The sequence below is a fragment of the Labeo rohita genome, chromosome 1 (assembly GCF_022985175.1).
Source record: "Labeo rohita strain BAU-BD-2019 chromosome 1, IGBB_LRoh.1.0, whole genome shotgun sequence".
Classification (NCBI taxonomy): Eukaryota; Metazoa; Chordata; class Actinopteri; order Cypriniformes; family Cyprinidae; genus Labeo; species Labeo rohita.
The window spans coordinates 36,442,658-36,503,605 of record NC_066869.1 but is presented as its reverse complement, the minus strand read 5'-3'; the positions used below and the strand labels follow the sequence as shown (position 1 = coordinate 36,503,605).

The 60,948-nt window shown below is 36.0% G+C and overlaps 4 protein-coding genes across 5 annotated transcripts in view; 2 read left to right on the top strand and 2 right to left on the bottom strand.

Moving 5' to 3' along the window:
- Positions 1–1,155: 1,155 nt before the first annotated feature.
- On the bottom strand, positions 1,156–28,830 carry ecpas (Ecm29 proteasome adaptor and scaffold). The gene is made up of 49 exons (XM_051111862.1): positions 28,764–28,830; positions 27,875–28,005; positions 26,948–27,064; positions 26,687–26,805; positions 25,741–25,887; positions 25,476–25,647; positions 25,237–25,376; positions 25,072–25,150; positions 24,838–24,957; positions 24,613–24,698; positions 24,392–24,467; positions 24,248–24,297; positions 24,077–24,143; positions 23,861–23,983; positions 23,096–23,199; positions 22,883–23,006; positions 22,299–22,379; positions 21,987–22,200; positions 21,280–21,371; positions 20,680–20,814; positions 20,446–20,587; positions 20,112–20,284; positions 19,861–19,962; positions 19,622–19,745; positions 16,684–16,829; positions 16,536–16,590; positions 16,302–16,416; positions 15,970–16,038; positions 14,869–14,986; positions 14,617–14,784; positions 14,439–14,518; positions 14,253–14,358; positions 14,121–14,168; positions 13,910–14,028; positions 13,668–13,818; positions 12,450–12,515; positions 12,208–12,297; positions 12,061–12,127; positions 11,882–11,973; positions 11,729–11,795; positions 11,261–11,452; positions 7,500–7,711; positions 7,273–7,316; positions 6,267–6,459; positions 5,979–6,123; positions 5,800–5,905; positions 5,226–5,314; positions 3,341–3,412; positions 1,156–2,068 (listed from the first exon to the last, which is right to left on the bottom strand). Exons 1-49 carry the CDS (start codon positions 28,783–28,785, stop codon positions 1,929–1,931), a joined length of 5,490 nt encoding a protein of 1,829 aa, XP_050967819.1. The 5' UTR covers positions 28,786–28,830; the 3' UTR covers positions 1,156–1,928.
- A 3,126-nt stretch (positions 28,831–31,956) lies between these two features.
- fbxo10 (F-box protein 10) lies at positions 31,957–46,209 on the top strand. Its single transcript, XM_051114761.1, is given in 12 exon segments — positions 31,957–32,295; positions 33,796–34,424; positions 36,403–37,218; positions 39,633–39,782; positions 40,073–40,186; positions 40,188–40,210; positions 40,347–40,417; positions 40,586–40,738; positions 42,646–42,975; positions 43,216–43,526; positions 43,912–44,093; positions 45,153–46,209. Coding segments are annotated over 11 exon segments (2,919 nt in total). The 5' UTR covers positions 31,957–32,295; positions 33,796–33,833; the 3' UTR covers positions 45,331–46,209.
- A 977-nt stretch (positions 46,210–47,186) lies between these two features.
- polr1e (RNA polymerase I subunit E) lies at positions 47,187–52,488 on the bottom strand. The gene is made up of 12 exons (XM_051114773.1): positions 52,356–52,488; positions 52,014–52,117; positions 51,831–51,907; positions 51,652–51,737; positions 51,317–51,369; positions 50,919–51,063; positions 50,717–50,827; positions 50,528–50,624; positions 49,079–49,209; positions 48,878–48,959; positions 48,620–48,751; positions 47,187–48,499 (listed from the first exon to the last, which is right to left on the bottom strand). The coding sequence occupies exons 1-12, from the start codon at positions 52,435–52,437 to the stop codon at positions 48,334–48,336; spliced, it is 1,266 nt and encodes a 421-aa protein (XP_050970730.1). The 5' UTR covers positions 52,438–52,488; the 3' UTR covers positions 47,187–48,333.
- Positions 52,489–59,360: 6,872 nt separating this feature from the next.
- The window catches only part of tmem192 (transmembrane protein 192), an 11,589-nt gene continuing 10,001 nt past the window's right edge, over positions 59,361–60,948 (top strand). The window contains exons 1-3 of one of the 2 annotated variants that reach the window (XM_051121083.1): positions 59,361–59,509; positions 60,063–60,215; positions 60,427–60,688. In XM_051121083.1, the coding sequence (XP_050977040.1) occupies positions 59,480–59,509; positions 60,063–60,215; positions 60,427–60,688 (445 nt within the window). In that variant the 5' untranslated portion in view covers positions 59,361–59,479. Of the gene's footprint in view, positions 59,510–59,555; positions 59,637–60,062; positions 60,216–60,426; positions 60,689–60,948 lie in introns of those variants that run through there. The other variant, XM_051121092.1, reaches the window with a different exon arrangement.

The following is a 60,948-nucleotide window of genomic DNA, read 5'->3' as shown; positions in this document are numbered from 1 at the left end:
AGTGGTCCACTTCCAGAACAAAAAATTACAGATAATTTACTCACCCCCTTGTCATCCAAGATGTTCATGTGTTTTTTTTTCTTCAGTCGTAATGGAATTTTCTTCATATAGTGGACTTCTATGGTGCCCTTGAGTTTGAACTTCCAAAATGCAGTTTAAATGCAGCTTCAAAGGGCTCTAAATGATCCCAGCCTAGGAAGAAGGGTCTTATCTAGCGAAACAATCGGTAATTTTCTAAAAGAAATTACAATTTATATACGTTTTAACCTCAAGTTCTCGTCTTGTCTAGCTCTGTGAACTCTTGTGTTACGGTTCAATACAGTTAGGGTATGTCGAAAAACTCCAATCTCATTTTCTTCTCCAACTTCAAAATCATCCTACATCGCTGTTTTACCTTTTTTGTAAAGGGCTTTTGATCTTCTTTGTATGTTAACTTTGTAAACACTGGATCGGTACTTCTGCAGCGACGTAGGACGATTTTAAAGTTGGAGGAGAAAATGAGATGGGAGTTTTTCGACATACCCTAACTGTCTTGAACCGGAATAGTTCAACACAGCCTACAGTTTGCTAACTCGCTATGCCTTCGTCACGTAAATGCACATTACCTGTTTGTGATAATTTACAAAACAGCTCGGTCTTCTTATTTAACTTTATGTGTACCTGACAGTTGACAGAGGTGCAAGGGGGCGTGGTTTGGACTGACAGCGGACACGCCCCCAGCGTTTGAGAGCAGTGAATGCTGCTTATTTTTTTTTCCAAGATTTTGATCTGAGAACTTAAAAAAATATTTATGCTCAATGCTAAAATACTTTATTAGGCAGAAAATACCTATAACGCTTTATAGTTTTATCCAGTAGTCACAAATCATGGAAATAAATTTGTCACTATGTATGAGACCTTAATGTCATTTTAAAGTCGTGAGGGTCGTGAGTAGTGACAGTTTTTTTTTTTTTTTTTTAAGAAAATAGATTAATTTTCATTTCATTTTCACTAACACAGACACCCCCCGAAAATTGCACAACTTTATTTTTAGTTTAATGGGCACAAACCACAAAGGGTGAGATGAGGCCCAGTGTAACATGCCTCTTTACAAAGATTTAATTTATCCATTATGGAAAATATATATTCACACATGCAAACATGGACAAAGGCTGGTTTGAGGTTTCAGTTTCATTTATGTTACAAACTTCCCTTTAATACACACGTAATACCTTTACATCAACCCTCATTTAAAAAACGTTCCATTTTTTAATCAAAAGTTCCCTCCTATCCAGTATGGATAGATCCTGGTCTCTTCTGCTTGACTCTGTGATACCTCCTTTTATAACAGCACTGAATGAATGAAAGCGAAAGGTTGACTCTATATGTGAACAGTTCTCAATCAGTATCTTGACTCATGAAGGACAAGGAATTTTTTAAAACAAACTGGAGAGGTGTTTAAATAGAAACCTGCAGTAATCACTCAAACTCCTTGAATATAACTCAGTGTATATGGTTCACAAGGGCCGTTCTGGCCCTTGCCAAACAAGTAGAACTGCAGAAAGCCTTCTGCTTCACAAACTTTGTGATTTTCGGTATCCTGAGCCAAAAAAAAAACCCCACAACGTAAGATGGAAGTAGTCGTATGTATTCTCACACTTTCACATACTGAGACTTTAACAAGGTTAAAATGGTTGGTGAAAATGTTTAAGCAAAACAAGACAAGGCTCATTGTACCCAAAGGTAGTCTTTGCACATTGGTTAAAGCATCAGGTAAAAGAGTTCACACATGGAAAAAAAAAGGTTTATGGCCTACACCGAGCTGTTGGGAGTGTGCAGATTATGGCAAAATGCGTGCGTATGCGACATGGCTGTGAGGATTATTACTGAAAATGTATGGTGGAGATTCTAAATCAACTCTCAGGACAGTGTGTGTTTGGTCAGGTTATTCATGGCAGGGCTTGTATTTTTCTTCTCATTGTCTGGGCTTTGTCCTTCAGGTCTGGACGGCTGTCTGTTTCCATTGTAGCTAAAGAGCGCTGAAGCTGTTGCCGACTCCTCTCAGACAGACACTCCCACTGATCGCTCTCTACAAACACAAAACAGCAGCAATTTTAAAAGTGAGAAGGTTTCTATCAAACTTCCATACCTGGAAACTTGTCATCTTTTGGTTTACCATTTTATAAAACTTCATTTTTTGCCAAAACTTTGAACTGCAAAGCCATGGTTTTATGGCCATTGGAAAGTTTAGGACGATACTATAGACACTGGTGTTGTTCCAAAACATTCAATGGGTTAAAGGTCCAAAATGCAGTTTTAATGCAGCTTCAAAGTGCTCATCTTCAAATGCTCATCTTACACTAGTAGTGCAACCTCACACATTACGTTGGAAAGGTCATGCATGGTTAGTTCTTCATCTGTGTACTCCGGTTCAAAATGGTAGGGTAGAAAACTCCATCTCATTTTTTCCTCCAACTTCCAAATCATCCAACATGGTTATTTTACCTTTTCTTGTAAAGGGCGTTTGACTTTCTTTGCACGTTTCCAATGTGACTACGTGATGCGTGAAATCAAGCTAGTGCAAGACGAGCATTTGGGGTTGTTTGGAGTTGTCCTCAACATCGTATTTTTTACTTTTTAAAAGGAATTAATGCATTTAGCATATTGTCAATCAATAAAGAAAACAGTTTAGTGTTTTACCTGGAACATTTGAAACAACATCATAAAACTGAAATAAGCTGCAGTTCGTTAGAGCGTAAAACATGCCACTTTCTGTTCCCAGCAGGTGGCGCTATGACTATAACTGAATATGGACATGCGCGTGTTCAGTCTTATCAAACGTGTGAATTTTAGTGCAGATCGGATATTGTACACCTGAATTATAACAACTTCCGTTTTCATGGTGAAACATCGAAATTTGTCAGGCTTCGCAATTTAATGTCACAAAGGGCTTTAGATTACACTGACCAAATTTGCTGTAGATCTCATTAGATCTCTAGGAGTTGTTTAAATACCATACAACTTTTTTGTAAGTATTGGTGCATTACATGTGTCTACCGAATTTCGTACATGTATGTGAAACATAGCTTGAGGGGCACTTTGTTAAAATTTTATAGGTGGCGCTATTGAGCCATTTTGCCACACCCACTTCTGAAACCCATATCAGATGTAAATTTTTACCACTTTTGGCACCTGTTTTCATGAGTTTCAAGCATGTTCAGGCCCTTAAAAAAGCCATTCATTTTGGAGAAAAGAAGAAGAATCTGAGCAATTCCAATAGGGTTCTTGCACCACCAGTGCTCAGGCCCTAACTATTTCTGTAATTAGCTGTTTTTCTAAATGTCAAGCAAATCAACACTACCTTCAATCCTTTTCAGAAGAAGTTCAACCACTGCCAAGGCATCTGTTCTTACTGATGAATAGCTTTTGTTTTCTGTAGAAGAAAAAGAATGATTCTCATGAGCCAAGTCTGAATAAAAAGAGATTAAAAAGATCACCACAAAATGAAAACTCTTCTGTTGAGAATAAAACATATTGCCTCATTCATGAAACATGAGCAGGACAAATTTTGGTGTAAATTGTTCATAAAACTGTTCTGACATAAACTTTAGAATTCATGTTAGTTGGTCTCAAAGAAATGTACACCTGTTCCCTACCAGGTGCAAATAGTGCATAAAAAATTCGGTGTTCTTTTTGGCTGATGACACTGAATTTTGATGCACTGCCATGATATTTTACAAGTTTTTTTGCCCTGTCTTTTTTTTTTTTTTTTCAACTTTGGGTGAAACGCAGTCCTTGTCACTGTCACTTTTTACCCAGCCGTCCAATCATAGAAGGAGGGAGGGGACAAATACTACCCTGACCAACTTGTACAATGACTGAACAACAATTGAGAAGTTAATATTACTTGTTACTGCATTTGTATTTTTAGTAATACTGTTTAAAATGAGATACTAATTATATGTGAATGGATATTCCAAATTATAGCAACAAATAATCTAAACTGGAAAAACGCTGTGCCACCAAGGCGTTCTCAAGCACCACCAGCTGGCCGTTTTCAGGAGAGTGCCTGGCATTTTCTCAGCTGGGTGAAAACACTTTTTAATGGACCCACATTAAATGAATTATTTATTGTTCGGCATATGGCCTATTAGTCTCTTTTGCATTTATGAAATATACTGGAGCCAAACTTGAGAAGGGAGTCCAGAAGATTCCATTGCATTCCTGGATGCGTAGCTTCATAGGTGGGGATTATGCTAATTGTGAATGAGTGCACATGCGCCCTATTTATGAATGACTGGAATTCATTAACATACATGTTTAACTATCAAATCTGATGTTTACAATGCACTTGTGAATAGGGAAGGTCTGTTTTGCGTGCAAATTACTCTGAATTTATTTGTATATTTAGTTAACGGTCATCAAAACTGTTTGGTTACCAACACTTTTCAAAATGCCTTTTCTGTTCCACACAAGAAAGTCAGTCATACTGGTTCAGAACTTAATGGAGAGTAAATTTTCATTTTTGGGTAAACTATGCCTTTAAAAGAAAAGTCCATTTCCAGAACAATAATTTACAAATAATTTACTCACCCCCTTGTCATCCAAGATGTTCATGTCTTTCTTTCTTCAGTCATAAAGAAATTGTTTTTTGAGGAAAAACTCCCATCTCATGTTCTCCCTAAACTTCGAAATCGTCCTATATCGCTGTTTTACCTTTTTTGTTAAGGGTGTTTGATCATCTTTGCATGTTCACGTTGCAAAGACTTGGTCGGTACTTCTGCAGCGATGTAGGATGATTTTGAAATGATTTCTGAAGTTGAGGGAGAAAATATGATTGGAGTTTTTCGTCATACTGTCTTAAGTCAGAATACACTGAGTTCATGGAGAGAAATGCGAGCTTTTGAGATTAAAAAGTATTTAAATTGTATTTTTTTTTTAATGAAAATAACCGATTGTTTCACTAGATAAGACCCTTCTTCCCCGGCTGGGATCATTCACAACCGCATTTGGGATCGTTTGAAGCCACATTTAAACTGCATTTTGGAAGTTCAAAATCAGGGCACCATACCAGTCCATTATATGGAGAAAAATGCAGAAATGTTTTCCTCAAAAAACTATTTCTTTATGACTGAAGAAAGATAGACATGAACATCTTGGATGACAAGGGGGTGAGTACATTATATGTGAATCTTTGTTTTGGAAGTGGACTTCTTTTATATTTAGAAGTTCATGAGAAACTCCACCTAGTGGTGTTGCCAGGGCAATGCAGGTTTCAGACAACATCTCAGTCAGAACAGCAGCGTTCTGATGTTCCTTATCCAACAGCAACAACCTAAGAACATACACACACAAAAACACCATACAGTCAATACAGCATTCAAAATCTTTTTATTGCATTCAGCAACAATTTTAGCACTTTTAGCACATTTTCTACTAGCTATTTTAACATAGGAATGCAAAATTAAAGACCACTTAAAGGGACAGGTCACTCATAAATAAAAATTCATTAAAAGTCATTAATTACTCACCATCATGTTGTTCCAAACCCATAAGAACTTAGTTCATCTTTTCATAAACACAAAGAGATTTTTGATGAAATCCGAGAGCTTTCTGCCCCTGCATAGACATTTGTGTTCTGAAGATGAACAAAGGTCTTACAGGTTTGGAATGGCATGACGGCGAGTAATTAATGACAGAATTTTCATTTTAGGGTGAACTATCCATGTAAAGATCCTGTATTTTCATTTCAGAAGTGTATATATTTCCCAAAGACAAGGCATTTGTTACGAAATTGTAAAGATTTTTAGTATACTATACCCCTGATAGAAAGCCTTCAAGGAGCGTAGCACTCCCAATTGGACTCTCCACGTGCTCAACTTCAGTCTATCACACATAATGCTACAAACCTCATTCTGGAATTGATCTACAACACAAAACACACTCATTATACACAACTCTCCCCCTGTGTGTGCCTAAAACTTGCAACTGAGACTTACTCTGTGTTTGAATGGTTTTAGGCCAGGACTTTCCAAGCGTCTCATATGCACAAAGCAGAACTTCTGTTTGTAATTCACGAGCTTTAGCATCATCATCGTCGTCATCATCATCATGTCTCTGGGAGCTGGCACTTGCTGGCTGATTCTAAATAGAAAACATTGTTTTTAAATTAAGTACTGAATGTGGGGCTCCCAAAAATCATTAAAACACTTTCAGGAATATTGTTACACTGTAACTTAATTAGAATGGGGGAAAAAAAAAAAAAGAGCATGCAGGATTTGCTGCACCTTTTTAATAAGAGGAAGCACGATGTCTGTGATTTCCTGAAAACGATCCTCCTTTGTCGACTCCAAGATGTCTGCTGCACTACGTAAGGCTGACATTTTATAAACCAGGCTCTCTTTCTTACATTCCTTCAGCACCAGGTCCAGCACCTCGCTCACTGTCGGCTGACCTGCTGCTGGCTTCTGTAGCTCCGCACTACAGAATCACAAGTATATGAGAATTCACTCATAGGTTTTATTAAACAAGAATCAGCAAGAGGCTTATAAGTTTTCTGTATGCTCTGCACAATTCACTATGAAAGGCTTAACATAATATTAAGAATCAAAGGTAGAATTTCTATAAATTAGGGTAAGAAGTGCTTATAAAAAAGACCATATTTCAACCAAACATGAAAATTGTCTGAAACTTTACTCACCTTCAGGTAATCCAATATGTAGATGTGTTTGTTTCAATATAGGGACAGATTTGGAGAAAATTAGCACTACTTGCTCACCAACTGATACTCTGCAATGCTGCAATGAATGGGTGCCATCAGAATAAGAATCCAAACAGCTGATAAAAACATCACAATAAGTATTCCATACGACTCAAGTACATAAAGTAACGTCGGGCAATACGAAAAGTAACATATATATATTTTTTTATTTTATGTGACGCTTTAAAACACCTAATGATGGATTTGTTTCTAAGAAACACACAGGTTTTCACTTCACAAGACAATAAGCAATGGACTGGAGTCATATGGATTATTGTGATGTTTTTAATCAGCTGTCTGAACTCTCATTCCGACGGCACCCATTCATTACAGAGAATGTGTTGGTGAGCACGGGATTTAATGCTAAATTTCTCTGTTCTGATGAAGAAACAAACATCTACATCTTGGATGGCCTGATGGTGAGAAAAAATATTCTGCATTTTTTTCTTTTGTTTTTGCTAAACATCTTACAGATCCTGTAAAGTTATAAGCACACTTATAAGTGTGTGAAGAAATAGATAGTAGAATCTAACCTGCATTTAGACACTACAGATCCAACAGCTTTCAACAGCTCTTCCTGTGGATATACAAGCCATTATACTTCACTGGTCACGAATAAAGAAAGAAATCAGTTTAAAATAAACCACTGTGATCATGTTAGTCTGTTTCCAGAGCAGACAGTATTATTAATCTTTGCTCAGGTGCATAAATTCTGTTCCTCAGCAAAGAGCATGTGTTTGAGAAAGAAAAAGTTTATTACCTTCCCTGCCCAGGTGCGTCCTGCAAGCCCCTGTAGTAGTGCACTCAACACCATGCCCAGGTGAGGTGCCACCAGTGAGCCCGTTTGTTGCTTAGCAATAGTTGCCATGGCAGCGGCACCCTGAGCCTTCATCTTCCAGGACTGAGACTGCAGAGCCCTCTGAGTAATGGCTATGAGCTCAGTCATGTACAACCTGATTCCACCAAAGCTGCCTAAAATACACAACAAATCAAAATTCATTCTCTCATCCTAACCCATAAAGGGATAGTTCACCCAAAAATTAAAAATCTGTCAATTGTTATTCCAAACCCATAAGACCTTTGTTCATCTTCACAGCACAAATTAAGATATTTCTGATGAAATCCGAGAGCTTTCTGACCCTGCATAGACAGCAATAGAACTTCCATGTTCAAGGCCCAGAAAGGTAGTAAGGATATCATTAAAACAGTCTATGTATGATCAGCTGTTCAACTTTAATTTTATGAAGCTATGACAGTCTTTGACGTGTGTTCATGTAAGTACCATGGCTAGGGTTGGGTACCGAAACCCGGTGCCAATACGGCACCGGTACCCATGTGACCGGTATGTACCGGACCGAATCAGAACGCGAATTTCGGTGCCACTTAAATGCCTGAACTGTCGATTGAAATATTTGTCTTCTGGTGCTGTGACACGGATGTAGAAGCATTGATTCATCAACATGCATGATCGCTAGTTAAATTTAAATATTGCATTCATGGGGTGTCGGAATGATCAGAACATTTTTTTACTGAATGAGAAAACTCGGGAAAGTCGGAAAGCTTTGATGATAGAAATCCAAGACATCTTTGTAGTTACTATCCATTATTCGAATTAAAAGCACAAATCGTCTGGAAATGCATCCGAGAAGCGCGTGAATGCTGCAACTATCGTTACACTTGCTCTGACTGCAGCAGGTGGTTTGCCGTTAGCTTAGCGAGCTACATTAAACGCGTCTTAACTTAAAATGCCAAAAACTAAACATTCTAAAGTGTGGCTATATTTCACGAGAAATGATTCAGACACTGCGACGTGCAGCAAATGTTTTACAGCAGTTGCGTGTGAAGGGGAAAACGCGTCAAACCTCATGAAACATTTGATGGTATGTGGAATAAACTTGAAAGCAGAGGGATGCACCGTGTTTGACAGACATCAGCTGGAGAGGTGTCGTATTTTGCCAGAATATGTGATGCGATCTAGGAAAACCCAACACATGGTGAAATTTTACCTTTTTTTAGGTTTTAACACCATATGAAAGCTGCGTTCAGGCCCCTTTCCAAAACTTTTATTTTTTACATAACCTACGTTATGGCTATCTTAGGTTGGCTGATAGCGATGATTTTCAGGAATGGGATTTTGAGAAAAACGGCTTTAAAGTGAGACGGCTTTCACTTTCACTTTACGGGTTTAACGAGAGCTGTCTGTCAAGTTAGGAGCGCTACTGCATCATTAGACAAACAGACTAACGTTTGTTTTCCGTTGATCACCCATTTTATGTTTAGTAAATAATGCAGCCTACTTTGTAGTAAAAGCGAGCGCAGCGCAACTGTTCGCGCACTGTGATAAAACAGACTGTCATCGGACGACTCCTCTTTAGTAACTTCATCATCCGATCCTTCATCTCTGGATGTGAAATAGCCCGCAACATCATTTAGGGCACTGACATCACCAAAACTGAGCAGACTGAGACGAGTAAGATCGGTTACGTGAGCAGCTGCAGTACTTTAGACGGCGTTGTTGTGCTCCGCCATCTCACGATATTAAAGTAAGTAAGTAAGTAAGTAAGTAAATAAATAAATAAATAAATAAATAAATTTGCTTGCCGTACTTTACACAGGACTGGTGGAGAATGTGAACTGATACGCCTTTACTAAATATGTTATGTGGTTTATTTTGATAGGTTAACTGTTGGGAAAGCACCTCCGCAGCGCGTTCTTAACATAGGAGAAAGACAGTCATTTCTGCTTGCTGCAATAAATTTCTATTTTTCTGCACTAAACAAGTCAATTTCGAAGAGATATTTTCAGAGATGGTAGACAAGATGTTATAGAATAATAATTTAATGAAAAACGAATTTCCTGAAAATGTCCCACCGCTACATCCGACGGGTTTTCCCAGATCTCATCACATATAGTCATATTTCTGCAAAAGAATTTCTGAAATTTTAAGTTGTTAAATTATTGTAGTTGGGTTAGGTGGCTTAGGTTTTATTGTTGTTGCGTTTTGCATTGACTTAATAATGTATAGTACTACTTTTTTTTTTTTCTTTTTTTTTTTTTTACTTTTAATACATTGTTCAATTTAAAGAACTTTTTTGTCCAATAAAAATATATTTTTGTGTCATCCACCACTTTGTGGCTTTTTTCAAAGTATCGGTTCAGGCACCGTTTTGGCACCGGTATCGAAAAAACCCCAAACGATACCCAACCCTAACCATGGCGCATGCATGTGCATTCTGTTTTCTTTCCACAGAAAAAGTATTCTTGTAGCTTCATACAATTAAGGTTGAACCACTGATGTCACATGGACTATTTTAACAATGTCCTTGTGGGCCTTCTGGGCCTTAAACATGTCAGTTGCGTTGCTGTCTATGCAGGGTCAGAAAGCTCTCAGATTTCAACAAAAATATCTTAATTTGTGTTCAGAAGATAAACGACGGTCTTATGGGTTTGGAACATCAGGATAGTAATTAATGACAGAATTTGTATTTTTGGGTGAACTATCCCTTTAACACACAGTATAATATTTAGTACTCTACCTTTTGGGGTCATTAATATTTTTATTCAACAGGAATACATTAAACTGATCAAAATGTGACAATAAAAAGACATTTATAATGCTACAAATAATTTCATATAAATGCTGTTCTTTTGAACTTTCTCTTCAAAAGAATCCTGAAAAAAATTCTTGGGCACAAATCAGCATATTAGAATGATTTCTGAAGGATCATGTGACACTGAAGACTGAAGTAATGGTGCTGAAAATTCAGCTTTGCATCACAGGAATAAATTTCATTTTAAAATATATCAAATAGAAAATGGTTATTTTAAATTGTAATAATAATAATAATAATAATAATAATAATAATAATAATAATTCACAATATTACCATTTTTACTGTATTTTTTGATTAAACAAATGGAGTTGAAATGGAGTTTAAAAAAAAAAAAAAAAAAAATATCTTACCAACTCCAAACTTTTAAAAAGCATTGCACATCTCTCTCCAGTACTTAAAGGCCTAGGTATCGACCATTTTCTAATTTGATCCAATTGTCTTTAGTTACATTACGTTCGATTGTAACTAAAATACGCATAAGGAAATCAAAAGTCAATTTTGTCTAGATATAAAAAAAAAAAAAAAAAAAAAAAAAAATCTATAAATGTAAACTAATGCTAAAATGTTATGGTCTAAGGCCTTAACTACTATGTACTTACATCAAAAAATAAGTACAATGAACTTATAGTGTTCATACTGAATTGCAAAACACTTTGGGCCAGGTTTACTAACAGCGTGTGCCAGCGATTTAACGCTAATTTGCCCTGTTTAGTAAATCTGGCTCTTTTGCTACTAGATGAGATGGGTTATGGGTAAGGTTATAGTCTACCACAAAACAAAATCTTTACAAATCCAAAAAAAAAAGGAAACGGGTTAAAGGATTGTTTTTTGGGGTTTTTTTTTATTGACTTCAGGTTGTTTAAAATGTTATGAATTAATCTGCAAAATTATGTATATCTTTACCTACCAGGTACATGTTCCTGCCAGACCTCAGACCACAGGTTGGCCTCAGCGCTTTCTCCTTTCTCTTCCTCGGGCTCCTGATGCATGCCCAGAAATGCCAGTGGTAGAGCCACTCCAGCATGAGCCTTCAACACATCCGGACTGTAGTGACTGATGGCATGAACCACCAGACAACATGAGGACTTGTACAGTGCCTCTGAAAACGACAGAAAAACACTTCACAAATCTAGACAGCATGAGGATTTAATTCTTAATTTTCAAGACAAATCCTTTTAATTAAACAGACAGTTCAGTTCAGTAAGTGACCTTAATGTGATTCCAAAACCATTCTGACTTTCCATCTTCCATCCAACACAAAAACACACGTTTTGAAGTAAGTCAAGCTGCTCTTTTAACCGAAGAAAGTCAAGTCATACGGGCTTGGAAATACATGAAGGCATTTGGGTGAACTATTCCTTTAAAATCCTCATACCCTCTTTTTCCAGGTACCAGGTGTTTAGTTTCTGCAGAAGCTTCTCAACACTGCTGTCTTTGGCTGTCTGATGGGGAAAACAAGAGTATTGTTTTGTAGCTCTGTGGTTGCTTTAGGTTCAGTTGAAATATGTATTCAGGTGTGCTCTCATACCCTGACCAGATGTCCAATGGCAAAGGCAAACGACTTCTGAATGACGCTACTACGGTCATTGATCCCATTTAGGAGTGCGCTCATCAGTTTACCTGTGGGACAAAATATGCCCAATCACATATAAGACTTATAAATGTACAAAAACAGTAGAAAACACCTTTAATCTGTCAGTATGTTACCTGAATATGGCGTAAGATCTTGAGGGCACTGCACTGTCAGTGACACAATCACACTGGCACATCCTCCCTACAATAGCACATACACACAACTGTCAGCCTGTGTGTACATAAAGTGCAATACTGACAAAAATCAACCAGGATGTGTACCTTTGTTCCAAGTCCAATTCCACTCTTTAGTAGCTCGCAAAGTTTTGGAACAAGCTCTCCTAACACAGACACATCCAAGTGTTGCAGACACTAAAACACAAGCACAGCTCACATAAACATTGCAGTACAAAAACACACGGCTACATGCACATTGATGTGTTTTTGCAATTAAATGCTCATGTAATTACCCATTTGGAATGAAGATAATGCATCATAAGGATAGACTTAATAATGCGTCTTACCATATTAATGGTTTCCATCATAGGAGAGGACTTGGCTGCACTTAACCTTGCGGCATCCATTGCACTCTGCCACAGAAGGAAATGTGAAAACAGTGAGTTCAGTACATTCAAGCCTTGTTTAATATCTGTTCTGCTAATGTCATCAAAAGGAATAGCTAAAATATTGACTGTTTTCAAATGCTCTCCACGGGCCATTGTTTAGACAAACTTAAAGGAGAAGTTCACTTCCAGAGCAAAAATTTACAGATAAATTACTCTTGTTATCCAAGATGTTCATGTCTTTCTTCAGTCCATAAGAAATTATGTTTTTTTTGAGGAAAACATCTCAGGATTTCTTTCCACATAGTGGACTTCTATAGTGCCCGTGAGTTTGAATTTCCAAAATGCAGTTTAAATGGAGCTTCAAAGGACTCTAAACAATCCCTGCCGAGGAAAAAGGGGATCATTTTCTAAACAAATAGACAATTTATATACTTTTTAACCTCAAATGCTCATCTTGTCTAGCTCTGCATGAACTCTGTGCACTCCGTTTCAAGACAATTAGGGTAGGTCAAAAAAGTGCCATCTCATTTTCTCCTCCAACTTCAAAACGGTCCTACATCGCTACAGAAGTACCGACCCAGTGTTTACAATGCGAACATGCAAAGAAGATAAAACACCCTTCACAAAAAAAAGGTAAAACAGCGATGTAGGATGATTTTGAAGTTGGAGACAAAATGAGATGGGAGTTTTTGACATACCCAAGACGAGCGTTTGAGAATAAAAAGTATTTAAATTGTATTTTTTTTAATGTAAATAACTGATCGTTTCGCTAGATAAGACCCTTCTTCCTCGGTTGGGATCATTTACAACCGCATCTGGGATCGTCTGAAGCCGCATTTAAACTGAATTTTGGAAGTTCAAAATCGGGACACCATACCAGTCCATTATATGGGGAAAAATGCTGAAATGTTTTCCTCAAAAAACATAATTTCTTTACGACTGAAGAAAGAAAGACATGAACATTGTGACAAGGGATGTGAGTACATTATTTGTAAATTCTTGTTCTGAAAGTGGAGTTCTCCTTTAAATACACATTTAAATATGTCTATTTATTTGTCAGTTTAGAAAAAATTGAAAATAATTAATTGTTTTTTTGTTTTTTTTTAAATCACATTTAACCACATATTATCAATACAGTGCTAATTAAACCCAATAACTTATCACAGAGCTGCTTACCTTCTCCTGCTCTGTGGCTCTCAGACTGAGGTAGTTGAGCACCTGCGGTTCCAGCACGCTCAGAGCCTCCAGCAAAGCCGGGATGAGTCGAGGAGCATGGGGCTTCAGACGGCTGCCTGCTGTCTTACTGATCTTCACAAGAGTCTGGATACTAAAACAAACCAACTCTCAGACTTTTACTCTGAATATAAAGATTTAATGTCATTTGTGTGTACGTGGCTGGTAAATGCATGCGTTATTACCTAAGAGTCCGCACTTCGGTTACGTTACTGACAATGCCTTTGTCCAGTAAAGTTGGCAACAACACAGCCACTGTCCTCTGAGCAGCAACACCTGTTGATTCGCACATACGCACACACACCTATTGGACAAACACACACATGCATCAGTCATTGCTGGTGTCTCAATAGCGGAAAATCATTGGGGTATGCAGAATTCAGTACTGCAACTCACTTTACTGAGAGTCTTTAGAGTCAGATCTGCTGCTTTACGAACTGACTCCTACAAGAGGAAACAAAGACGGTCAAATAAAAACAGCTGTAGGTTACAGAACAGCACAACATACAAGAGTCTCCTATTTCTCACCTTTATATCATCCAGAACCCGAAACAGAGTCTCCCAGATTTCTGACAGGCGGTCAATGATTTCATCTGCCTGCCTTCCACGTATCAGATCATTCAAAGCCAAGCAGCTGGAAAAAAAATAAAAAGGTTGTGATGATTTGAACCTAGTATATGTAGACTCCCTTTCAAGTATATCTAGACAAGTTACCTTGACTCCCGCACCCTCCACATGTTACTGGTGAGGTTGGAAATTACATCTTGAAGAATTTCCTTAAAATATTTCTCCACCTGTTAAAAGCAGACAACATGTAATTGTAATAACAATAGCATCCCTTATATCTTTCAAGCAATGTAATTCATTATTCTAAGTAATAATAATATCTTACAATGGTTTTATCTGTGACAAGAGCATCCCAGATGCTAGTCATGGCTTGTCTGATTGCCAGGTTGGGGTCAAACTGGTATCTGTAAAGACGGGGGACCAGCTGAGGCAGGAAAGGAGCCAGCTGTTCACCAGCTTTGGCTGCAATAATGTTAAACCCAAATGCTGCCCCCTACAGCAAAGAAAGAGTCAACGATCATTGCATGCAATTGAAAAAGGCTCTGAACAGAAAGTTACAATGGTTAACATAGCTCACCTTTCTGGAATTCCACATGGCATGGTGATTGGCAAGATTCATGAACTTATAAACAAGATCCGGTTGGTTTAGATCACTAGCCAGTGAACAGAGTTCCTTGTAGGTGGAGAGTCCTTGTCTACCAAAGTAAAAGATCAAAACAATATACGATGAAACGAAACATCCGCTCTAGTAATCTTATTAAAATTTAAAGGATTAGTTCGCTTCCAAAATAAAAACTTACTCACCCCCATATCATCCAAGATGTTAATGTCTTTCTGTCTTCAGTTCAAAAAAAAAAAAATTTTTTGAGGAAAACATTTCAGGATTTTTCTCAATATAATGGACTTCAATGGGAAAAAGGTTCAATGTCCAAACTGCAGTTTCAATGCAGCTTTAAAGTGCTCCACAAGATCCCAGCTGAGGAATAAGAGTTATCTAGCGAAATGATTGACCATTTTCTAAAAAAAAAATAAAAATGGAAAATGTATATACTTTTTAACCACAAATGCACGTCTTGCACTAGCTCAACCTCACGCATTATGTAATCACATTGGAAAGGTCACGCGTAACATAGGTGGAAGTACTGACCCGGTGTTTAAAAAGTGAATGTGCAAAAAAAGACAAAAACCCTTTACAAAAAAAAAAAAAAAAAAAAAAAAAAAAAAAAAAACAACAATGTTGGACGATTTTGAAGTGATTATGTAATGTGTGAAGTCGCTATACGCATTGCAGAGATAGTGCAACATTAGTATTTGTGGTTAAAAAGTATAGAAAATTTAATTTTTTTTAGAAAATGATCGATCTTTTCGCTAGATAAGATCCTTATTCCTCGACTTGGATCATATAGAGCCCTTTAAAGCTAGACTGAAACTGCAATTTGGACCTTCAACCCATTGGCCACCACCATTTAAGTCCACTCACTATATGGAGAAAAACCTTTTTCAACTGAAGAAAGAAAGACATGAGCATCTTGGATGACATGGGGGTGAGTACAATATCAGAAAATGTTTATTCTGGAAGTGAATTAATCTTTTAAACTCTCAAATCTAATAAGTCTTACTCTCTAAAATGTATCTAAACAATCTAAAATATAAGAACTGAACTAAAAGAAGGACATACCCATCAGGTGCTTTACCAAGAGTCTCCCCCTGGAAGACCTCAGTGTCCTCTGAGACATTATGTTTGGCTCTAAAAACAGAATTTCACAGGTATCAAATTAGTCAGGAGTGAAAAATGCACCTTGCAATGTATTCAAGCTCCTAAGATATATTGTTCTGTGATGTAACTCATTGAAAAGACAAAAAAGGTTTATCCTTCAGCCTACTGAACTAAATCCAAGTAGTAGTCTATACAGAGTAAGTGCTCTACGTTCTGGGGCTTGGTAAGTCTTAGTAATGCAATTTATCACAAATCATACTCCAAAAGTGAATAATAAGCTGGTTTATTAATACCTTTTACCAGTCATGAGAGTATCCACTAGGGTTGATACCAATTCCTGTTGGTCCCGTTCTCCTCCGAGCTCATAAACCAACCCAAGTCCTTTAGACGCCACATCTTGACTGAGTTCTACACACAAAGATCATCACTATCAATCTTACCCATAAGCTCAATTACTTTATATATTGTCACAATGTAATGTGACCTTTTAAAAGAGCAGTATCATAAAGGAGCAGTATGTGACTCACCATCAGGATCAGACAAGATAGAAATAAAGGCTGTCTGTATTTCCTTCAGATGAGACTATCATAGACAAAGAGAGAACAGATACTTTGTAATGTCCATGTTTCTTTGTGTGTGCAGATAAGATTCAGAGTGCATTGTGTGTGTATTTACCTGTATTTCTTTGTGATGGCTGAGTTTCTTGACTAGAGACAGGAGCCATATGCAGGCAGCCTGCCGAACATGAGGGTTTGGACTTGGTATATATTTTGACAAGACAGAGCTCAACACCCAGGGCACTATATCATTATTCTTCACATCTGATGAAAACAAAAGAAGATGATAAAATTAAAATAGCACATCATGTAATTTATTTATATATTTATAGAGAGAGAGAGAGAGAGAGAGAAAGAGAGAGAGAGAGAGAGAGAGAGAGACTTCTTCCCTCAAAAAAAGATTTTAAAGGTGAAGTCCACTTCCAGAACAAAAATTTACAGATAATGTACTCACCCCCTTGTCATCCAAGATGTCTTTCTTTCTTCAGCAGTAAAGAAATTATGTTTTTTGAAGAAAACATTCCAAGATTTTGCTATGGTGCCCCGATTTTGAACTTCCAAAATGCAGTTTAAATGCGGCTTCAAACGATCCCAAATGCGGCTGTAAACAATTCCAACTGAGGAAGAAGGGTCTTATCTAGCGAAACAATCTTGTCTTGTCTTGTCTTGCTTTGTCTGTGTATTATGGTTCAAGATAGTTAGGGTATGTCAAAAAACTCCAATCGTATTTTCGCCCTCAACTTCGAAAATCATTTCAAAATCATCCTACATCATTTTAGAAGTACAGACCAAGTCTTTGCAAAGTGAACATGCAAAAAAAGATCAAACACCCTTAACAAAAAAGGTTAAACAGGGATATAGGACGACTTTGAAGTTAAAGGAGAACATGATGGGAGTTTTTTGACATACCCTAACTGTCATGAACCTGGAAAAAACAGTTCAGGCAGAGAAAGACGAGACGAGCGTTTGACATTAAAAAGTATATAAATTGCATTATTTTTAAGAAAATAACCAATCGTTTCTCTAGATAAGACCCTTCTTCCTCAGCTGGGATCGTTTATAAAAAAAACATCTGGGATCGTTTGAAGCTGCATTTAAACTGTATTTTGAAAGTTCAAACTCGGTGCACCATACCAGTCCAGTATATGGAGAAAAATCACAATTTCTGTACGACTGAAGAAAGAAAGACATGAACATCTTTGATGACAGTACATTATCTGTAATTTTTTGTTCTGGAAGTGGACTTCTCCTTTAACCATCTAACAACTGAACTAAAAGCACTCTTCAGGCTAGCAAGCTCACACAGTCCTTTCTCCCTGGCATTGTTTCAGCTTTGTAACAGAGCTGTGATTTCTGGGATACCTGACTGAGTATTTCTTTTAATAGCAACCATAAAATTATAAAATGTTTTATTGAAGGTAAGCCACTGAGAACTGCTACCTTGTAACTTGATCGTCATGACGTCTAATTTACAAGATGAGGGGGATCACTTTTAAATCCAAGTCAGGAGTGGGCGATATGGCAAAAATATCATATCACAATTTTTTTCAGAAATATCACGATTCACGATTTTATCACAATTCTTTTCATGTTGGTTTTACTATTTTGCAAGTTGACCGAGCAGTACAGCCAAACTAATTTCCCATTTTCAAAAACAAAGCCTTTCAAAATAACAGATATTTAGGCCAAAGTGAGCAAAGATAAAAATCTGTGTCATTATTTTATCTTTGTTATTAAAAATAAGAACAAAGATACACATTACAAATAAACATAATACAAATAAAACAAACAGTGCTTTATTTTCAGGTACAGTAAGTGTATGTAGCAGTAGCATTCAAGAAATTGAATTAACTAATATAAAAAGTGAAACACTATATTCTTATATACTATATACATCAATTGTACATTGATTCTTACTAAAGCAACTGTATTAAAGTTCTTCAGTAAAGAGAAGTGAGTGATTTTTCTCTTTGTGTTTTGTTGTTTTATTACCATTAAAAGAATGGTTCACCCAAAAATTAAAATTCTGTCATCTGTCTGTCAATTCCATCATAGTGTTTTATTTTTACATCATCATTTACTCACTCTTAGGATATTTTAAACCTGAATGATTTTTTTTGTTGTTGAACATTATCTATTTGATCATTTCTATTATTACATTAAATGGGGACCAGCTATGTTACGGTTTGGTTACCCACATTCTTCAAAATATCTTATTTGCATTTAGCACAAGAAAGAAATTAACAGAGGGACAACATGTAAGGGAGTAAATAATGACAGAATTATAATTTTTGGGTGAACTATCCCTTTAATGACAAGCGGCAGCATGTTTAGTGCAATTAGTCTGCTGTCCCTTTAAGAGCTGCATGCATATAATATACAGGCACACATCCATTTTCCTCTCAATTGTTTACTTTCACTTTAGAAATAAGCAACTGTTTTTATATGTAAACCTTGTGTTTTGGACAGTATTAGCACAATCAGGCGCAATACATAATTTTGTTTAGTAATTAGGCGCTATGTGACAGAATTTTAATGTGTGCGCACTTTAGGTGTATGCACACTGGAACAGCACGCATATGAAATGTTTAACCAGCAAGGCTTTAAAACAAATAATGTACTTTTGTGATTTTGAATAAGTGCAGTGTCCTGTAAGTGTAACTCTACCGCTGAGTTAACACTGATGTAAATGTACATTGTACAGTAAATTGAGACAGAGGCGCCAGAACTGAAACTGGTAGAATAACACGATACTACGATATTTCTCCAAAAGCAGATCATGGAGACATTTTTATCATCGTGCACCCCTAATCCAAGTGGTAATTATTTTACATGAAAAAGAATGCAAACCCCAAAGTGCAGTTACTTCATATTCCTGATGCCTTGTCCCATGTTGCCCTATATAAAATTAGATTTTCACTCAAGCAAACAATCAGTTTTACTTGCCCAAAAGACAAGTATGCACAAGACAAGTGTGAACAATATTTTCGTTTTGTGTTCAAACCCCATCTGAAAACACACAGTTCTCTCTCTCCATCTCTCTCACACATACTTACTCTCAGGAGGGCAGTATTGGTCTTCTGTGCATGTCCACACATCTCTGGCAGCTCCAGAGCAGCTTCCTATAGCAGCATTAGTTAAAGCCTCCCCCACTGTAAATTGTAGCTCCACCTGCTTGGCCTAAAGAAACCCAACATAAACATTTCACAAGAAAAAAATGGCCACGTTTTTGTGTTATTATTTAATTAACAGAACTATGGTGTCAACTTGAGGCTTGTGTCATGTGTCACATTACCTCTACTGAATCCATAAGGCCCTGCAGGAGTTTCTTCTGGTGTGGGAATTCACTGTCTCCCACCGGCAGGAACCCAAGAGTCTGGATGGCACGTTCTTTCATCTGACAACACAAACAGCAGATGATCAGTACAATAAAACAAAAAAGCCTTCATTTCTTTGAGGAAACCGTGAAAACTGATCTGGCGCTTACTTTGATCAATAATGTACACATCATAATCATTCACTCTCTGAGAGTGAATTTTGTTTTACCTTGCCAGTCTCTTTTCCAGATGGGATCCTGGCAAGCAGATTATCCACTAGACTGAGTTTAGTGAAGCCATTTCCATCCGCTGGTATCAGCAACACGCTGTTACGCCCAATCTCTCCCAATGCTGTCACAGCAGCAACAGTCAACAGAGAAGACTCGCTATCCAAAAACGAACCTGCAGACAAACACATCAGTAGCTCTTTGTTTAATTAAGTGAATATAATTTGTTTTTCTTGCTGCAATAGTTAACTAAAGAAAAAAAAAAAGTTTAAGGTGTTATTCAAGAGCATCCCAATATCAAGTGTCGTATGAAACACTGTGTGAAAAGGCACATACCAATGGTTTTTGTGGCCATGGCAATTAGTTCCTCATTTTCTTTGGGGGTGGGCTCAGTAGGCATTAGGCTCCGCCTCTTATTCATGTATCTGCCTACCATATAGCCCAGAGCCAAAATGGCACCATGCTGAGTCTCAGGACTCTAAATGTAACAAAAAAAATTATATAAGGAAAACATTTCTTAAAATGTGATTAATTTTTCGATTATATTATGTTACATTATTTTAAACATACATGTGTGTCTTTAGTTATCTTAATCAGGTTTTGTACAGCAGTTCTAAGTTCATTTCCAGACATAGTAGAGACAACTACGGCATACAGTTGGGCTGCCAATTCACGCATGTCTTCTTTATTAGTGTTCATGAGACCCTGCAAAACAAACATGATTAATTAAAAAAAAAAAAAAAAAAAAAAAAAATTATATCAGACATACTTAAAGTCTCCATTCCAGAGGACATAATACAAAATGCACTTTTAAAAAGTTTAGGGTCGGTAAGATTTTTTTTAGCAGCAATCTTCAGTATCACATGATCCTTCAGAAATTATTCTAAATGTGCTGATTTGGTGCTCAAAAAAATGTTTATTATCAATACTGAAAACAGTTGTGCTGCTTTGTATTTTTGTGTAAACTGATAAATATTTTCAGGATTTTTTGATGAACATTCAACAAAACATTTACTTCAAATCAAACATTTTAAATTTTAAACAGTTTAAAGTTGTTATTGTAACTGATCAATTAAATGCATTCTTGCTAAATAAGTACTCCTTCCAAAAAAAAAGGAATAACAAGAATGACAGTAACTTAAATATAATAAAATGTAAAATAATACTTACTTTAATCCAGTCGATTCTGTCTACATAGTTGAGGGTAAGTTTCTCTGGGCACACAGAGACGACTTCCAAAAGACAGTACATCACTGGGATTCCTGTATTAATGAATTACATCACATCATCAGATCACAACAAAATATATCTACTATAATCCACCTCCTCTATTTCCTGTAGATTAGGCTCTATTAAATACATTTTGAGATTTAAACATCTGAAAGCTGAATAAATAAGCTTTCCATTGATAAGCTTTCCATTGTATGGTTTGTTAGAATAGGACAATATCTGGCCGAGATACAACTATTTGAAAATCTGAAATCTGAGGGTTTTCATAAAAAAAAAAAAAAAAAAAAAAAAAAAAAAAAAAAAAAAATAAAAAAATAATCTAAATATTGAGAAAATCGCCTTTAAAGTTGTCCAAATAAAGTTCTTAGCAATGCATATTACTAATCAAAAATTAAGTTTTGATATATTTACGGTTGGAAATTCACAAAACATCTTCATGGAACATGATCTTAACATCCTATTATTTTTGGCATAAAAGAAAAATCAATAATTTGATCCATACAATGTATTGTTGGCAAATATATCCATGCTACTTATGATTGTTTTTTATGGTCCAGGGTCACATATTACATATATGTAGCATTTTTCAAAATTAGATAATCTTACTGGCCAACCCTATTAGAAACCATCATTTGTAAACTCCTCACCTCCTACAGCTGACAGCAGCTGTTGCAGTAAGTCCATGTACACGTGAACTGGATTGGCATCTCCTCCTTTAGTGGCTGAAGAAGCTTCACTGGATAATAATGACTGAATATAGCGTCCAATAAGAGGAGCATCATCCTGCATGTCCATCAGGCTCTGAGATGTGGATGTGGCACCAGCACTATAAGCTAAACACATTCTCAGATAAAGAACTATCTGTGGAAACATAAGAGAATTTGTTCAATTAAATGTGGCATGTTATTAATTAAATAAAATAGTGAAAGAATTCATAAGTCTAAAGACTGTTAGTTTACCTCTCCAAATGTGGCAGGATTAAAAGGCAACGTGGAAGTACCAACAATGTATTTTGCAGGGGTCTTCAATCTCTGTGCAGCCTATGACAAAATAACAAAGGGTCAAAATGAAAAATGAAAATTGTCATTAATTACTAACCCTCATGTTGTTCCAAACCCATAAGACCTTCATTCATATTTGGAACATAAATCAAGTATTTTTGATGAAATCTGAGAGCTTTCTGACCTTTCACAGACAGCAATGCAACAAAGGACTTTGTTAAAATAGTCCTCAAGACATCAGTGGTTTAACCGTAATTTTATAAAGCTACAAAAATACTTTTTGTGCACAAAGAAAACAAAAATAACTCTGAATAACCCTTTCTAGGCTTTGAATGTGGTAGTTGCATTGCTGTCTATGCAGGGTGAGAAAGCTCTCAGATTTCATCAGAAATATCTTAATTTGTGTTCCAAAGATGATCGAAGCTCTGAAACAACTTGATATATTGTATAGTTTCAGATCAGCATCAAAACAGACCTGGAGACTCATTTGGGGTCATGACACACCAGTTCTGACTCAGTAATAACAAATCAAAACGCCACACCTTTTCCTGGATGTAGCTGACCATCTCAGGGAATGACGGCATGGGCCTTGATCCTTCTTTCTCTGTTTTCGTAGAGGGGAGAGACCTAAGGGCTCGCCGAGCTTCCCCAGACACCTCCTCACGACTGAAAATGCAAGTCATATGATGTACATCTTTCATGACAACACTTAATTGAAAACTTGAAAGAACTCTAGGAAGTGTAAGGATACTCACGGATCTCCTGCAGCCAGAAGTAAGAGATATCGAGAGGCTACGTGATCAGGAGCAAACACTGTGCTGGCAAATTTCATCGCTACCTGTCGCACCTGTACCTCCGGCTAACACAAAGCCATACACAACAGGACATTAAACACTGTAAATTATCGTTATTATTTTTTTAGATTTATTCATAGACTCAAAGTTGGATTAAATATATTTTTGCATCATTAAAGGGATAGTTCACCCAAAAATTCATGTTGTTCCAAACCCGTAAGACCTTTGTTCGTCTTCCAAACACAAATTAAACTATTTTTGATGAAATCTGAGAACTTTCTGACCCTGCATAGACAGCAATGCAACTACCACGTTTAAGACCCAGAAAGGTAGTAAGGACATCGATAAAATAGTCCATGTGACATCAGTGGTGCAACCATAATGTTATGAAGCTTTAAGAATATTTTTTTGTTTGCAAAGAAAACAAAAATAACAACTTTATTCAACAATTTCCTCTCTTCCGTGTCAGTCTTTAAAGGCAGTTACACTGCTGTCTATGCAGGGTCAGAAAGCTATCAGATTTCATCAAAAATATCTTAATTTGTGTTAAGAAAATGAATGACAGTCTTGCGGGTTTGGGACGACATGCGGGTGAGTAATTAGTGACAGAATTTTCATTTTTGTGAGAACTATCCCTTCAAGTTGAAGTGTGTAAATTCATATTTAGTGTTGACATTTTTGTTTATTCCTTTTAAGTGCCTGTAATAAGACAGTTAAATAACAAACCTTTGTGATATATGCAGCCACAAGTGCTTCCATTAGGTTCAGAAGTGCCCCATGAAGATTAACATACGCTCCCACCATCATCGACAAGGCCTCCTGTATGGCCAGTCGCACATCAGCATCCTCCTGTTTCCATTGAGAGAAACTAGGTTAAAATTTTACAGCAGGTCATGGAGCAATAACTGGATAACTACTGTATAAATTGTGTATCAAACAAACCTTGCACATGGACTCAAAAAACTGCTGTACCAATGCAATGTCTTTCGTGAAAAGCTGAGGCATTCGACTATTATAGCAAAAAGGGAAAAAAAATACATTTTACACACCTTGACTCATATTAAAGTTTATAACAATTTAAAATATTACTTAGTTATTAAGGGTTTAAATTACCTCGAAAGTTTTCCAACAGCAGAATAGGCCACACATAGTAGTTTGGGGTCCTTATAATGAAATAATAAATTAAGGTCACTTTGATGGATGAAAAAGCACAAATTTGAGTTACAACAACCTAAATTGTTCAGCATGCATTCATACCTCTTTATATTCATTAATAAGCTTGGTAAGTCCGTTCAGCAGCATCAAACCCAAAGGTTTGTTGGTATCAGGGCACCTTCAGATTAAAACACAATTGTGATCATCACCTCAGACTTGTGATGCGAAAGCACACAAAATAGGAAAGCACTTGTGAAAGTTGCAAGTTACCATCAATAAACTATTGGCTATAATATAGCAACCTATTAAAAATTGATACTTACACCATACAAATATGATGTACAAACTGCAGAGTGAGGGACAGAAGTTTGTTGTTGGTGTTTGCTCCGAAAAGTCCATCATAGACAACCTAAACAAAAAGACGATCACTGTTACAATGACATCCTTTGAACAAGTTATAACATACTGCTTGCCTGCCCCTATTTGTCTCTCTCAGCATGCATTTCAGCTGCATTCACTTTCATTCTTTCAAACGCTATCTCTTTTACCTGTATATTTGCAGGAAAGCACTCGGCAGCCAGTCTGGAGCGGAGAAGGTGAGGCAGAATCTTCATCTTGACTCTGGTGCTGACCGGCTCATGCTTCAGCTCCTGTTTTACTGTGGCACCCTAAGAGGGGAAAAAAATAAAAAAAATAAAATAAACACACCTTATGTAGAATACCTCACTGAATATAATAGTAATAACTGTATTAGACTGACCATGTGTAATGCATATACTTACTTTAGTTTTAAGTGGAATATCACCCAGGTAAACTTTATACATTTTGTTGATAATGAGTGGATTGTTCCAGTCAATAATGCTGCAGTACAAAACAGGACAAAAGAGATGAGTTTCATTATCAAGACCTCATGATTTAACTTGCCGTGACATTACAGAAAGCTTTACCTCTGCTTGCTTTTCAGTTCCAGATCAGCCGCCGTGGCGACACTGTGTCGGGTGTCACTTGAAGCCACAACTAAGTGAATGACTGTTTCAACTTCAGGCACCTGCTCTGCCTCTATAAACTTCACAATTCCCAGTTTACACTGCAAACACAATGATAAAGAGGTTACTCAGTGAAGAATCAGAAAGAGTAAACTGGTTATTTCAGTTAATTCGATTTTAAACAATTAATGCAACCTCACCTGCTCCAGTTGCTCTGGGCTCCACTGAGCTTCTCCGATGACTCTTTTAACTGCATAAACGCTCATTCCTGGTGGAGGCTGGGGGAGACCTTGTGCTGCCGCAGCTCCTGCTCCAGATCCCCCTTGTGGAGAAGAGGGAGCTGGACGACTTGGAGGCTCATTTAACACAAACCTTGATAGAATTTGAAAGATCGAGTGAATGGGATTTAAGAAACAGCATTAACATTACCAACTACAACTTACTGTACACATCCGCTTGACATACCCATATGGCATCAGAAGAACATCAAGCATGAACTCTAAGAGAAGTTGTACAGTTTTGGGCCTTTCCGTCAGGACAAATGGGGAAGCTTTAGATGGCTCTGATGGATATTTCATATGATACAGCGTAGGGATCAGCAGGTGCATCAGACTAGAGGGAGAAGACACAGGCTACATCAATACTGCTCACTACTGACGTGAATATCTTAATATACAAAATATTTATATATACACTACTATTCAAAGATTTGGGGTCAGTAAGATGTTTTTATTCACTTTTATTCAATTTATTATACTTTAAAACAAAATTCTATTTCTAGAATTCTATTAGAACAAAAGATCTATTAGAATAAAAACAGTAAATAAATAAAAACAGTTCTTTGGATCATCCTATTCTTCAAAGAATTCAGAAAAAAAAGTGTCATGTTTTCCACAAAACTTCAGTGAAGATCAGATGACAGTTTATGACCAGTTAAAGCAGAAAACCAGTTAAAAATGAGATTAAAATGTCAGAAATAAAATAATTTATATTTGAATTTATATTTTATTTTCCACCTAATTGGGAAAAAAAAAAAAAAAAAAAAAAAAATCACCAAATCAGTTTATTAGAATGATTTCTGAAGGATCATGTGATACTGAAGACCTGCTGAAAATTCAGATTTGCCATCACAGGAAGAAATTACATATCAAAATAAATTAAAACAGAAAACAGTTGTTTTAAATTATAATATTATTTCACAACATTACTGTTTTTACTGTATTTTTAATCAAATAGTGAGCATAAGAAACCTCTTTTAAAAATATAAAAAATTCTTACTGTCCCCAAACAGTAGTGCATATTTTTAATAATAAATACATTTCATAATACAATATTTTAACATATATTATGTGTGTGTTCATAACCAGTTACATTCTTTCGTTATTTCATTTGAAATTAAGCTGAAACTAACCTGTCCTGTTGGGGCTGAGGTTTGCCCTCCATTGCTGTGAGTAGAGTTGGTGCAAGCTCACACTGTTTGGACACCTCCAACCTAGGATAGCCCATCTTTATGTAGATGATAGTGAAGTTCTGCAAACACAAACACAGTCATGACAATGAAGTTCTCACTTTATAATATAGGAATAACCTTAGCATAAAAAATGTAATACTCAAGGTTAATAATATTAAGTATTGACAGTGGTGATAGTAACGTGTGGGTATACGATCATACCGTGACAAAAGATGCAGCAGAAGGGTCCTGATACTGAACCAACAGTGTCTCTACAGGAAGCTGGATCTTAGGTCGACTCTTTATCCTTTTGTTCAGGTGTACCAGCAACTCCATAACCTAGAGTGGACAATAACAAATTCCAAACCTTTAATAGATCTTCTTTGAAATTATCCTACTTTTGGACTACGAATCCCTAGAGGAAAGACCTTAACAATGCAGAGTTTTAAACTTGTATCTCTCATAAAAACACACATAAACAAAGCATTCATTTTTTTTCTATTATCCTTCCAATGGCCATGAGTTAACACAGAATTCCCATATACACTTTATTATAACTTCCATTAAGAACATTAGTTAACATTTTCATATATTTTGCAATAAGAAAAAGAAACTTCTGTATTGACCTTACACATGAGAGAAACAAATTACTTATTGCAGAGTTAACAAAAGTTGCCAAGTGCATTATGTTTGAAGTGGAAAGCTTTAAAACGAGTGGTTCATCCATAATTTTATGCAACCTTACCCAAACAGAAATACAAACAGAAGACAGAAAACAACCAGTACAATGCTGAAAAGGGGCAGGGCTACAAAAAGTCTATATTTGAAAGTCTACATTTATAACAGTGACTGTATGATTTTGAGATCCATCTTTTTACACAGAGGACAACAGATGGACTTATATGCAACTTTAAATATCATATTTTTCATTTAGTCCTGCTCTTCAGAAGCTACAGATGTTGTTTCCAAGACAAAATAAGTATAATTTACCCTGATTATTGTTCAAAAAAGTTACACTTCTTGACCAGTAAAGATCAGATGACATTTTATGACAAATTAATGGAGAAAACCGACTAGTTTACTAGTTTAAACAGAAAATGCTGATTCTTCACTTAAAGAATGCTATTCTTTACTTTTTCTCACACTTACTTTCTTGCGAACCCCCTCTTGCACACTGGATAGTTTGAGCAGGACAGGAGGCAGGAATTTGGATATAATATCCTGCAACTGCTCATCTGTTTCTGCATGACCCAAGCGCAAAAACACACGCTCCAACTGGTCTATAATGAGAAACAAAGAGAAAGCAGAAATGTAAGTGACAGATAGAGTGTTCAAAATAAGCAAAACTAGCTTACATATTTTAAAATTGATTTGAATGAAAAAATTCTCACATGCTGTATGATCACAGGTTATTTATAAGAAGCTTATACTTTAATCGAAACGATTTATTAAAGAGACACTGAGAATTACTGCAGTGCTTGTATGTCCCTGGCATAATGCCGTTTCATCGGCTCTCTGTAAATTAATTTACAATAAAATTATTTAACAAGCTTGCAGGGAACAACAGAAAAACAGGAATAATTGTAAATACAGATAAACTGCAAATATACCCGGTATAATCGCTAGTTGGTTAGCCTGTGATCTGAATAGCCTCACTGCTAACCAACGTTAACGTTTATTACCTACGTACATATTTCTCACGCTGTCAATAAATGACAACTAGCCCCGGACCACTTTTACATTTAGATAACGCTATTTTTACGGGAAATAGAGGTTGTAGTGTCCTCTAATTTAGACAAGCCCAAATGAGGTACTTTCATTTTGGAGCATGACTGAGCATTGGGCCTCTGTAAGCACATACTAGCCGGCTAGCTGCCAAACTGATTCACTTAACAAATATTTATTCGTGTAACTACTGATTAACAAACAGACAGCAAGGTGAACTCAATCTTCATAAGAGGGACAAATAATGAAGAGGGTATTGAAAACAAGTATGCAGTAATGAAGAAATAAAGCATGTAGAATGAGTTAAACTTACTGAGCTCGTCCTGTGCAGCCATGTTTGAAGTGAAGTCACCACCAGCACTGCCACTCCTATTGAGACAACATCTCTCTCTCTCTCTCTCTCTCTCTCTCTCTCTCTCTCTCTCTCTCTCTGTCTGTCTGTCTGACTCATTTCATTCATTACTATTGAAAAGCAGATTAGCTTCTTAAAATGAAAAATAGTACAAAACAAATAACAAAAATAGCCTAGTTGTCTAAAACAAAAGCTTATTTTGCCATGTAAGGCAAAATAAGATCATTTAGTATCATTCAAAAAATGTCCACCTTCAGGTTGTGGTAAAGTAGATGTAAGATTATCTTTTATATTGTTTTTTTTATATTTCAAGATCAAGAACAAGATCAATTTCAAGGACATTTAATGAACTGGAGCAACTTAGGTTTACATTATTATCCATGCATCATTTTTAGAAGAAGAAGAAAACAGGTTTTTGACATTTATTTGTAATTTTAAGGCATCACTGAACTGTATTGCATTATATGGTTTAATTCCCAGTGCCCCCATTCAGTGTTGGGAGTAATGCATTATAAGTAATGTGAGTTACGTAATATTATTACTTTTTTTAAGTAACTAGTAAAGTAATGCATTTCTAAAAAAAAATATCTGAGTTATTTTTTCAAATAAGTAACACCAGTTGCTTTTTTCCCCATTTATTGATTGAAGTCTCCGGTCAGGAAATCGGGAGTAAACATGATGTTACTGTATTCTAGACTAAATGTGAACATGCATTAAATCATCTCACTCACAAAAAAACAGATTCAGTATTCTTTAAAATGTATAAAAACAGTGAAATGCAAACTCAAAATATGACGCAACCCTGCAATAATTAAATATGTTAAATAAAACAAATATCCGTTATGTATTTAATCCCATTTTATTAACCAGTGTCTTTGCTGCCGACCTTCCATGATGCAGTTCAACCAAACTAATAAGTAAAAATTACTTTAGATAAACTAACATTTGTGCTTCATTTTTTTATAGATGAAGAGGGATCTCCTGCATAAATGTATTTTTCTTTCAGCCTGAGGTGAAGTCATTTAACTTTTGGTGTAAAAGGGCTTTTACATTAGAATTGTTTTATATTAAAAACAAAGAAGCAAGCTCTGCCCAGATATAAAGTAATGCAAAAGTAACGTAACACGTTACTTTCCATAAAAAGTAACTAATTTACATAAGTAGTTACATTTTCAGGGAGTAATGCAAAATTGTAATGCATTAATTTTAAAAGTAACTTTCCCCAACACTGCCCCCATCATGAAACTAAGCAAAAATATCTTCTTACTAAGATGCATTTTTAGTAGATATAGTAACAACTGATATTTATTTGCACATTATATGTAAGTATTCTGCTATACTGTTACTCAAAACCTCTTTGATTTACATAATAAGCTAACAGAATTTCATCTATTTAGAAGTTTTTATACAAAAAAATATCTTTGATGTACATATTAAGCTACCAGAATTTTATCTATTTATATCTTTATATGTTATATTTTTCTCAGTTTGTGCCTATTTTTTTTTTCTTCCATGAGTATGAGCTCCATTTTCTCATTATATCATACTTTATGTGCCACACATGTACTGAATATATGTGACCCTGGACCACAGAACCAGTCTTAAGTAGCACTGGTATATTTGCAGCAATAGCCAACAATACATTATATGGGTGAAAATGATCCATTTCTCTTTTATGCCACAAATCATTCGGATATTAAGTACAGATCATGTTCCATGAAGATATTTTTGCACTCTCAGATTCAAGATTTTCAAATAGTTGTATCTCACCCAAATATTATCCTATCATAACAAACATATCTTACACATAAACATACTTATATCTAAACCTGGTCACATATGTATATAGTCTGAAGTTTCAAACAGTTACATACAAAAAAATAGATTTTTCTCTTCTTTATTATTAGACTATTATTTCATAGGTGAGGCCTTACTTACAGACTTAACAAACTGGGCTGGTTGTTACACTTTTTAATTCAGTAAATATTTCTCAGGTTAACTTTTAAAATCAGTTGTGTATAGGTATACCTTAAGGTCTTGACTACAATGAATGAATGAACATTTCCACTGTTCAGAATAAAAATACAGCACACTGAACACACAACCCTCTGTGGTCATTAGAAGGCCATGAAGTCACACTATATGGAGTAAATGAGGACATTTTTCAAAATAACTGAAAAGAGCGTTTACTTCATGTCCTTTTCTAATTTTATGTTATAGAACAAAATAGAACAGTGTTAGTCATAGGCCTTATTTTACTCATAAAATTATTGTTCTTAAAATATAGTTCAAATTCCAGAGAGAGCCTTTTGAGAACTGACACCAGAAATAAACAGCTTTACAGGAAATGTTATTTCAGTCTAACAAGTAGAATAACACAACCCTGGCCCTGAATGGTAAAAACATGATGTGTTGATTGACATATATTTGTAAAGTGGAAACACCATCATATAGGATAGGGGTGAGATTAAGAAAGTTTAAGGGATTTGAAGTGAGAGAAGCTCTCTTTGTTCTTTCTGAGAACTAAAGTCAGATGGGGATGTTTAGTTGATAGTGGACTATGTGAGACAAACAGGGAACGACTAGAGAAGATTATTAGACACAAAAAAGCAATTCAGACAGACACATAACTGTTCTCCAAACAGGAAAGGGAATTTCCACTGCTTGTGCCTGTTTGATTTTCACTTCTGTAACTTCATTAATCATACTCATAAAGGAAATGGAATTCTGTCACAATTCTATACACATTTATTTCAAAACCATTTTTATTTTTTGGTTTTGTTTAATGTTTCTACAATAGGCCTGTTGGTTTAGGACTTTTAATTTGAATCAGAAACGTTTGCCATTTCCTGTTCATGCAGTAATTGGGGACATTTAATAAGACGATTTCACTAGTGGAATAAATTTAGGTCAGCCTTTGGTTGCAGAAATTTTGAGTTGAGATGCACATGTAGACTTGAAAAAAAATAATTTTGACACTAATAATGTTAAAGTCCTTTACCAAACAAACATAGTTTGCTAACAAATAATTAAATATAGGCTATTCATGGTGGTAATGTATTCTGCAAGTCTAATCACAAGACTTGACGCGCATTTTTTCCCACTACATAATCACGCGGTGCGTGATTTTGATCATCAGCTTTGCCAAAAACAACCAATGATGCCCGCCCGTGTAAAAGAAGCACAGACAGGGGGAGTTGGGGTCGAAAGCTCAATATCACGTGTATTGCTGCACAGTAAAAGCCATGTTGCTTAACAACTGTGTCAGACAAGAGGGAAAAGTTGTCGTTGTCGTTGGTAGAAAAACATTCCCCGCCTCCTGAATGAAAATACGTGAGCCCTATTTTCCACGCCTTCAAAAACAAGGAAAATACCAAGAAATACGAGATTTTTGCCGGATGGGTGTTTGGTTTCTGCTCGTAACCCAAGAGAAAAACGGCCGTGATGTGCTTTACGTCTGATAAAATGCTAGCCGAAAACAGCATTGTCAGAGGTAGGTTCGTTTGTTTTTATTGCGCTGAATCAGATGGCAGCATTGGAACACGTCGTTGTTGTCACGCAGATAAGAAGTTGCTGCAGAATCGATGGATGTGTTATTTTCCTTTGCCATATTTTCCTTTCCTTTGAACTTCAGTCGAATGCACTCATGACTGTTTTTATTTGTGGGCTCGTATTGCGTACTGTGTTGCTTTGTTATTTCATGCAGGATCAGGCATTGCTATTCTGTACTGTTGCTTTGCTAAGAGTAAATATGATAGCATTGCATATTCATTTTATTGCAAAGAGTGTTTTGGTATATTATAGATTGCAGCAGAACCCTTCCAATTTTTCATTAAAGAATGTGATGCTCTTTTTGTGTATTGGAAACAGGATATTAGTTATAATAAACAAAATCATATACATATATAATAAACAAAATCATATATATATATATATATATATATGTATGTGTGTGTGTGTGTGTGTGTGTGTGTGTATTTATATATGTATATATATATGTATATGTATATACAGTTTGTTTTGTAAATCTATAAATCATATTGACCTAAATATTTTACATCATATATTAAATCAAAATTAGCTATCTGTTAGTTTTCTATATGCTACACCTAAAAGTTGACAAAATGATAAGGAGATACTCTACAATTTAAAATTTTGTGAACAGTAAAATAATTAATATAAATTATAAACTTATAACATATATATCACAGTTTCCACAAAAGTATTAAGCAGCGCTGACAACATATTATAGTGATTTCTGCTGGATCATGTGAGACTGAAGACTGGAAAAATGCCTGCGGAAAATTGAGCTTTGCCGTCACAGGAATAAATTACATCTAAAAAAAAAAATGATACTATACTATATATTTCGAATTATACTATAAACCTTTTGAACTTATTTGATTAAATAAATGCAGCCTTGGTGAGCATAGGAGATTTCTTTCAAAAACATAAAAAATATCTTACTAACCCCAAACAAACAGTATTGTGTATGCGTTTAAAATTAGAGTCTCTTTCTTGTGGGAAAACAGACCAAAAATACTGATGACTCATCATGTACTAAATAGATTACTGTCCAATCAAATGTTCAGGAGAATGAGACATCAAGTAGTAAAATGTAGTTAAAGCCTATTTTTTAAATTATAATAATAAAGAAGGATCTTTGTATGTCCTGCCCATTCTTTCTATTTCGTTTTTTATTTTAAGGATTTATTTTTTTGCCTTTATTATGATAGATTGTAAAAGACAGAAAGCAAAGTGGGAGCGAGTGAGAGCGAGGTGGGGTCAGGAAAGGTCGTCAAGCCGGGATTCGAACATATATATCGCTATATATCGGCTTACTTGCCCACAAGGGTATTGCCGCTGACCTACTCTTCTTGTTTCAACAGGAAATATTTCAATACTAGAAAGAAAATGTAATTGTAGAAAAATATAGTTATAATGATATTTATAATTTTATTGAGCAAATGTTTTTTTTTTTTTCCTCTTTAAGGTGATCTGCCCAGGTGAGGTGGCGTGGTGCGGACAGACATGGAGGTGGGAAGTCTGCCTGTCGAGCTTTGGCGCCTCATCCTGGCATTCCTGCCTCTGCCAGATCTGGGTCGATGCTGTCTGGTGTGCAGAGCCTGGCGGGAACTCGTTTTGAGTTTGGACAGCACACGTTGGCGCCAGCTCTGTCTAGGATGCCCTGAATGTCGCCACCCAAATTGGCCCCGTCGCCCCCACCTGCCCCCGGTTTCCTGGAGGGAAGCTCTCCGTCAGCATGCTCTCGCCAGCCGTACCTGGACCCAGAATGGCTCGGACCTCCACTCGTCTGCCTGCCTCCATCTTTTCCGCCGGAGAAAAGACCGCAGAGTTTGGCATGTCGGGACCGTGCCAGGAGGCGGCTATGAGACTCTTAGAGGAGCGCTGGCGGCTGCAGGGCCGTACGATAAGGTGGTGCTCCACGCAGGTGTGTATGAGGAACAAGTGGAGGTGTCCCTCAAGGTGCCTGTGGAGATTGTTGGAATGGGCAAGTTGGGGGATGTGTCGTTGTTGGTTAGCTTTGATCAGCAGTGCCCAACGGCGAGGCTGTGCAATCTGGTGTTTATGCCAGCGTGGTTTTCACCTGTGGTTTATAAGGTGAGTCTTGATACTTCCACATCAAAAGCATGCAAATTGTAACATCTATGCATATTCAACTAGAAAACACTGGCATCCATAATTAGCAGAACACGTTGTAAGCCCTATTAATTGGGGGCTTCATCTCAGTGCTCCTGTGATTAACTAAGCTGTCAGCATCCAAATCTGTAATTGCTTCAGCCCCTTAAACATAAGAAAAGGTGTGTCCTGAAATATAAGATTTTTTTTTTTTGTGTCTGTCTGTCAGTCTATCCATCTAGCTATCTGTTTATCTGTCTGTCAATCCATCATGCATCTATCTGTCTATCTATCTATCTATCTCCATCTGTCTGTCTTTCTGTCTGTTTGTGTATTTGTCTGTATTTATTAGTTTCATTCCATGTCAACTCAACCAGAGGTCCCAGTTTTACATTTTGATTTTGTTAATATTTTTTTCTGCTGAAATAAATACCTAAATGAAGAAGAAAGCCAAAATATTAAATGTCATGGATGTATATTTACTGAGTAATCCACTATTTTGTAGAGGGACTCAAAATGACACCTTTTTTCACCTGAGATTCAGAGCCAAATTACAGAGGGTTAAAAAATTACTTAGAAGAGGGATAGAGGGAAACAAGATACATTTCTAGTTTCAACATTGCTTATTCATCTGACATTCCCCTTTAAATACATTAAGTACAAAGTGACCAACATTTGGTTTTTGACCACTGAAAGTTAGTTCCTATTCAACAATCTGAATATGGAGCTGCATTGAGATCCCTGTATCCCCAGGACTGAATGATATAGGCCTTGAAAATTAAGATTTCAAAAAACATTTTTTATTAAGAGATAATATATAAAATCATATTAAGATATCTTTAATACTTCCTAAATTACAGGCACGCAAACTGTGAAAAAATAATATTTATTGGACTCAGACAGGTATGTTCATTGCATTTGTTTTGACAGCAGGAAACAAGATACATTTCTAGTCTCAACATTATTTGTTCTTCAGACATTTCTCTTTAAAAGAAAAGAAGTGTCCGCTTATTCAAACTGACCCACATTTGGTTTTTGACCACCAAAAATGTGTACAATTTAACAATTTACTCCTGGATCCATATTGAAATTCCAATATCTCTGGAACTGAACTACACAGGGACTTAAAAATAAAATGCCAAAGGGATAGTTCGGTAAGACCCAGTACCTAAAAGAGCATTAAGATATATTTAAGTTACATGCAAACTTTGGAAAAAAAAACTTTGTGCTTTTCCCCTATTTTTAAATGGTCATTATTGGCATATATTGTAACAAAGATTGTTAAAGTCAGATTTTACTAATAGTAAAAAAAAAAAAAAACATAGTGATGCTGCCACCTTTCTGAAGTAATTTTTAACTCTTGTAATTTGTGTCAGAATTTCAGTTATGGGTCGACTGATATATGTTTTTCAGGGCAGATGCCAATACCGATTATTACAGATCAAGTAGACCGATAAATGTTGAACCGATATATATGTCTGGTGTGAAAATTAAAATAAATGTCAAAATATCAAAACAAGGGCACCGACAAAAACTTTCTTGAAGTGCTGTTAAGTTATTTTTATTGGCAAATCAGTTTTAAAAAATAACCGATACACATAGCCATAAAAATGCTTAATATCTGCACCAATAATCGGTCGTCCCCTAATCTCAGGTGAAAATTGTCATTTTGACTCTACTCTACAAAATAGTTGATTACTCATTAAATATACATTGATGATATTTAATATCACTATACATGTCTATCTTTCTTAAGAAAAAATATTGACAAAATCTCGGTCTCGATCTTGGGATACCCGAGGCGCAACTGCACCATGTGTCAGCGCACTGCCCACAAGGCTGTTGGCACCAACATATTGAAGCAATGTTAAATTGTATTAGGATAATATGCTGCTTACTAAGACACTGCTAGTTTTCATATAGTTCTAAAAGTACGTATTTTCTCATGTTTCTTTCTTAGACGTCTTCTGGTCATGTCCAGTTGGACAACTGTAACTTTGAGGGCTGTCAGCTGCACATCCGGGGTCCAGGGACGTGTCAGGCTCGTTTCTGCTCCTTTGCCCAGGGCAGCTCAGCCCATTTTCTAGGGGTGGCCATCAGTTTAATGGACAGTTGTGAATTCTCTGGGGGAGATTCTGCTTCTGTCACTGTGGAAGGTGCTCCGGTCTCTGAACGCAACTGGGCCTTCAAACACCTGGTCGCCTTGGCCAAAACCTTCACCATGATGACTAGTAATGGGTCAACTGAAATATCTAATCAGGGTGGGAAAGACATCATGGGTGCTGGTAGTCATGGACATACACCCTTGGAAGGAGTTAACACAATGGAGGACTGGAATAAACAGGAAGTAGATTGGGAAACAAACTGGGCAAAACAGAAAGGTGGAGATAGTCTTCTTCCAAGTCAGGATGGTACAATGATTGAGGAGGATGGCATGGAGACATCGAGCGAGTCGAGTGAGGAAGATGATGAACAAGATGGCGATAAAAGCACAGGCTTGAAACTTTCGTATGACCAGCATGGACTAGCGCATCTCTCCAAAGCAGATACGCCTGATTCTTCTGCATTTCCAGCACTGTTGAATCTGTCTGCAGAGCTGCAGAGGGATACAGAGGCAAGGGAGTTGGCCGCATCGGTTCAAGGCTGCCTGCTGCGGCGCTGTCTGCTGCGTGATGGAAAAGGTGGTGTGCACCTGTGCAATCATGGTCAAGCTCGACTGGAGGCCAATGTGTTCAGGGGGCTCAACTATGCAGTGCGCTGCATCCAGAATGCCAAAGTGTGTAAAACCTCCATCTTAATGCCCTTTAAAGCTGATGAGTGTGATTTTTGTTGACATTAAAGGATTAGTTCAATTCCAGAAGAAAAAATTCTCGATAATTTACTCACCCCTATTTCATCCAAGATGTTCATGTCTTTCTTTCGTCAGTCGAAAAGCGTTTTTTGAGAAGAACAGTCCAGGATTTTTCTCTATTTAGTGGACCGCAATGGCGACCAATGGGTTGAAGGTCCAAATTGCAGCGTCAATGCAGCTTCAAAGGGCTCTACATGATCTCAGATGAGGAATAAGCATCTTATCTAGCGAAACGATCTGTCATTTTCTAAAAAAAACAAAAAAAAAAACAAATCGATATACTTTTTAACCACAAATGGCTGTCTTGCACTAGTTCAACCTAGCTCGTAATCACGCATTACGTAAAAATACCAACCCAGTGTTTACAAACATGCAACATGCAAACACCCTTTACAAATTAAAACAACGATGTTGGATGATTTTGAAGTTGGAGGAGAAAATTCGATTTTTTTTTTTTTTTTTTTTGGACTGGAGTACACAGAACTGTGCACTCACAGAGTGCAAGATTAGCATTTGTGGCTAAAAGTGTATACATTTTTATTTTTTTAGAAAATGACCTATCATTTCGCTGGATAAAACCCTTATTCCTCAGCTGGGATCCTTTGAAGCTGCATTGAAACTGCAATTTGGATCTTCAGCCCATTGGTCCTAGTTGAAGTCTATATGGAGAAAAATCCTGGAATGTTTTGGAATCCTGGAAAACCTTAATTTATTTTTCGACTGAAGAAAGAAAGACTTGAACATCTAGGATGACATGGGGGTGAGTAAATTATCAGTAAATTTTTATTCTGGAAGTGAGCTAATCCTTTAAATGACCTTTTCCAAGTTTAATGTGCAGAGACAACTACTAATGTTAGTAAGTTGGTTGATTTCCATGAAAGGTATGAATATGGCAGCTTCTGGTGCTTTGGAAAAAACTATTCATTGTTACTATAATCTGAACTTGAGTATTGGTCAGCCAGTATTAGAATTTAACTTAATTTTTTACAATCATATTACCTTTTCCATATCTAGAGCTCACTGCAGTGTACTCCACTTTTTTTTTTACAATACCACCATAATAATTTATTATTAACCCCAACCCTAACACTGTTAAATGTAACCTTTAGCAAATTTCAAAATGAATAGCCATTTCCATACAGTTCAAATTCAGTTGTTGCATTTAAAACGCTGAATTTTTCATTTCAGTGTTTTAATTTATTTTGACGATTTTAATACTGGCCATTAATCCGTTATCAGTCAAAAAATGAAAATAATTATTGGCTTTATGTTACTAGCTAGAATACTCCAAGCTCATAATTGCCAGTCGTATCTGAATTTAAGCAACCCATAAACAAAAATTTTGAATCTCAGTACATAACTCGTCCCACACAGTTTGTACTACAGATATAAATGGTATCTCAAATTGTTTAGGCCGTTGAGAATCAGGATTACAATTTTCATTTTCAATGTTTCAGTTTTAAAACAACAAAAACCCTGACCCAGAGTGGGCTTTTTTGGGTGCAAGTAAGGAACCACTTTGAACACCCTAGCACATGAGTGTCCAGTCCTGCTCCAGGACAGCCAATGTCCACCAGAGTCTCTAACCAGCATAATATTTGGTCAGTCTAATCTAAAGGCCTTTGTAATGTTAAATTGTGAAGATCTTGAATTTTCGTAAAGGGTTATCCGTGGTAGCCTGACAAAGTTTAATGTTTTGCCATGGAAAAAGTTGTTGTTGTAACTCAGCCATACAATGTCCGATCTGCCCCAAACTTCACATGTTCGATAAGAGTCCTGGCCTGAACACATCTACATGCCAATATTCAGTTATAGTCATAGCGCCACCAGCTGGCAGCAGGAAGTTAAGTTTGGCACATATAAATGACTTTGACACATTCCTCCTATATTTACCACTTTAAATGCATATTGCTCACCATTCGCTTTTGTTCTAAAGTCACCGGGTGGCAGTGAGCCCGGGTGCGAGGGCCCTTTCAACACTGCTTGCAGCTTTAATTAGGGTAAGAGCTAAATTCTGCTGGACAGTGGCCTTGCAGGAACTGGTTTGGACACCCTTGCCCTAACGACTGCATAGTAACACACAGGAACCACGCAACACCCTATTACCCAGAATAAATATTACCCATATAAAAATTAATTTATTTTTTCCAAGTGATTTCATGCTGCTGGTAGCACAAAAATCACACACAGCAGAGTTAGTAATAGCGCAATGTCATGAAATATTTTCTATGATTGCCAATGTTTCTGATCTTCCCCTGTCTTTTATCTTCTTTTCATGCACTGGTTCTTTTTCACCAGTGTCTCTCTTTCTTATACTGTGTGTCTTTTTTTCTGTTTAGATGGTGATGTTGCGTAATGAAGTGTGTGGGTGCAAGGCGTCTGGTGTGTTCCTGCGACTCTCTGCTCAAGGTCTCATTGCTGAGAACAACATTCATTCCAATGGGGAAGCGGGACTAGATATCCGCAAAGGGGCTAATCCTATCATTCTGGTAAACATTTTTTTCAGTATGCTGGAAAAAAAATAAAAAAAAAAAGGGACAAAGAAGGACAATTATAAACTTTGTGTGTGTATGTGTTGGTAATTATTTTCAGTCTTAAACATGAAAACAATTAGCCAATGGTGTAAAAAAAAAATTAATTTTTAATAAATTTATTAGTGTAATCAAGAGAATTAGCGCAGAGGAAAGTCTAGAAAATATATTGGAGTTTTCACTATGCCATTCAATTTTCTGTGGTACATTCTGTGTTTTCTTTCCCTTTCCTTTTTTCCTGGCTACAGTGTAATAGAATCCACAGTGGCTTGCGTTCCGGGATCGTTGTCCTGGGCAACGGGAGAGGTTCTATCCGCAGCAACCAGATCTACGGCAACAAGGAGGCTGGCGTGTATATTCTTTTTTAATGGCAATCCTGTTGTCAGGTATACAGTGCAGGGGTTATTGTGTTTTATTGAAATAACATTGGATAACAAGAATGAAATCAGATAAGTTTGTTTGCTCTCATGAAACTAATAAGAATGAAGACCTGCTATCTGTTTCTTTCTCTCTTTATGACAGTGGAAATCACATTTTCCAGGGCCTTGCAGCAGGCATTGCTGTTAATGAGAATGGAAGAGGACTTATCACTGGTGCGTTTGACTGCAGTACCATTTTCTGTTTGCCGTTTAATTGTATATAGGTGCTTCAAACACAGTAGACCTTGCCCTTTCGAGTGTTTCCTCATGCTCTTGAAACAGCTCAATTAAATTACGCCAAATCAATTTTAACTGCTGCTGTATTTCCCTCGTCTCTCATAGAGAATGTTATTAGGCAGAATCAGTGGGGTGGTGCTGATATCCGTCGAGGAGGTGATCCAGTTCTGCGCAATAACTACATCTGTTACGGATACTCGGATGGAGTGGTGGTGGGAGAGAGAGGGAGGGGCCTCATCGAAGGCAACCACATATATGGTGTGCATATTTTATTTTTGTATGGTTAAGGAATGTGGCAGATGTTATCCAGGCTTTGTTCATTCTGTAGCAGACATGTTTGCATGAGAAATTATTTAAATGCAGGTTCAGGTGCAGTGCAACAATTTTCCAGTGAGAAATTATTGTACTTTCCACACTGAAAGATAAAGTGTTGTGCAACAAAATCTCATCTGATCCAAGCATGTTTGGCAGATACTATTTAGCCAACTGGACCTTTCGGTAGAGCTATGACAAAACAAACTAAAAAACCAACACAAAAACAGTGCTAAAACATCAAAAACCAAATGATTTTAAAAATGTTAATTAAGACAGAATGTTTTAGATGAATTTAATACCACACTAAAGTAATTACAATAATAAAATGAAAACTAATGTAATATACTTTTGACAATAAGTAACTTCATTTTGAGAATAAAGTGGTAGCATTACAAGATAAAGTAGTTATACATTGCCCTCCAAAAGTTTGGAAACGCCCTAGAAAAGTGGGGTTTTGGACAATATTGGCATGATTCCTTTTTAATTTGTGATAATTTTGCACTGATAAGGAACAACACAAGCTATGAAAACATATTTTATTACAGAAACAGTTTATACATGAAAATATCCACCATTAGCAGCTATTACAGCTCTGCATAATCTGGGCCTGATTGGCAATCAATTGTTGAAGCTATTAAAGTGTGCTGACCCAAAAAGCTTTTAAAAACCTGGGCCAAGTTTAAACCAGTAACCAGGCATCACAGCTGGGAAAGGGGCATGTCTGACTTTGACATGTATATATTATATTATTATATTATATTATATTATTATGTAATCAAAATTATAATTGCTGGTCTTCAATGAGAATGTCAAATTACTTTAATGTATTTACACCAAAAAATGATTTATGATTTATGCTGATATCGTCCAAAACCACACTTTGCCAGGGGTGTTTCCAAACTTTTGGAGGGCAGTATGTATATATATGTTTTTTTTTTTTTGGTCATGACATTTATTACATTACTTGCATTACTTTTACATTATTATATAAATATTTAAAAAAAATAGCTGCTACTGTGTTTTGAATTAATACTTTAAGAATACGGTAAAAAAAATATAGGTGCATGCAGCAATTAAGAGGCCAAGCACGACAGAAGTAAAACGAAGAGCTAAGGAGCTGTCTTTTATTACTCAGTAAAGACCAATCTTATGATTTTTGGCCAAACTGGTCAGAAGTTATAAGAATAATTTTTTTTATATCTTTTGACCAGTAGGTGGCGCTGTGTCGAAACTACTCATGTGCTCTCAAGACATGCTTGTTATAAGACATACCAAGTTTGGTCAGAATCCACTAAAGAGTTAAAGAGATATAGCCTTATCCATTTTTGCACAAATTTCGTCAAATTCGTTAATGCGCTATACGAAAGCGGTTTGGTATATCAAAAATCTTTTGGTAACTTTTTGCCAGCATTGTGTGAAGATAATCTGAGCCAATTTTGGCGAAAAACTGACAAATCATCTAGGAGAGATTCGAAAAATTGTGAAAAATCTTGATGCGTAGAAATTTAAATTTTGGTTGTTTAGCTGGATCAGGTGTGTTTGATTAGGGTTGGAGCTAAACTGTGCAAAGCTGTGGCCCTCCAGGAATTGAGTTTAGGACCAATGAGATAGAGACTTCAGATTTGCTATAGTTAATATTGAGACTGTCCTCTATCTGTGAGCCAAATTTCATAACTTTCCCGCAAGCGGTTCTGTGGGCTGCTATAGACTCCCAGAGCGCAAGAAGAAAAAGAAGAAAACTAACAGATACAATGGTGTAACACTGCAATGTTCAGGTCAAAAAAGAAGAAAAGAGTCCAAGTTAATTTTTTTGGTCATGACATAATTGTGTGTAATTGTGTGTTTTGTAGGGAACAGAGGCTGTGGGGTATGGGTAATGTCATCTAGTCTACCTCAGCTCATTGGAAACCATATTACCCATAACCGCATGTATGGGCTGGCCGTGTTCTGCCGGAAAGACACAGAGTCTGCTGTCAGTCGCGAGGGCTATCGCTCATTACAGGAAAGAGAGAGAGGAGTCGGGATTGGAGAGAGGGACAGAGGAGGGCCGGAGAACTTCAATGAGGAAGGAGAACTGATGGCATGGGAAAGTGATATCGATAGCGAAGATGAACGCTTTTCCTCTCGACGGCCAATCACAGTGGCCCTAGTGGAAAACAACTGCATTAGCCACAACGGAGGTGAGTTGCTGTTAAAGGAATAGTTCACCCAAAAATAAAAATTCTGTCATTAATAACTCCCCCTCATATTGTTCCAAACCTGTAAGACCGTTGTTCATCTTCAGAACGCAAATAAAAAAGACATTTTTGAAAAAAAAACTGACAGCTTTCTGACCCTTCACAGACAGCAACTGACATGTTCATTTTAGATTGACATCTCACCCATTTCGGTCTATTTTTTTCTCCTCTCTGTTTCTCCAGCTGTTGGAGTGTATGTGAAGAGCAGTGAGCCTCTCAACGTGGTGGCCAACATGGTGAACAGTAACAGAGGAGCTGGGGTGTCTGTGATTCAAAGCGCTCAGCTGACGCGTTTAGTTGGAAACTGTGTCCTTTCTAATGGCTGGACGGGAGTGGCTGTGGACAGAGAGTGTCGAGTCGAGCTGCGGGGCAATGGGGTTTATGGCAATAACTGTCATGGTGTCTGCTTCCGAGGCGATGGACTGATTGTGGAAAACGATGTGGTCGGAAATAATGCCGTTGGAATACGAGTGATGGACAGTGCAGATGTTAAAGTGAGTTTGCTTCAATTCCACTGTCAAATGGTTGAAAAAGTAAAAGGTATATGTTCAAAATTCAGAGGTGCTTGTGTCACATCCTGTCTACTAATGTTTATGTTAATGTTAATGTTTATATTATTTTTAAATATCTAAAAACACATTTGCAGTCAATATGACAATAATGCTAATAATAAAATAACCTACAAAAAAAATGTTATCAATACAACCCTTTTTCTTCTAATGATAAATATGCTTTGGGATCATTAAATATTAATACAGTTATCACTAAACTGTACCTTCATATAAAAGCACTGGTTGTGTGTAGTTATTGACTGCAATTTGTTCTGTTTGACCTACAGTCCCTGCTCTCAGATGCTGACATTTGCTTTGTGTTCTGCAGGTATTGAGGAATCGTGTTCAGGCGTTGCGGGGTTATGGGATTTCTGTAAAGGAGCGGGTCCGAGGTGTGGTTCAGGAAAACCTGGTTTATCAGGGCCACTCTACGAGTACTAAAACCACCATACGGACTAACGCACAGAACCTGGAGTGTGTGGTACTTAACAACTCTCTGCTCACACCCAGGTTAGACACACTTGCACGTCACAGGCACAAAAGTCTATATATGTAGTCTAGAGAAATAGGCCAGTTTTATATACAGTTGAAGTGAAAAGTTTACATACACCTTGCTGAATCTACAAAATGCTTATTATTTTACCAAAATAAGATCGATCATAAAAAATGCATGTTATTTATTTAATATTGACCTCAGATATTTCTCATAAAATACATTTACATATTAGCCCACAAGAGCAAATAAGAGTTGAATTTATAAAAATGACCCCTTCAAAAGTTTACACACACGTGAATCTTAATGCTGTGTTCTTACCTGAATGAGCCACAGCTGGGTTTTTTTTTTGTTTAGCGATAGTTGTTTGTGATTCCTTTGTTTGTCCTGAACAGTTTAACTGCCTGCTTTTCTTCAGAAAAATCCTTCAGGTTCCTCAAATTATTTTGATTTTCACCATTCCCAACAGTGACTGTATGATTTTGAGATCCATCTTTTCACTCATATGCAACTATTACAGAAGGTTCAAACGCTCACTGATGCTTCAAAAGGACACGTGATGCATTAAGAGCCAGGGGTGAAAACTTTTTGAATTTGAAGATCAGGGTAAATTCACTTATTTAAAAGTATCTTTTGTAGCTTCTGAAGGGCAGTACTAAATGAAAATAAGATATTATATATTTTGGTAAAATAAGAAAAATGTACACATCTTCATTCTGTTCAAAAGTTTACACCCCTGGCTCTTAATGCATCATGTTTCCTTTTGAAGCATTAGTGAGCATCTGAACCTTCTGTACTAATTGCATATGAGTCCCTCAGTTGTCTTCAATGTGAAAAGATGGATCTCAAACTCATAGTCATTGTTGAAAAGGGTTCAATTACACAGAAATGCAGTATGTTATCAGTGTTGACATCTTTCTTTTCAGATGTTCATTCCTGTTTATTTTGTGCTGTAACTAGTAGTAAAGAAGAGTAAATGATCTGATTACATGAATACTGAATGCTGCTGAATATTTTTGGTGTCTGTGCACCATACACCATAATATATTTGATCTGTATTACTCTTTCTGTCCTAGATCACAAGCGCTTTGGGCCCTGGAAAATCCACCTCCTCGTCCCCACAATAGTAACCCCTCTAGCGTCACCCCCTCCACACTTCCTGCTCACCTTGCCATCACCATGACTAACAGAATCACTGCCTCTGTAGAAAGCGGTTGCCATAACAACGGCAGCATCTTTTGCTCGATTTTATGAGGCACATAATTCCAGGCTTTATAGCTGCACAACATCAGATGGACAGTCAGTAAATGTTCCCTCAATGTGATCCATGGGTGAAGGAGAACACAGAGGAGGTGAAGGCACTGCTTCAGCATTCTGGAATGGATGATGAAAAGATTAAGCCTCAAATGATCAAATAGCACTTTTTTAATGAGATTAACCAAAGGTAGGTTGTTTAGTAGTCTGCTAATCAAACTTTAAAGGATTAAGACCACTTTTTTTGATATACTTGGATCTGAAGTGAATCATTCCACTCAAATCAAAATGGAATTGAAGCTGGTCTGGGATCAGAGTTTGGATTATCATGAATTCTGGTTGGCTACCAATCAAGTTGAAATCCCATTCAGCACAGGACAGTTTTCTCCTGAAGGCAAATGACTTCAAATCAATCTTCTGTTTAACAAAATCAATTTAACATGAATCAGTGAGAGACACAGATTTAATTGTCCAGTGATCCTACAGCCTGTTATTATCATTTCAGACATTCACACAAAGTCAGGAGGGAGAAAGAGACGCATGGGAATTTGAAGAGAGAGATGCGTCATGTGACTTTCTCTCTCTTATGTCCCAACAGAACAGAACCAGTGCTGGAAATAGAAGATAAACAAATTCAGTGCACCTTGGGAATTGTAGTCCTGCTGGCTTCTGCTGAGATTCTGTAATGGATAAGAACAAAACAGCACGTAATGGGTACCGAGATCCAGCCTATCATGAGTTGGCAGAATCGGTCGCATTACATCAAGCAGCAATATTCAACTTTACTATAAAAAAAAACAACCCCTGTTTTATGTACATGTGCACATTATGAAAGGTTTGAAGATTTTGAAAAAAAAAAAAAAAAAAAACATTAGAAAAGCCAATTTAAAGATCCTAAAGGGATAATCAAACCTAGACATGAAAAAATTTGTCATCATTTACTGTATCCTAATGCCCTCATATCATTCCAAATCAGCATGACTTTTTCTGTGGAACCCAAAGATGATACTTTGAAGAATACTGGTAGTTAAACAGTTTTGGTTCCCATTGACTTTCATTGTATAGACAAAAAATACACACAGGTTAGAAACAACATGAGGGTGAGTAAATTGTGAACTATCCCTTTAAATGTGATTTCATAGGCACTGATTAAGTAGGCCTATCAATGAATCATTTATTTTGAACTATATCATTGAAGAGTTTTACTGGCATGATGTAATGGAAATATTCAGATATGCAATGGCCACTATGAGAGCTGTTTTACTATTTTGAAGACTGTAAGCAAGAGTTGTCGTTTCAAGATTATCATAAATTCACAGCTAAACTCAATCTGAAGCTAAGCTTAGTAGGTAAGAAAATAAGACACTAATGATAAATTGTAACTTCAGTCTTGAGGAAGTTATTCTAAAGTCACAAGTGGTTGGATTTCTTAAGAGACCTTGGCTATGTTCAGAATGGAATACTAACGTACTACTTACTAAACATTGGAAGGTATACACTGTAAATTGTCTATTATTCTTTAAAGATGATAGGCATTATTCTGAGTCCACAAACACTGTTGTTATAGGACGTCATTGTTTGTGAGTGGCGACCACTTGTCAACTTGTTTTGCAGTTTAAAAACTAATTTTTGTGTAAAAATGTCTTATCTTTGGTAGTCTGATCAAATGACTTGTAAAATTAATTATTTTTAAGCATTAACTATTGTATTGGAACTGGAACTACAAGACATAGCTTTTAAAATCTGGATGATTTAGTATCATTTGCGCACTATGCATAGTATACTGTACATACTGCAGAAATAGTATGGATGTATGCCATTACGAACATAGCCCATCACTAAAATGATATGTCTTGTAATGCGATTTCCTCCCAGAACACTAGACCTTATTTATCAAAAGGTAGCCAATCTTATGTTAGATTTACAGCAGGCTGTTATTATTTTTGTAATGTTCTCATACCAACTGCTGGTTTGATTTGTAAAGTGCAATATGTATCTACTAAAATGTGCCTATTTTTACAGTATGGTTTTTATACTTATTGTGCAGTATAAACATAGCTATCATAGCAAATTGACTGATTTCTGCATTTGTTTTGTCTCATTACACTACCAGTCAAGTTTTTGAACGGTAAGATTTTTTTTTGTTTTTTAAAGACGTCTCCTCACCAAACCTGGAAAATAAAATCTCTTAAAATAACTCTTTTCTATTTGAATACATTTTAAAATGTGATTTTTTTTTTTTTTTTACTCAAGTCACATAATCCTTCATAAATCATTCTAATATTCTGATTTGCTCAAAAAACATTTATTATTATTATTTTGATAACAGCTGAGACTGCAAGCTTTTAAATGGCATAGTGTATACGGTTACAAAAGATATTTCAGATAAATGCTGATCTTTGGATATTTCTATTTATCAAAGAATCCTGAAAAAAATTTACTGAACTGTTTTAAATATGGATAATAATAATAAACAAAAATTCTTGAACAGCAAATCAGCATATGAGAATGATTTTTGAAGGATCATGTGACTTTGAAGACTGGAGTAATGATGCTGAAAATATAGATTTGATCACAGGAATAAATTATTTAAATTCAAAGCAGTTCATTTAAATAGTACAAATATTTTGAAATTTTACTTTGCTGTATTTTGGATCAAATAAATGCAAGCTTGGTGAGTAAAAGAGACTTCTTAAAAACATTGAAAATCTTACTGTTCAAAAACTTTTGACTGGTAGTGTATGTACTGCATAGAAAAAGATTTTGACAATCCAAATTTCACAATCCTTGTGAAAAACAATTCTTGTGCTTGTTTGTGATACAAAAGCATCCTCAATCAACACAGGTGTAATTCCAGTCACTCATATTCATTTCAGGTATATGCAAATTTCTGTAAGCTGAATAATCTTATTTATTTTCCATTCAGTCTTACAAGAACACTGTTATTTTGACACGTGCAGTTAAAGCTTGTTCCCAGCTTAGAAATGTACTATTGTCCACAGTTCAGTTCATCCTCTTGCGTTTCCTGCGTTCCATACGGCGATCATACTTCACCAGTGGAAGCACCAGAGAGGCCATCCTGTGCTCCTCCTGTGTCCCAGACTGTTCTTTACTTTGTGCTAACTGACGGGACAGGGTCAGCCCCATAGCCTTGGCCAACTCCATCATTCTGCACACAATGTCAAAATACTTATAAAGAACCACTGTTTTAGACCATCACAAGAAAGAAAACACAAATAGTGAAAATCTAGTTTCACAATTAAGGTGTAAAATAATACATTTGTCTTACCTGACATCACTGATGCCCATGTCTCTGTGTAAGAGCGTAAGGTTAGCTTTCAGATCACCCATGTGCAGCAGTAAAGCCAAACAGTGAGCAGCCAGTTTCATACGCATGGATGTCGACACAGTGTTCCTGAGGCTGTTGAGACAGACAAAGCTTGCATTTATATATGGCCATTGTCTAAAATTGAGAGGTAAAATTAAAAAAGGTAAAAATGAAGTCAGAACAGGCTGCAGGACTGTGTGTAGTTGGGAGGATACACACCTGCCTTGGTGGAAACTCTCCACTGTGAAATTCTTCACCACTTTGTTGATGATAATTCGAGGGCATCCATCCTCAACACCAACTTTAAATGCGAGTAAAAACAATTTAAAGGTTTAATAAGGAAAATAAAAACATTTCAAAAATGAGCAGAACTAATGGCACAGCCACAGACAGTAATGAATTCTATTTTTTAACACTCACATTTGAAAGAGAGACGTTTTTGTTGCGAGGCTTTGATAAGGAAGGACAGGTACCAGACACAACGAGACTGTCTGTCACGAGCTGCGTCGTCTTTGGGAAGTAATTCAAGATGTCTAAGAACAGTCTGTGGACTGGAGAACACAACTGGATGAATAAAAATAAAAATTTAGAACTGATCTAGAGCTAAAAATGATCCAAAATGGCTTCCAGCAGACTTTCAAACCTTTAAACCTATTAGTTTTTATGCCTTTTAAGCCATTTCCAAAATTTTTGAAAATAAATAAAATGTAGTGAATTAAACTTAAGCACAATTATTTTTTTAAGACTTGCAGAGCTGGTAAACAATTTTGTTCTGATATCTCCAGATTAATGGTGATCCTAAAAATTCATGGAAAAATAACAAAAGAAAGTGTTTTTATATTTCTACTGTGGCATCAGAAATATTTTTATTAACATTTTTGAAAATATGAGAAATTAATATTTTTATTCAGCAAGGATATTATTAAATTGATCAAAATAAAAGGCTTTTAACATTGATACAAGGAAATTATTTTCATAAACACTTTTTATTCATTAAAAAATAAAATAGACAAAAAATACTATTAGCACAACTATTATACAGTTATTTTAAACTGTAATAATATTTAACCGTCTTACTGTATTTTCAATCAAATAAATGCAGGCTAGGTAAGCATATTGTAAATAAATGTATGCTACCAATCAAAAGTTTTTGAACAGTAAGACTTCATGTTTTTTTTTGTTTTTTAAAAGTACAGCAAAAACAGAACATTTCGAAAAAATTTTACTATTTAAAATAACAGTTTTCTATTTAAATGTTTTAAAGTGTAATTTATTCCTGTAATCAAAGCTATATTTTTAGCATCATTACTCCAGTCTTCATTGTCACATGATCTTTCAGAAATCATTCTAAAATGTTGATTTGCTGTTCAAGAAACATTCTCATTACTATTATCAATATTTAAAACAGCTGAGTACATTTTTTAATGATTATTTAATGAATAGAAAGATCCAAAGATCAGCATTTATCTGAAATAAAAAGCTTTTGTAACATTAATATACATTATACCTTTAAAAAGCTTATAATGTTCCAAAAGATTCTTTTTCAGATAAATACTGTTCTTCCAATTTTTATATTCAAAGAAAACTGAAAAAAAAAAAAAATTATAGTCAGCTGTTTTCAACATAATAATAAAAAACATTTTTTGAGCAGCAAACCATACTATTACAATGATTTCTAAAGGATCATGTGACTGTTTTTGTTGTACTTTGGATCAAATAAATGCAGGCTTTGTGAGCAGAAGAAAAAAAACACTTAAAAAAACTTTTTGACTTGTAGTGTAAACAAAAAAAAAAATTTACAGACCAAAAACTTTTGCGCATTACAATAAAAAAACAAAACAAAAACACTAGGCATGATGTTCTCCATACCTGTTCTCAGCTTTCATCTTCTGCAGGTCTTCAGGGGTCAGCGCTGCCATCTTTGCTCCAACATCCTTCAGAGCATCAAACTCATTTGGAGACAACACTAGAAGGAAGTTAAGAATCTTGACACCAAAAAAACATTGTAGAGAGGACTGGTAAAACATGGAGAAGCTTATCAAGATCATAAAAGGATACGTTCGTCAAAGGGGTACACATCTTCTGCTTTGTCTGCCTTAGTGTTGCATGGAGGGAGGAAGAGGGATGTATCTGACTGAGCCTCGGTTTCAACCACTTCATTACGCAGAGCTTAGAGACAGAATCAAAGAGCCAATGTCAAAAATACATTTTAATGCACATTTCAGTCTTAGAAATTGTGAAAACTCATATAGATTCTTACCTTCCACTCCTTTCTGATTGATGACGTTGCTGGCAGCCATTGCCACAGCCTGCTGAAGATTTTCATTGCCCACCTCATTGAGTCTCCTGGAGCTAAGGGCACGCTTCTGTTTATTCGTCCCAAATGCTTCAATGAGAGCATCCACCTGTGCCCAGACAGAATACACAGAGATGATTTATTTAAAAACACATTAAATAAAGAAAATTACTTTTTTGGTAAATTCATGTTCCACCAGTGATTCAATATTCCAGCCAATTCCTGAAGGACAAAATCAAGTCCTTTTTTTTTTTTTTGTTCAAAAAGTAATTTCACTCAGAAATAAATAACAATAGGAAAGAAATATGATCACAACTTCAGTTTCATGTGATTTTAATATTTCAGAAATGTCATTTACCCACCTTTTCTCTGTATGTCTCAGCTTGCTTTGTGTCTTCATTCACTGCTGTTTCACCTGATGACACAAACACAGACTCAACTATGAACTCTTCTTTCAGTGACATCCCGTCTATCCAAATAAGCAGTAATGCACATGATCATAAAATAAGAAGTTTGGAAACATAATAACTAATGAATTTCCATGACTTTTCTAGTCAATAAATATTTTAAATTTTCTAAACTATTTTAGTGTGGAGCATAATTAGAAAAATGTATATTCAGATTCACTAATAAACAAGTCACATGACAGTGAGGAGCCATGAAAAAAATACATATATTATGGATGTACTATATTTACCTGGTATTAGAGGCAGCATATTGAACATCTGAGCATTATGAACTTCCATTTGCATAGTTTTCTTGTCAAGAACTCCCACAAAATACCTGTTAATAATAATTACAATTCCATTAATCAGAGACAAAGAAATACTGTTGAACTAGTCAATATTCATACAATATTCATCTTGAAAACCTCACCTGCACAGATTATTACACTGCAATGATCCAGACCCAAAGTTGCTCCCAACATAGGGAAGTCTGTCTGATTCTGCAACCTAACAAAGGGAACAGGAAATATTTCTAAACACCACATACACGTACATTTAATCATTATAAAGACCCTAAAACAAAAACTGTTTCAATACACATAGGCCGTTTTACCACAATTCGTCTGGTTTTCTTTCTGGGATTGACACCATCTGAGTGTTTGAAGAGTCTGAAGTCCAGCTTTTCTGCATTTTTCACGTGTCCATTAGAAAATTTAACTACAATGACAAGAATTAGACTTAAAATAGGAAAATGACTGGAAAGCAAACAAATATTTTAACCGACAAAATATTAGACTGAGGATACATTGTTTATGATATGGACACGAGCATGACGTGTATCCACGAGGGTGCGTTAAATACAAAGATGAAGTGTAGGATTAATAAACCAGAATAGATAAATAACGCCAAAATGTATTTTAATACAGCCGTGGTGTTTAAGATAATAAAATATTACCAATAAGCGCATCCTGTTCTGTTTCTTCACATGGTTTCCACGCACAGGTCGCCGCCATTATTAGCGTTTCCTCGGCTGACATTCACACACGTATCTGTTCAAGCAGCGACATCCAGCGGCTAACAAAACTCCTGCATCTATTCATAGATATATTCAGGGATTGAAAGTAACTTTTTTCACTCACCAGCCAATTTGGCTACCAAAGCCTAAGTTACCGGCCATTCATAACTTCTACTAGCCGAACAAACAAACAAAAACACAGAAATAAATCAATAACTTGAGGCTGCACTGGATGTGACAAAGCGACGGTGAACATCATTTTGTGTCAGTACTAGGACTGTGAGATATTGACAAAAAATGCTCACTATTTTCTGGGATTTTATCGATAATGATAATTAGATGATATTTTGTTATTGTGCTGATATCTTAAAGACTCCCATGGATGGCAAACACCTAAAGTTTTTGATATTCTTCATATTCTGTGTGGTCAGTTCACAGCAGTGATAAAGAGTATTCTTTTCCAATAAGTTTAAATTGATATTTAGCTTTTATGAGCATTTTTACCTTTATAAAGCTGTTTTTTTTCTTAAAGTGTGCATCATCTTTTCAGTCAAATTCTTGCAGGTAATCAGTCAATTATAATAATACATTTAGGCTGTTATCAAACAAATTAAATCGGTATCAAGAAAATTAATCTTTGCAGAAGTTGCATATTATGAAGTGGCATTTAGATGTATTTACACATGCTAATGCAGCTTAGAGGGACATGCAATGCTTTAACCTGCAGTTACAAATATATAAATAATGTTTTGATATTTTAAAGATATAACGTCGAATACTGATATTTGAAATTGTTTAAAAAATGAAAAGATACTTTAAATGTAAAGTTAAAACCGCCAGGTGGCAGCAAGTCATTGTTAATAAGTCAGTCATAGCGCTTGAACGAAGTCATTTTGAAACACAGTTATGTTGCTCAGAGACTGTGGCTGTATTTGAAATGATTTTTGTTGGCGAAATAGAGCAAAAACAGGAATGTGTGTTGTCTAAAACGTGCATGAACTTCCCCAAGAAATTAATGAAAGAATTGGCTAGTAATTTGACAGCGTTTCCCGCCACAGCTGATTTTTGCGGGTGTTAATTTGAAACCCTGGATATAATAAATAATATATTTATTATGTCTGTTCATCCATCCATACATCTGTTTTCTTTATTTTGGTGGAATAGTGCGAACTGTTGTCACAGAATACCTTAATTAATAACAAATTTTAAAAAGCGTTACGTTGCCACATTTTACATTGATTATTAATGACGTGACGAAGTTTTTTGTGAGCTCCAAAACGAAGATTTCTTTCATTTTTCACTACTGGTAAACTTTATTGGGGTAAAATAGTTGCTATAACTGAAGGACAATTATAATTCGTATAAAAATGATAAAATATATAATAATTTTAAGTATAAATAATTTTAACACATCGTATTATTAAATGTTGTGCTAATTCCACTCTTGGTTCAACATAATTTTAAACAATTCATATTATAATGTATTTTCAAATTTATATTTTGTATCATTTCCAGTAAAAACTTATATAATTTTAACGCGTCAATAAGAATCTGTCCGTTTGTTCGTTTCACGGCGAACTCGTTTTAAACTAGACCCCAAAGCATACTTTCCCGTAGTTGAAGACACACTCATTTATGAAAATAAAATGAGAAATTCTATTCAAAACAATCTTTGTTTAATGTATCGGCGCCATGGCAACACTAGCGCCTAGCTCGTTCTGCGCGTATTTCAAATTTCGCATTATTCGAATTTAACCTCATGAACATTCCATGACGTCACAATGCAGTAGCGCGGCAAAGCTCATTTTGTTTCAGATCAGTGAGTGATACAGCAGGTGCACGTTTTGCATGTGCGACTTGCATTTACGTTACACTGTAAAGACTATATTCTACAATAAGTCGACATTCACAAAGATTCTACAAATAGTATTTTCAGATTTGACTGCTTTACTACACTGGACATCATGTCAACCTCATCATCCCATATCAGTGTGGCCAACAGTGAAGGTGTCCCTGATAGCCTTCTTGGGTCAAGAAGTGACACCTTCTCCATTGAGTTAGAAGGTTTTAACAGACTGGATGTGTTCAATCTAGGCACCATCAATGTCTATGATGAGACAGATGGTGGTAATGATAGTGATGACATAGAAGCATCCAGTCTTAGCAGTTCTACATCTGAAGATGAAGTAGGGGCGAGTGTGGTCAGCTTTGAATCGCACTCTGACGAGGGATTTGTCAGTAGACAGAATCCACAAATGCATTGCGGCAGCATGTTAATGCATAACAGAGGGCGTGATGATAGTTTGGGTTTGCTGAGCATGAGCAGCACAACCTCTTGTGATACCCAAATCATCTACCGTCCTCCAATGCGCAACACGTTATTCAACCCCCCCCATACATCCTCCAATTCTGTAGATGCACCAGGGCCTTCGGATAGCCTGGATGTCCACTGCGACAAAGAAGCGTCTTCTATAGAGTCTACATCTATAGGAGTGTCACCTGTACACTCTGTGCACAACAGTGCAGGTAAGATTGAAATTACATTGGAAATTGGATGCAGATCTGAAGTAGAAAAACTACAGTATAAGGACCCCCACACCCTCTGTCTCATATTGAAGATCCCTTTACAGTGTTGCATATTTGCATATCTAGAGGTAATTTTGAATAAATGCATGTAGGCCTAATCACAACCTTGCTGATGTTTAGAACAAAAGCTTGATCATGTGATGTGCACATCCTCATGTGGGTTTTACAATTAGTCACAATAAGTTATAGAGTAACTTTAATGTAAACACATCAATGTAAACACATTTAATGTAAACACATTAAAGTTAGAATTGTGAGACGCAGACTCAGAATTGCTGAAATTTAGACTGAACTTATATCTCGCAAATCTGACATTTTTCTTAGAAGTGTAAGTTTAGAGGAAAAAAAGAGTTTTAACTGTGAGGCATAATCTCAGAATTGCAAGAAAGTCCAAATTTATGTCTTGCAAAGCTGACTTTTTTCAAAGAATTGCAAGTTTAGGTTGCAAGTTTAGAGAAAAAAGTTAGAATTGTGAGAAGCAAACTCAGAATTACAAGAAAGTCTGGATTTATATCTCACAAATCTGACTTTTTTCTTTTTGTTTAGGTTGCAGGTTTACAGAAAAAAAGTTAGAATTGTAAGATGCAAACTTACGAATTTACGAACTTATGAATTGTAAGAATTGCAAGAAAGTCTGAAATTTTTTCCTAAAATTGCAAAAAAAAAAAGTTAATGGAAAAAAAAAATCCATACTTACATAAAAGCAATTATTATTATTTGTAATAAAAAATTCCCTTAGCTTACAATACAATAATTAATGCAATGTCTTCAGATCCAATTATATATTGTACTTTTAAATTACGATTTAAACTCAAAAATACATTATTAACAAATTATGTTTATGGCCATGATTTACTAAAATGAGGTAACAATTTATTATTTATATTTAAAAACTGCTAAATTCACTAAAAGACAACAACTCTGGGGCACTATTCATTTCGTACCGACAATAATTGTGGAACTTAATTATTAAATGTGAAAATATTTTATTGTCTTTTGGAAGCTGCATTCAAAGTCCATTTGGATTAAAAATCTGAGGGGGCATGTGCATGAATGTCTTTTTGAACAAATTAGTTAAGTGAATACATCTTCGTTTTAGAAAACCATATCAGTCTAAGGAAGAAAGTGAAGAACAGGATCCGTTCATTCTTCAAGAGGACATGGAAGGCTATAAAGTGTCCTTCGCTCTGTTATGAGACCAGAGTGGAGCCTTTTGTGCCTCCACCAGATGAGACAGAGCCGGACCAAGAGCAGGACGGTGCAGATTCATCATGTCCTGCAAAGCCCTTTGGTTTCCAGCCAACTGATGGTGAGTCTGCTGCCAGTATTACTGTGGTACCCTGCAAAAACAAACATGTTAAATCTATATTTGTCTTGTTGTACAAAAAAAAAAAAAAAAAACGTTCTTTATGCGTGTGTGTTTTTTTAGAATCTGATGAGTTTGGCTATGAAATGGGAATTGCTGCATCTGGAGGCTTTAACACAGTGAATGAGGAAACTCCTTCAACTAATGGCAAACAGGTACTCTTACTGAACTCAACAAATATTTTGACTATGTATAAAGTTCTGTCTTGATGAAAACAGATTGTAGATTCTAAAACCTTAAAAATTTGATACTGAGATACTCAATTCTTATAGGTTGTGTACGTGCTTTAACAAGGTCATAATAATAACTCTGTTTTGTAACCTGTTGCAAATAGACAGAAGATGCTGATTGCCTAGACAAGTGCAGCAATAGCAGCGACACATCTGAGGAGGACTTGATCGTTTGTGGCCCGTTCTCCATCAAGAAAGAAAAACCGGTCCATAGGCTGGGTGAATGGAGCTTTAACAGCGACCTCTTCATAGGTGAAGGTGGAAGTGACGATAGTCTGGATCTGTTAAGCATTAGCAGTGGTACATCCTCTGCTGAGGAACCAAGCGGTGCTTGGCTGAATGGTCCTGCTAGAGAAACAGGTGCATGTTCCTGCAACCAAAACATGTACGCAACAGGGCCTTGTTCAATGAGCCTGGAGGCATGGAGTGACAATGAGGCACCTCCTGTAGACAGTGTGGAGAACAGCACAGGTGAGATTGAAGTTACACCGGAAACTAGGCCATTTATGTGGATATTAAATACAAGCACAGTATAGCATATGAGGATGATTCAGTCTTTTTGAACAAATCTTTTAACATTTTGTTTTAGAAAAACATACCAGTTTGAAGAAGAAGATGAAGAATGGGATTTCTTCATTCTTCAAGAGAGCATGGAAGGCCTTAAAGTGTTCCTGCTGCTGCGAGACCACAGTTGAGCCATTTGTGCCTCTACCAGAGGACTTAGAGCCGGACCCACAGCCCGCTGATCCCAAGCCATGCTTTGTTGCAGAGCCCTCTGGTTTCAAGCCAACTGATGGTAAGTCTGCTGCCATGATTACTGTAGTAACCTGTAAAAAACTAACAAACAGAACCATTTAAATCAGTATTTTTGTCTTATTTTACACAAACTACTGCTTTATATTATAACATTCTTTTTTTGTATGTATGTTTTTTTAGAGTCTCGAGTGTTTGACTATGAAAGGTTCATGGTGGAATCAGGGAGCTTTGGATTTCTGTGAAGCAGTTTCAACTAATGGGACTCCTGTGAAGGCAGCAGAAACCTCAAGCTCACCACATCAGGACAATCTACCAGCCTGACCAAATCAATAATAATAATAATAATAATAACAATAATAACAATAGTAATAATAATAATAATAATAATAATAATAAATAGCTTTAGGTTTTAAAATACCAATAACATGATTTGTACATACTATATGACATGCACAAGTACTTGGCCAAAGCAGTACCAAGTTTTTTTAAAGGTAAAATGTAAGTTTTAAAGGTAAATGATCTATGTAAACCTGTACATTTAAATTACACTGTATAATTTGATACATGATTAAAATGTATATTTATTTATTTATATTAAAAAAATATATCTAAATATAAAATGTCCCTTTCTCTCTTACTTTTGTCTGCTGCAAAAAGTGAAATGAATTTTAGAAATGTTGAAGTTTAGATGAAAAGTGTATAACCATAAATATGTTGAGTTGAAATTTAGTAACATTTATTTTGGGAAAATCACTGGCATTTTTAAAAACAAGACATGGTGACTTTTGTGTGTGAACACACACACAACTGGACATGACCGAAAAAGGCTAAATGGTCATAAGACACTCACTTGTACTCTTCATGGTCAAAAATGACTGACATAGGATATAAAATGAATAGGAAATATGAAAAAAATAAAATGAAAATGCAAAGGGGTACAATCCACAAATGAGCCACAATACAAAAAAAGTGATGGTTGATGATATGAGTTAAAAAAAATGCTTTCAGATTTGAAGCCATTTGTTCAGATTTGACTGAAATAATAATGTCAAAACTGACACTAGTCACCAATCTACCTCTATTCATTAAATTTTAAATAGAAAAAAGGTGTTTTTATTATCTAACCCTCACATTTGATGTTTTTTTTAACTGAAATAATTGTGTTTCTTCAGTTTTTGTTCTTACCAGTTTTATTTTTCATCTTATGTTGTTTAAGGGATAGTTCACCACCAAAACCATATTTTGTTATGGTGACGTTCTGGCAACCACAGTAAAGATTAACAGATTATATTTTAGTGTATGGCAATAAGGATATTTTCTCCATCCAGAGTGCTGAGTATATGATCACTACTGTGACTCCTGAGTTTAATATCAACCATGAATATTAATTAATAACGGTTTACTGTAGCCTGCCAACTACTGGTCGAAACAAGTATTGTTGAACAGTGTCTATAAAGGCCAACTCAATGAGGGCTTTAAAACTAAGATAAATTAAGGAACTGTTCACACAGAACGCGTTTGTTAAAGGTCTGAAAAAGCAGATGAGGCGCGTAAGTTACTTACCGATAGCAGATTTTTTTACAATTAAAGTTACACTGATATTGTAAAAAAAGAAAGAAACAGGAAAATTATTAATTGTCGGCGTTAAAAAGTATTAATATTCATTAAGGCATCTTTTTTTTAATAATGCTATTACATATTCATGTCAAATTACAGCTGAGCTGCCAGAAAAAAAAAAAAAGAAGAAGAGGAAATTACATAAAATTCAGTGCTTTCAGTGCATTACACTTTTTTTGATTGTTCCAAAAGATTTACATATAATGTAAAGTCATTAATAAAATGGCAAAAATTTGGTCTACATTAAGCCCACTTTTTCTTATGTACCTGGTATTTCCCTAACAAATGAGCCATCTTTCTGTGCCCGCCCTAACGTGCTACATTGAGCCAATCACCTAAGGCTGAATGACGAGCGCTACGTAACGTCATTAATATTCATAAGACAGCCCTGTCTCATAGTAGGAATGGACAAACGTTGGGAAGCCGGAAATCTAATTTAGAAATGTTTGTCCGAGCGGCTTGCTTAAATCCGGAAATTTTGGCTTTAAGTGTGACGTTAAGGCAGTGTGATGGCGTCTGAGCGTACATCGGCGTATGGCGTGCGTATAAACATTTTGTGTTTCGCTTCCTGTTTTCCTAAGTGTAGGAAAGCAGAGTCACGAGTACAGCTGTAATACAACTTACTCAATTCCAAATGTCCCTGACATGACAGGCTGTTGCTTTGATGTGTGTGGTTTATGTGTACTATTAAGTGACACGCTTATTTGGTTTTGCTGTTTTTGTTTGTATGCTTTTGTTTGTGTTTGTGTAGTAGCATTAGTTGTAGAAGAATATACGTTGTACTTATAATCAGAGTTAAACCTCCTTTCAGTGACTCTTAAGTCTCTATTTCTAACGTGGCTGCTATTCGTATCGCCAAATGTTTTGATAATGGCGCTATTCCCTAGGTCATTTAACTAGTGCAGGAGCCTTTTACAGAATGTTTCTGGAATAGTGAGTCATTATTAGGCCCTAATACAGTTTATGCAGAAGCACTTTGAAATGCATGACTTCAAAGTAACATTTAATGCTTTCAGCTAATGGCTGTAGTGTATGGGTGTCATTACAACTTACAATCTAACCTGTATGTGTCTGTCTTGTGTTTGTGACCAGAATAACACAAATGTAGACTTTACACAAAGCACTGATGATGACCCTCTTATTGATGGACCACTGATATCCCAAGATACACTTGAGTCAGTCATCAAGAGAGAGTTTAAGAAATTGCCCACTCATTGGGCAGTGGGTGTCATCTCATTTTTACATGTGAGTATAGAAAAAGACAATTGCAAACCCTGTTTTCACTGCACGCACTTGAGAAGGAAAATGACTTGTGTTGAAAACTCACCCTCCGTTGTTCTAGACTTCTTGTAATTTTTGTGTTAAACAAAAAAGAAGAATCTTCAACCTTAAATTAACGCACACTTTGCAAGAACCACTTTCACAGTGTGTTTTTTTGTCATTTCTCTGTTTGCAGGTAGTTTATGTGGTGGTGTGCATTCTAATCACAGTATTTTGCTGGCTATCTGATGAGCACACTCCTGAGTGCACTGCGGCATTGCAGGGCATCGACTCCAAGACTGTGGTCTTACTGGGAAAAGTTGCACTCTGGGTGTTGGTCTTTATATATGATAGATTTGTCCAGCATCACCATAACGCAGTAAGACGGAGAGGTTATCTGGACTTCTACAGACTGACCCGAGGAATTAAAAACCTTCCACTGCTCATTCACTCTACAGGTGAAAAGATGTTTCATACTATGTTAATATTCCACTCATGTTTTTCTTTGCCACTTCATAAAGTGAATCTCCATGAATAACATGCTAATGCTAATTGAACTATTCTTTCAGTCACGTCCAAATACATGTTATGTTTCACAAATGACCACTAGATGGCAGCACAGAAGCAATTATTGTAACTGTAAACAATGATTAGGAAATGTTGGAATTGATGCATAATTGCTTGTATTTGTTATCTTAAATGACTAAATTCTAATCTA

Bases quoted from the DNA above. Each gene is read 5' to 3' on its own strand.
- polr1e (XM_051114773.1), bottom strand. From the start codon at position 52,437: ATGTCAGCCGAGGAAACGCTAATAATGGCGGCGACCTGTGCGTGGAAA. The intron at 49,210-50,527 runs GTATGGAGAACA...TGTGTTCTCCAG, and splicing joins AAGATGAAAGCTGAGAACAG to TCCACAGACTGTTCTTAGAC. The intron at 48,960-49,078 runs GTGAGTGTTAAA...TCGCATTTAAAG, and splicing joins AAAACGTCTCTCTTTCAAAT to TTGGTGTTGAGGATGGATGC.
- ecpas (XM_051111862.1), bottom strand. From the start codon at position 28,785: ATGGCTGCACAGGACGAGCTCA. The intron at 23,984-24,076 runs GTTTGTTTGATA...CAATGGAAACAG, and splicing joins TTTTTGAGTCCATGTGCAAG to GAGGATGCTGATGTGCGACT. The intron at 12,128-12,207 runs GTACACATCCTG...GTGCTATTGTAG, and splicing joins GAATTGGACTTGGAACAAAG to GGAGGATGTGCCAGTGTGAT.